Source organism: Crinia signifera, chromosome 2, assembly GCF_055691185.1.
Source record: "Crinia signifera chromosome 2, ASM5569118v1, whole genome shotgun sequence".
Taxonomy (NCBI): domain Eukaryota; kingdom Metazoa; phylum Chordata; class Amphibia; order Anura; family Myobatrachidae; genus Crinia; species Crinia signifera.
The window spans coordinates 400,244,821-400,310,794 of NC_139218.1; the positions used below are offsets into that span (position 1 = coordinate 400,244,821).

The 65,974-nt window shown below is 49.9% G+C and overlaps 1 protein-coding gene across 3 annotated transcripts; it reads right to left on the reverse strand.

Moving 5' to 3' along the window:
* Positions 1–251: 251 nt before the first annotated feature.
* Positions 252–45,690, reverse strand: LRIF1 (ligand dependent nuclear receptor interacting factor 1). 3 transcript variants are annotated; one of them, XR_014469849.1, is made up of 8 exons: positions 45,534–45,690; positions 41,284–42,444; positions 32,012–32,317; positions 27,099–27,998; positions 25,915–25,986; positions 24,120–24,241; positions 23,048–23,095; positions 13,528–13,654 (listed from the first exon to the last, which is right to left on the reverse strand). XR_014469849.1 is itself a non-coding variant. In XM_083170566.1 (4 exons), exons 1-4 carry the CDS (start codon positions 19,259–19,261, stop codon positions 1,013–1,015), a joined length of 2,109 nt encoding a protein of 702 aa, XP_083026692.1. In that variant the 5' UTR covers positions 19,262–19,555; the 3' UTR covers positions 252–1,012. The 3 variants fall into 3 exon arrangements, 1 of the variants encoding a protein (XP_083026692.1); XR_014469848.1 differs by having other exon boundaries at positions 23,048–24,241; XM_083170566.1 differs by lacking the exons at positions 23,048–23,095; positions 24,120–24,241; positions 25,915–25,986; ... (2 more) ...; positions 41,284–42,444; positions 45,534–45,690 and adding exons at positions 252–1,495; positions 5,103–5,291; positions 19,209–19,555 and having other exon boundaries at positions 12,271–13,654.
* Positions 45,691–65,974: the final 20,284 nt, after the last annotated feature.

Here is a 65,974-nt window from a genome sequence, read left to right on the forward strand (position 1 = left end):
TCTGCTGTCCAAGGCTGAGCTTATTGTTGCCGTGGCGTGTGACGATCCAGCATTCCGACAATTTATTTTTTGCTGGATGCAATAGTCTGATATTTTAATAAATATTTAAAAATTTGCAATTAGTTTTTTCTTGCCTTTTTTTTTTTTGCTAACTTTATATGAAGCCCAGCTCACTGGTCATACAAGTTTAAACTCCGGTCCTCAAGTGTTTAAAATCACACATTCACTTTCAAATACATCTGTGACATAAGTTCAGAACAAAAATGGTTTAATGTGTCTAACGTACACACTGCGAGAGGAAACACAATGCATCTCATACAGAACCCATCAGAAACAACATAACTGTCTGGTTCTAACAAGGAGAACTGCTCAATACTGTCAGGGGCTAGGGTGTGAAGGAAGGAAACCAGCAGCGACGCTGACATGTTTGTATGAGACCAGAGGATGGTGCTGTAAACACATGCATTGGGGGCAGCAGATTCACTTACCGGTGCTTCGTACACAAATTATTACGTTAAGTCCAGATTGTCTGTGCCTGCAGATCTGTATGTTACAGCAAGCAAGTCTGGAACCTCTCCTTACACGGACAAACACAGATAAGTCTCCTGCGTGTCATTAGATTTCGTAGCGTCGACTTCAAAACACTTTTTACTTATTAAGTTATTAAACAAGTTTAAATGACGTGCCCCCCCACCCCCCCCAAAAAAAGTCAAAATAAATTTAGAAGCTCTGAAGAAAAAGAAAAAAAAAAAAAATTGCACCAGGCGTCCTCGTTAGTCCTGATTACAGAGGACTCTGGCCATTCCTCCTTGAAGCGATGGAGAATGGTGGAGATACAATGGTACAAGTTCATAACACCTAAAATTAAAATTCACCGGAATGTAAATTTCTCCAAATCCTGCCCCCGGCCTGCCACCAACTCTCGGAAATCCACTGAAACAGAACATCTTGGGGGAAACGTGGTCAACATAACTTAAACTATTGTTCATTTAAAAACAGTTTGCCAAGTGCTTCAGGTCTTCTGCTGGCGTCGCAGAGCCTCCAGAGCCTCCTCTCGCTCCCTCAGAACTTCTTTAAGCCGCTGAATTTTTTCATCCTTGGTGGTTTCATCTACGAACCCTGGCGAGAGTGATTCAAAGTGAAACCTCTGACTCGGCAGAGAGACTTCGCTGAAATGTCCGGTGATATCTTGGCTAACATGGAAGTCAGCGTTGTCCGAAGGACTGGTGAAGGTTTCTGTGCTGTAGTGTGAGGGGGAGAGCTCGGGACTGGTTCTATCTGTATCTCTGAAAGAAGTTGTCGGGAACGGTGGGGTAGAACCGTTGCTGGATAATGATGGAAAGATAAATGGTTTGGCGTTGACAGACGCTAGCGAAGAGGATGGGTAATCACTAGATGTGATGAAGGAATCCATACTCTTCCTCTTTGGGGCCTTAGCACTGTCCGTACTTGCGGGCTTTCGTTTCAGGAGAGTTTGTCGAGTTCCAAAATAGTCCTATATAAAAAGACAAATGGTAAATGGTTAGACAACAAGGAGACCCTAGTGAAATGGAAGTTATGTACAGTATATGGGAAACACCAGTAAATACCACTAATGTGCACAATCTGTGCAATGGGAAATGAGTTGCCAGCAGGGACATATTAGACAGAAATAGCCAAATTTTTATTAAATTGTGAAAAAAGGGGATGTTTGTTTACTTACAGTTGAACCCTTTGCTGGGGACACTGGATCATGGGGTTGCAGTTGGGTGAGCGGGAGCTGGCACTGAACTACTATAACTTCAGACAGAAACTCCTTCTCACTGCAACCCCAGAAGGCCAGTGAGACTTTTAAAGAGCATGGCAAGAAGAATGAGTAAAGATTTTGGAACAGGCTATAATCAGGAGTAGGTAAACAATGAGAAAAACCCCATAACTGGGCGTGAGGGAGGGAACGCAGGTGTCCCCTAGCAGGATGCAGAGAAAAGGATTCAAAATTAATTGGAACACAATATCCCCTATTTTCTCTGTAGGGAATGCTCAGACTTCCAAACTGGAGGACAGTATGCCCAACGTGGGCGAAGCCTGAGGACAAAACTGGTGGAACACAGTAAAAGCGTGAACACAAAAGTAGCTACACAGCAGAAACCTGTTTGGCCATAGCCCCGTGTTATGCCGCCCGGCCGGACTAGTGACAGACTAAGAACATTCCAGAGAAATGACTTAGTGGATTGAAAGTGCAATGGTTTTCTATGTAGCCAGCCAACCACGTTTCTGGGAATCCTAAACAAAAGAAAGAATCAGTGCGGCAGACAGAGGTTGGATCTGTCTAAGTAGATCCGCAGAGATCGAACCACGTCCATGAGAGCCAAGAGAATCTCTGTCTCGGGAAGATGAACTCGATGTAGAAAACACCGGAAAGACAATATACTTCAGTTGAAAGCTAGCGAGCATAAGGAGAACTGTTTTATCGCCTAGCACCCAGCTCAGAAACATGCCGAGGAGAAAGCCATAAGGAAAAAAAGTTTTCAAATAGCAAAATGAAAGACCACCAACACAAAAGGCTTAAAAGGGAACCTCCATCAGACCTTGTGTGCTCCCCTGGAAAACCTTTATGTTGGGATGAAAGGCAATGAGGTCTACCTTTGGAAGACCTCACTTCTAAACCAACAGTCGGAGTGACCTCTCCTCAGTGGGAAACACGGTTCTGCTGAGGAAGTTTACCTTCCGATTTTCAATGCCCTCCTCCCAGGATAGAATGTGGGCTGCATACGGACTGGCCAGGACAGACTGCCCCGTGAGAGCCAGAGAGATGGCTCAGAGTTTATGCACATTGGTAGGACCACCTCCAATTATGACCAAAGACTCTGGAGGAAGATGTAACGTAACAGCCCCCAACACGAAAAAGACTTGCATCCTTGGTGACAATACCCTGTGCTGAATTTATCAAATCAGCCCTGGAGCAGGTGATTGGAAAACAGCAACCGCAGGAGGAACTGATGAGGGATAGAACTAGGAGGAGCGGAAATGAGAGGTACACTATTTCAGGTGACTTAAAGGCAGGTAGGCAATGTAAGGAAGCAATGAGGAAGGCAAGTCAGATGCTTGGTTGTACAGGGAGAGGTATCAGTAGCAGATAGAAAGAAGTAATAATGCCACTGTATAGGTCATTGGTACGACCTCATCTAGAGTATTGTGTTCAGTTCTGTATAGGTCACTGTTGCGGCCTCATCTATATTCTGTGCCCAGTTCTGTATAGGTCACTGGTGCGGCCTCATCTAGATTCTGTGTCCAGTTCTGTATAGGTCAAATGGTACGGCCTCATCTAGATACTGTGTCCGGTTCTGTATAGGTCACTGGTGCGGCCTCATCTAGAGTATTGTGTTCAGTTCTCATCTATATTCTGTGCCCAGTTCTGTATAGGTCACTGGTGCGGCCTCATCTAGATACTGTGCCCGGTTCTGTATAGGTCACTGGTGCGGCCTCATCTTGATACTGTGCCCAGTTCTGTATAGGTCACTGGTGCGGCCTCATCTAGATACTGTGTCCAGTTCTGTATAGGTCAAATGGTACGGCCTCATCTAGATACTGTGTGCGGTTCTGTATAGGTCACTGGTGCGGCCTCATCTGGATACTGTGCCCAGTTCTGTATAGGTCACTGGTGCAGCCTCATCTAGATACTGTGCCCAGTTCTGTATAGGTCACTGGTGCAGCCTCATCTAGATACTGTGCCCAGTTCTGTTTAGGTCACTGGTACGGCCTCATCTAGATACTGTGCCCAGTTCTGTATAGGTCACTGGTATGTCCTCATCTAGATACTGTGCCCAGTTCTGTATAGGTCACTGGTACGGCCTCATCTAGATACTGTGCCCAGTTCAGTATAGGTCATTGGTGTGGCTTCATCTAGATACTGTGCCCGGTTCTGTATAGGTCACTGGTGCGGCCTCATCTAGATACTGTGCCCAGTTCTGTATAGGTCACTGGTACGGCCTCATCTAGATACTGTGCCCAGTTCTGTATAGGTCACTGGTGCGGCCTCATCTAGATACTGTGCCCAGTTCTGTATAGGTCACTGGTTCGGCCTCATCTAGACCTTTGGTTTTGCACCGTTTTTTTTTTTTTGCTTTGCTTGCAACTGAGTCAGGACCAGAGCCAGCTAGTAGACTGATTCTGCGCTAAAGTCTACTGCACATACTCTGATCTCCAGGGAAATGCAGCGGCTGCGATTTCCCAACGCATGTGCAGAATGCGAAGAAAATTGTGCAATATTTTCCTGGTTATTTGCGCCACGCTGCCGATGAAGACTGTGGACTCCAGAGAGGTAAGTAATGAGGTTACAGACGCTGGGTGTGTGCTGTCAATCACGAAGACTCTCACAGCAGCGAGAGAGAGATACAGCAGCGAGAGAGAGAGAGATACAGCAGCGAGAGAATAAGGATTCCGGGAAGACGCAAGCCAGAAGCAAATCTGCCGATTCAATAAACAGATTGTGACTTCTTACTGGCCCGCACCGTCCCGTGGACTGGCCCGCACCCTCCCGTGGACTGCTACCCACCACCCCTCTCGGGATGTGCTCGCTAGGTCAACAATAAAGAGGTCAAGTGTAATAAAACAGGTCATAGGTCGACACGTGAAAAAGGTTGACAAATTAGATCAATATGGTCAAAATGTCAACACATGCAATAGGTCAACCTGGGAAATGTCGACAGGAGTTTTTCTAAATTTTTCCCCAAAAGAGGCGTTTTTTCATACTTTACTGTCCAAGTGGACATAGAGTTAGATGGTGATAGTGTGCCCAGCGCAGCGGCCCATTTCTATGTATGTTGATATTAGCACCCCCCAAAAAAATCCTCATCAACCTATAGTGGTTGACCTTTTGACTGTTGACCTTCTTAATGTCATCATTATGAGCCCCCATATGATATCCCGGCCCCCACGTTTCGAGGTGACAAAGCCACAAATCTAGAACCAATGTATTATTGAGCCAATATAGGAACATCTCCTATAGGGACAACTAAGAAAATAAACAACTTTACATGAAAACGGTCCCGATGCCCGGAGGACATACGGAGATATGAGGTAACCGCATCATTGGGGAGACGCAGCACATAACACCAACGTACCTTCATGCCTCCCGCGGGCCCTTTGGGTTTGGCGACATCCCCCGCCTGCAGCAGCGGCATCCTCTGTAATATCACCTTTTCTTTTTTGACCAGACCGTATTTCCTCCTCCAGCTTTCGTCGTCCATTACGTTGGCTGCCGCCACTTTGGCGGCCTTCGGAGGACGCACTGTCTTCGCTTTAGCCATCACCTTTAAGAACAAGAGAACGTGTAGAAAATACATTTACTATAAATGGTTTCTGGGGACATGATGCAGCGGGAGACGTGTGTGTGCTATGAAGGAACAACGGGGCAGATGTACTAAGCCCGGAGATGAGATAAAGTGGAAGGTGAAAATGCAGCAGCCAAATCAGCCCCCAACTGCCAAGCTGGATTGGATTGACAGTTAGGAGCTGATCGGCTCCTGCGTTATCACCTTATCACTTCTCCAGGCTTAATAAATTTGCCCCAATGTGAGATGACTGCAAATACATGTAATTTAGACATTCCTACTAATCTCCCCTTTCCTGGCACTTTGTACACAGTATCACACAAATAACTACAAAAAAATAAAAATAAAAAAAATGTAGCTGCCTTGCACCCAAACCCCTGTAGACAGATGTCGTAACAGGCAGGACTGTCCCTCACCCTCCGTTCTGGGTTCTAGCCCCTCCCCCTCCCGCACAGTGACCATTACTGGCAGCACCACATACTGACCACTCCCACAATGCCTTGCAGGTGCAGTCAGTGAGCTGCACACATCCTGCCCTTAAAGCACAGGACACCATGTAACCTAGTCATCGAAGCAGAACAATAAACTGTTCCGACGTATTAAAGGGACGTCGTCTGTTGTCACTGGTCTATTTCCTTATGGCTAGAGGACATAATGGCCGACTATACTTTCAGTTAGTGAACAGGTAATGGCTTCTAGCTCTGTGCGAGGCAAATCCCTCATCATCATCGTGATGCCAATGTTTGAGTCGTCTCACCACTTAGTTCTCCATGAGGGACAGGAGACGGGGCAGGTGGGTCCATGAGACAGAGCCAGCTAGATGTGCACCAGAACTGCAGAGGACGTGCTAGACTCCCCCCCACCAACCCTGGTCCATCAGGGTGAACACAAAATGATGCCTGGGGCTATTAACTCGTGAGCAAGCCAGGTAAAGTTACCAATGGGAGAAGCAGCTGGTCCTGAGCATTTGTCCCTGCATCACATGCGTCACCGCTACCAGCCGACAGGAAGGGTCCCGGAGTTGGGAGGTTGGACCTGCATGCACACGGGACCCGATGGGATGTCGGGCACATCCTATTTGGCCCAATTTCTTGGCCCGTTGCATCAAAATTGGGTGAAATCGGCCCAAATCTCACTAGTTTATGTGGACCTTAACTTCATGTTCGTCAAATATTGTGTAAACCTCAAACTATGGGCAAAAGTGGTTTCACAAAGTTTGCTGCATGCGTGTTTTTAGGCGTTTTTGTAAGATATTACAGTGGTACTGAAGTAACATTACAGCATTTCATGTGTCAAAGGCTTTTTTTGTTGACAATTACATTATGTTTATGCAAAGAGCCAATTTTTGCAGTGTTGACCCTTCTTTTTCCTTGGCAGCTGTCAATCACCGTCTGGGCCACATACTGACTGATGGCCGCTCAATTCTTGCCTTATAAATGCTTGGAGTTTGTCAGAACGTGCGGGTTTTTGTTTGTAACTCACCTCCTTGAGAATTGACCACAAGTTCTTAATGGGATTAAGGTCTGGGGAGTTCCATGTGCCACTTTATCAATTTTGGCTTATGGCAAGGTGCTCCATCATGCTGGAAAATACTATGTTCCTCACCAAAAACTGTGCCATTCTCAGAACTTCTGGCCATGGCAATAGGTCAGTAATCTATCGCATAAGTGAAAGGGACAACCACTTTCATACAGTAGTTTTTGAATGACGCCAGAACAAATTTAAAATATTTGTCTCCATAGTTCATACATAGTCCCACGGAGTATATTTCATCAAACAAATTTCTATGTACAGACAAACATGACTACTTCATCATTCGTATGATCAATGTTATTCCAAGGTAATCTGAGCAGCGTGGCAGGGTGTGAACAGGTGCAATCGTACAGGTCATAGTACAGTGAAGAGCGGTTGGGCTTTATTTATCTGGCCAAAAATAGTCTCCCTGTTGTATTGGGACCCCGTTTCCATTCCATTCCATCCCTTGAAATAGAAGCAAATGGGGCTTGTTGCAGCGGGGGAAGATCACACAAAGTCCCTGCTTAGAAGTATAGGACTACTACCGAAAGATGTAAAAAATACTGAAGTACGGGAGGGCAGGTCAGCAGCTTATATCGCCAGAGTTCTGTGGATCAATTAACATCTCACTGCAAGAGTTGGAGTTTTTGCTTGATGCTAATTAGTATAAAACTTTGAAAGATAAATAGTCACATCAGGGACACGCTGGAACCCATGTTTGTCCTCAGCTAACTGTATTCAGCAGATAGCCCCAGGTGCAGCCCCAGGTGCAGCCCCAGGTGCAGGCTTAATACCCTAGAGTTGGTAAGATGGTGACCAAATTAAATCAACTCTGATTCTGAAATAGCATTTCCCTGTACGTCAGATTAATCCTATGCATTCTCTCATTGGCTGGATGAAGGCGAGTATTTGTGCTTCACACATCTCTGAAATACCTCACTGCTGGCCAATCTATATAGTAAAACGGATTGCTGATAAAAAGTCTACCAAGTCTGCATGCAATGACAGTTGTAGTCTAGAACACTACCTTTCCCAGCTGTGTTAGTGATGTTGCTTCTAGAGTTCCCTTCTCATCAAAAACCTCATGATTAAAATAAAAATACTTATATAAATCACCCAATAAACATCACGTTATTCACAACAAAAAAATGCAACAGTATAAAAGGTGGTAAAAAAACAACAAACAAACGTGGTCTCAGAAAGAACAATCTATATAATAAAAACAAATGCTGCTAAAAAAAATATTGCCAACTTGCATAGCGATCACCTGAGTTATAAAACAAACAAAAAAGAAGCAAAAAAGAACCCCTCACATACTCTGAGCACCCCACATATACATTATGATTACAATAGCCCTCCGTAAAGATTAAAAATGCAATGCAGGAGAATATGTGACTATTGGGTCATGCAAAAAGGGTCAAGGAGGGGGGCAATAATCTTAAACAGGTAGTGATGGAAGAGACTGTTGAAGATGAGAGGAGGGTGCGTGTGTGTGTGTATGGGGGGGTGGCAGTTTTCAGATTAGTAGATTTCCTATTGGACGTAAGAAATGTAACTATTATGTCGGCAATGACCTGATCCATGGTTTTCATTGGACGAGGATGATTGCAGGCCTGGTTGAGGTGGGCAGGGCTAATGCAGATTCGGACTGAGCCACCTTTCATTGAAGCTTGGTCATTCTGTCCAGTTCTTGAATTAGCCTGCACTCCGCAGCCAGTGGTCTGTGTCACAGCTCCCATACTATGGGGTGGACAGTCAGCCAGCTGCACGAATATTACTGGTAGTCTTCCTACGGTCTCGCCAAATACGCTTTGGAACGCTTTAAACGCGAATATCCAATTCACAATGTTATTTTTAATTGTATGGATGTCCAGGGAATGTCAGTTCATGCATGCACATCCCATCCAATGCCCAATAGGCGACATTCCATGGAAAGCTCCTGATTATTCAACTGCTCATTAATTGGCAGGAGTCTCGTTACGTTAGACTTCCTGCAGCCATTTACAGGAGACCCTGTGGCAATCTGGGGCAAGAGATCACACCAAATACAGCTGTGAGCAGAACTTGACGCGTTTCTCCACCTCTGTGGCTTCCTGCTGACAACTATTCTAGTCACACAGTATTCTGTGTTCTCCTGCCTTCAACTGATGTTATTTTCATATCGCGGTATTCAGCTCCTTTACATTCATTGCTTGTAGTTTATGCCACAACCCCCTCAGCGGTTTACCTCTGCTAACATGTCGGCTGTCCACTACTTCCCCAAACCCCTTGGGGGGTCCTCCCTTCTCATCCTTCCCCAGCTATGCCGTCCCGTCCACTGCAGACCTGTTCTCCGAGACGTGACCCGCATATACCTCCAGCTTGTAAATCGGGCACATACTATTCAAACATCAATATACATTTCCCAGCTACCCCCACTAATGATACACGCCAACGTGCGTTTCGCAAATTGCTTTTTCAAGGCTAGGCTTGAAAAGCCTAGCCTTGAAAAAGCAATTTGCGAAACGCGCGTTGGCGTGTATCGTTAGTGGGGGTAGCTGGGAAATGTATATTGATTGATTGTTTGAATAGTATGTGCCCGATTACAAGCCGGAGGTATATGCGGGTCACATCTCGGTGACAGCATACACCACCGCAGAATACTGCACGTGGTACACTATACTGCAGTTGCACAGGACACCGTGATTCAGAGAGCTTGACTCTCCTTGCGATTGTCCTTGTGTGCACACTAGCCCTTACCGGCGAACTGCATATGTTCTAGGAGGTGACAGCAATAGAAGGGACGCCGTCCCTGTGGGGTCTCCTCCTACTACAACCGTTGCTGCAGACTCCACAGCACGGCTGTAAAAGATACCGCTCGTGGCTATTGAAATTTTCATTTGCCATTTAAAGAGTGGATAGCAGACTTTTATACCGCTCATATTTAGCTCAATGAGGACATTTTCTTTCTGTATGTGTGAGACAATAAAACACAGGGACATGGTTCCCCATATATTTTTGACAAACACCAATGATTACAGATTGAATACCCCATCATACTAGGGCACACACCATACATCCAGCAGATTTTGAGATTATAACAAAACCCAGATACCTACCCCCGCCACGTTAAGGAGAGTTTCTTTCCGTTTTAATGAGTCCAATGTCAATTCATGTTGTGTGTTTTGATTTTATATTTCGCATTTAACTTCTTAAACTGACTAATAAAGGTTATATTTTATATATATTTTTTCTCTTTCTCCCAGTGCACCGCCAAAAAAAGACTTTCTGTTGTTTCTTTTGCGCTACTGTATCATTGTCTGGCGGTAGCACACCTCACATTATATATAGTATTTACTCTGAAATATAATAAGGAGGTTAAAATACAATTTAGTTGAATCCCAGTGCGATCAATCACCCTCCTCCCCGGTATGTTATGTACGTTATGACGTGTACCCTACCGGTATGTTATGTACGTTATGACATGGACCCTTCCGGTATGTTATGTACGTTATGACGTAGACCCTTCCGGTAGGTTATGTCTGTTATGATGTGTACCCTACCGGTATGTCTTGTGACATGGTCACTAATAGCATCTATACATTGTTTTCTGCTTAAGCTGTCACGGGTCAAAGAAATCAACCTGCCACGCAAACGTCAGCCTTGTGCATCTTCCTTCTCATCCTGCTGTAAACCCTGCACCCAGCCGATGAAATCCCCACATTCCAACACAAGCCAGGACCGACCACCCTCACACCTCCCATCCCCACGTGCCACCTCCCCCAGTTCTGCCTCCTGCACCCTCAAACTTCTGGTGAAATATGTCAACACAAGTCTCATTTCCCGCCTTGGCAACTGTAACCGTGTGTTTTCCCTGTCCAGTATTGCTTCAATCAAACACGACAGCATCATGGATCTCCCTGCATCAACTAGATGACATGTCTGGTGTACTGGACATTGCTGAAATCTCTGTACAGTGTCAGAGATAAGCCCCAATACCACACAGAGGTGTATTTGTGCTGTATTCTTATGGACAGCTGCTAGCTGAAATGTGCAGAATTTATGGCTCCAAAAAGGGGTATGGGTCATAGGGTAGAAATATGAAGGACGACATGCAACCACCACTAAAGGTCAACAGGGCTTTGGTGGAAAGTCAAAAGGTCGACACGAGTTTCACTGTTTTTTGTTCCAAATATCAACATGGACACCATATCAGTGTAGTGCAGCGCTCGCCAAGCTTCGCAGCATGGTGCCTCGCTGGCACACTATTACATTCTCCCAACATGCCCTAGTGCAGGACAGGCCAGCCTGTGGCTCTCCAGATGTTTTAAAACTACAAATCCCAGCATGCCTTGCCACAGTTTTAACACTCCCTTATAGCAAAACTGTGGCAAGGCATGATGGGATTTGTAGTTTGACAACATCTGGAGAAACACAGGTTGGCCAGGCATGCCCTAGTGGATGGTAGGGTACAAAACACTGTCTGTTTTTGAGGGGGGGGGGGGGGGGGAGAGTGAAAAACTCACATTGTCCTTCCCATTGTCCACCAAATGTTTTTGTCAACATTCCGACCCTGTTGACCCATTTCATGTATTGACCGAAGCACTGTTGACCTAATGACCGTAATAGAATGTGGCAATGGATGCCGCCATTCTGCCAGATGTTAATCACATGTGTATATGGGCTACAGTAACAGCATCCAGTCACCCAGTATAGACCAGCACATGCCATGCACAATATCACCCAGTCACCCAGTATAGACCAGCACACGCTATGCACAATGTCACCCAGTATAGACCAGCACACGCCATGCACAATGTCACCCAGTATAGACCAGCACACGCCATGCACAATAGTATCGTCACCCAGTATAGACCAGCACATGCCATGCACAATATCACCCAGTCACCCAGTATAGACCAGCACACGCTATGCACAATGTCACCCAGTATAGACCAGCACACGCCATGCACAATAGTATCGTCACCCAGTATAGACCAGCACATGCCATGCACAATAGCACCCAGTCACCCAGTATAGACCAGCACACGCTATGCACAATATCACCCAGTATAGACCAGCACACGCCATGCACAATAGCATCGTCACCCAGTATAGACCAGCACATGCCATGCACAATAGCACCCAGTCACCCATTATAGACCAGCACATGCCATGCACAATAGCCATCATAGAAGATGGCAGAATTATGAGGACCACTTTATGATGCCAATCTTCCCAAGTATATGGTTTACCCCAACAGATGCCATCGTTGCGAAGTGACGTCCCCTTTAATGACCCGCCAAAAACACCCAATGAGCTACAATGACAGATTTGCTTTTTATGCTGAAAATACTTTGGAGTCATCACTAACATGATGATTCCGTTGTGAAGGTAGCAGACACACACACACACACACACACACAAATGCCCCCAAGCAAGAAGGAATGCTTTAAAAACATACCTGATCCTTTCCCTTGGGGATCCTGTATTCCTGCGGCACTTTATCAACAGAATTTAGTTTGGTGGAACCGGACGTGTTTTGAGGCCCGTACCCCTTGCCACGAGGTTTCGCCGCTGCGTCGCTACGATCTACGTAAAGTAGACCGGTCTCATTTCTATTCGATGGAAGAGGAACAGAGGTCCTGTTGGACTTTACAGGGGTAGACAAATTAGAGTGACCCAGCATTTCATTGGCAGGACTCGATGGGGCGTTGCCTTTTGATGGGGATTTGTTTTTGGACAGAACGACTTCAACCACTTTATTGGAAATATCGTTCATTGCTGCGGAATTGGTTACGGGTTTATTAGGCGATGCGTATGACGGGGGCAACGCGTATGATGGAGGCTCCGGTTTTTTATTATCTGTGTCGCTCAGCTCCGTCCCCTTCTTTGTCAGAAAGAATATTTTATTGTTGCACAAGACAAGAGCGTTGTCTTTAATCTGCATGATCTTCGAACTGTCGGAAGTGGTCAGCTTAATTTCCTCCGTCTTCGCCCCTGACAGCATCTGTAAGATCTTTGAAGCCGTGTCATTGGATGACGTAACAGGGACCAGGCAGGAGTCGGACTCTCTGTTTTCTTGCACTATCCATTTCATGGGTCCTTTCGGAGAGTCTTTTGTACCGGTTAGCGAAGTCTGAACCGGTGCCGGAACCAGCGGCAAAGATTTAGCAATTGGCGATACAATTGAGGTGTTTGGCTTGGGACTCAGAGGGTACACCTGGTTAACAAGAGTCTTTACAGTATTTACAGGGGATACATAAATAACAGGTGGGGCCTTGGTTATATCAGAGTATCCGGTCTGGGGGAGTATCTTCTGCTGGATGGAGAGCGGCAGGGAAGAAGCTGGGACAGACCTTACTTCTGCATGGGCGGGTATTTGGAGACGGTGCCCAGATGGTAACATCGGTGTTGGACTGCCAGGGGTAGATTGTCTATTCATCATTAAGAATGTCGGGCTTCCTGGCGGAGAGTTTGGCAGTAAAGTTAGCGGAGACTTTTCCAGTATCGTAGTTGCGCCCTGAGGTGCGGAATACGCGCTGTCAATACGGATAGTTTTGGGATTGCTCCCGGGATTGCTATGAGTTGTGATAAAGTAGTTCCCGACACTGGGCGCTTTTAGTAGCGGTGCGCTCGCAGGACTAGGCGCAGGTATAATGGAGACTGGCGTCGGCAGGGAGATCCTGGCAGCCTGCGGGCCATTCAGCACTGGTGTATTGGGAATTACAGGAGATGGAACCACGGGGGTTGGGTTATCCTTTAACTTTAATATGGGGACCAGATTCAGGAGATTTTCTCCTCGCAGGCCGGTGGATTGAACAACTTGATACTTGCACCCTGTAAGGCTGAAAGACAAACAAAAAGGTTCAAAAACCGAAATGTGAGGGCATTGGATGCATGAATCACTAACTATGGTATTGCTGCCTGCAGGGTGGATGGGAAGCGAGCACAGGATATGGCAGGCTCATATCTCCAGAGCTAACTCATGCATTCTGGAATTCAGAGAGATTTGTAGTTTATAGTACCACAAACATCTATCACTTAGTCACTGCGTATGCCGATTCTATCTATGTGCGGAGAACCGCCATGCGGCGTAACTGGGCTCGAAAGCAATCATGGATTCTCTGAAAGTGTAGTAGATGACGGGGATGCTGGCAGACGGATCACCCCTTCCCCCAGATAAATCTGATCACAGCCCCTATATTGCACAGTGCAGAAGTGTCTCATCTGCAGGTGGCAGCCAGGACACTCCCATCGCTAAACACCAGAACCGAGCACCGCAGAGGGACCAATTTGTTTAATTTGTCCACAGAACCTTCTTCCTATGGATCCGTGTGGTCTTTGTATTTCTACTATCTGCTTACTGTATGCCGGCCATTGCTGTGGGCTCTGACCCCATAACAGTCAGGGAGATCTGGACGCAGGGTAACGGACTGGTTATATGCCAGCTGTACTGTATGCCGGCCATTCCTGTGGGCTCTGACCCCGTAAGTCAGGGGAGATCTGGCTGAAGGGTGACGGACTGGTTATATGCCAGCTGTACTGTATGGGAGCCATTCCTGTGGGCTCTGACTGCAGGATCATAGGCAACGCAGACATGTACACAGTGGACAGAAAGGACACGTGTATGTGAGAAGCACGAACAGCTAACGTCATTATTATTGGTGCAATGTGACATCACAGAACAAGATGTCCTACTCAGATCGCAGAGGTCACCAACCCTGGCAATGCATGCTTGTGAGCTCTATGACAACTGGACTAGCAAGAGGCGGAGAGTCCTTCGTCACCATCAATAAATGGACGAGTGAACGCGTGATAATGAGCATCTATACGTCATGGCTGTGTCAGACACTGGATCGGAGCTTGGGATATTCTGGTACATGACAACCAATAGGAGAGCATTGCAGCATCTGTCCCCTTCCATGCTCAATGACCAGTGTATATAGAACACACAGACAACCACACACTGGCCCATCTAGTTACCTTATGGTAACCTCAACCCTAGTTGATCCTTATTTATTTGTTAGTATATCCTTAGTGTTCATTCTAGCAACCGCCATCTTTGAAAACCCATGCAGTTCCTGTTCCCTGCCTGGGGTGTCGCTGTCTGCTGTAGTGCGTCTAGCACAGTGTGGTCTGCATATTAGCTCTGATATGCCTACCAGACCTGTGCTAGAACCACCACAGCAGACAGCGGCACCCCAGGCAGAGAACAGGAACTGCATGGGTTTTCATAGATAGCGGGTGCTAGAATGAACACTATATTCTTATACCTATCCCATGCATGTATACATTGCTCATGCTGGCGCAGCTGTAAGGGCGGTCGGCGGATCATCCATACACACAGAACGATGTGCCAATATATCAAACAACTCATGCCATTCACAGATATAGTGATGGCACACACTGGCCAATGGTGCATAGATCTACTCTACCACCTCTGATGATAGGCTACTTCACTTCTCTACTACACTTTCTGTGAAGTCATTCTTCCTCAAATATCCCCTCAAATGGGATTGGAAGGGGGGGGGGCACTCTGCATTGGGATTGGAGAGGGCACTCTCCATTGGGATTGGAAGAGGGGAGGGGGGCACTCTCCATTGGGATTGGAAGAGGGGAGGGGGGGGGCACTCTCCATTGGGATTGGAAGAGGGGAGGGGGGGGGGCACTCTCCATTGGGAATTGGAAGAGGGGGAGGGCACTCTCCATTGGGATTGGAAGAGGGGAGGGGGGGGGCACTCTCCATTGGGATTGGAAGAGGGGAGGGGGGGGGCACTCTCCATTGGGATTGGAAGAGGGGAGGGGGGGGGGGGGCACTCTCCATTGGGATTGGAAGAGGGGAGGGGGGGGGGGCACTCTCCATTGGGATTGGAAGAGGGGAGGGGGGGGGGGCACTCTCCATTGGGATTGGAAGAGGGGAGGGGGGGGGCACTCTCCATTGGGATTGGAAGAGGGGAGGGGGGGGGGCACTCTCCATTGGGATTGGAAGAGGGGAGGGGGGGGGCACTCTCCATTGGGATTGGAAGAGGGGAGGGGGGGCACTCTCCATTGGGATTGGAAGAGGGGAGGGGGGGGCACTCTCCATTGGGATTGGAAGAGGGGAGGGGGGGCACTCTCCATTGGGATTGGAAGAGGGGAGGGGGGGGCACTCTCCATTGGGATTGGAAGAGGGGAGGGGGGGGCACTCTCCATTGGGATTGGAAGAGGGGAGGGGGGGGCACTCTCCATTGGGATTGGAAGAGGGGAGGGGGGGCACTCTCCATTGGGATTGGAAGAGGGGAGGGGGGGCACTCTCCAATCGGATTGGAAGGGGGGGGCACTCTCCAATCGGATTGGAAGGGGGGGGGGGGTCTCTCCATTGGGATTGGAAGGGGGGGGTCACTCTCCATTGGGATTGGAAGGGGGGGGGGGTCACTCTCCATTGGGATTGGAAGGGGGGGGGGGGGGTCACTCTCCATTGGGATTGGAAGGGGGGGGGGTCACTCTCCATTGGGATTGGAAGGGGGGGGGTCACTCTCCATTGGGATTGGAAGGGGGGGGGTCACTCTCCATTGGGATTGGAAGGGGGGGGGGCACTCTCCAATGGGATTGGAAGGGGGGGGGCACTCTCCAATGGGATTGGAAGGGGGGGGGCACTCTCCAATGGGATTGGAAGGGGGGGGGCACTCTCCAATGGGATTGGAAGGGGGGGGGCACTCTCCAATGGGATTGGAAGGGGGGGGCACTCTCCAATGGGATTGGAAGGGGGGGGGCACTCTCCAATGGGATTGGAAGGGGGGGGCACTCTCCAATGGGATTGGAAGGGGGCACTCTCCAATGGGATTGGAAGGGGGCACTCTCCAATGGGATTGGAAGGGGGCACTCTCCAATCGGATTGGAAGGGGGGGGGGGGCACTCTCCAATCGGATTGGAAGGGGGGGGGCACTCTCCAATCGGATTGGAAGGGGGGGGGGCACTCTCCAATCGGATTGGAAGGGGGGGGGGGGCACTCTCCAATCGGATTGGAAGGGGGGGGGCACTCTCCAATCGGATTGGAAGGGGGGGGGGCACTCTCCAATCGGATTGGAAGGGGGGGGGGGCACTCTCCAATCGGATTGGAAGGGGGGCACTCTCCAATCGGATTGGAAGGGGGGGGGGGGCACTCTCCAATCGGATTGGAAGGGGGGGGGCACTCTCCAATCGGATTGGAGGGGGGGGGGGGGTCACTCTCCATTGGGATTGGAAGGGGGGGGGGTCACTCTCCATTGGGATTGGAAAGGGGGGGTCACTCTCCATTGGGATTGGAAAGGGGGGGGAAAGGGGGGGTCACTCTCCATTGGGATTGGAAAGGGGGGGGGGCGCTCTCCATTGGGACTGGAAGGGGGGGGGGGCTCTCCATTGGGACTGGAAGGGGGGGGCGGCTCTCCATTGGGACTGGAAGGGGGGGGCGGCTCTCCATTGGGACTGGAAGGGGGGGGCACTCTCCATTGGGACTGGAAGGGGGGGGCACTCTCCATTGGGACTGGAAGGGGGGGGCACTCTCCATTGGGACTGGAAGGGGGGGGCACTCTCCATTGGGACTGGAAGGGGGGGGCACTCTCCATTGGGACTGGAAGGGGGGGCACTCTCCATTGGGACTGGAAGGGGGGGGCACTCTCCATTGGGACTGGAAGGGGGGGCACTCTCCATTGGGACTGGAAGGGGGGGCACTCTCCATTGGGACTGGAAGGGGGGGGCACTCTCCATTGGGACTGGAAGGGGGGGGCACTCTCCATTGGGACTGGAAGGGGGGGGCACTCTCCATTGGGACTGGAAGGGGGGGGCACTCTCCATTGGGACTGGAAGGGGGGGGCACTCTCCATTGGGACTGGAAGGGGGGGGCACTCTCCATTGGGACTGGAAGGGGGGGGCACTCTCCATTGGGACTGGAAGGGGGGGGCACTCTCCATTGGGACTGGAAGGGGGGGGCACTCTCCATTGGGACTGGAAGGGGGGGGCACTCTCCATTGGGACTGGAAGGGGGGGGCACTCTCCATTGGGACTGGAAGGGGGGGGGCACTCTCCATTGGGACTGGAAGGGGGGGGGCACTCTCCATTGGGACTGGAAGGGGGGGGGCACTCTCCATTGGGACTGGAAGGGGGGGGCACTCTCCATTGGGACTGGAAGGGGGGGCACTCTCCATTGGGACTGGAAGGGGGGGGCACTCTCCATTGGGACTGGAAGGGGGGGGCACTCTCCATTGGGACTGGAAGGGGGGGGCACTCTCCATTGGGACTGGAAGGGGGGGGCACTCTCCATTGGGACTGGAAGGGGGGGGGCACTCTCCATTGGGACTGGAAGGGGGGGGGGCACTCTCCATTGGGACTGGAAGGGGGGGGGCACTCTCCATTGGGACTGGAAGGGGGGGGGCACTCTCCATTGGGACTGGAAGGGGGGGGGCACTCTCCATTGGGACTGGAAGGGGGGGGGCACTCTCCATTGGGACTGGAAGGGGGGGGGGGCACTCTCCATTGGGACTGGAAGGGGGAGGGCACTCTCCATTGGGACTGGAAGGGGGAGGGCACTCTCCATTGGGACTGGAAGGGGGAGGGCACTCTCCATTGGGACTGGAAGGGGGGGGGCACTCTCCATTGGGACTGGAAGGGGGGGGCACTCTCCATTGGGACTGGAAGGGGGGGGCACTCTCCATTGGGACTGGAAGGGGGGGGCACTCTCCATTGGGACTGGAAGGGGGGGGCACTCTCCATTGGGACTGGAAGGGGGGGGCACTCTCCATTGGGACTGGAAGGGGGGGGCACTCTCCATTGGGACTGGAAGGGGGGGGCACTCTCCATTGGGACTGGAAGGGGGGGGGGGCACTCTCCATTGGGACTGGAAGGGGGGGGGGGCACTCTCCATTGGGACTGGAAGGGGGGGGGCACTCTCCATTGGGACTGGAAGGGGGGGGCACTCTCCATTGGGACTGGAAGGGGGGGGCACTCTCCATTGGGACTGGAAGGGGGGGCACTCTCCATTGGGACTGGAAGGGGGGGGCACTCTCCATTGGGACTGGAAGGGGGGGGCACTCTCCATTGGGACTGGAAGGGGGGGGGCACTCTCCATTGGGACTGGAAGGGGGGGGGGGGGGGGGCACTCTCCATTGGGACTGGAAGGGGGGGGGGGCACTCTCCATTGGGACTGGAAGGGGGGGGGGCACTCTCCATTGGGACTGGAAGGGGGGGGCACTCTCCATTGGGACTGCAAGGGGGGGGCACTCTCCATTGGGACTGGAAGGGGGGGGGGGCACTCTCCATTGGGATTTGAGGCGGGGTGGGGGATTACTCTCCATAGGGATTGGAAGGTGGGGGGTGGGCACTCACCATGTGATGGGGGTGTAGAGGTACACGCCATGGTATAGGAGGGCAGGGTCGGGTACTTACCATGGGAGGGCGTACGCTGCCGGGGTCACTACACGCTGCTGGCGGTCAGACATGGAAAGTCTCCCGGATATCACCCGTCAGGCGCCCGCGCCGTGCACCCATTCACCCGCCCGCAACTGCCTCAGGCTCTGACAGGAACAACCGTTTCCCGAGCAGCGGACAGTAACGCCGGAAGTTCCCGCACACTGGTGACGTCACTTCCCGCACACACGTATTTCCGTCGATTTGTCACATCCGGGGGAGTGGTTACGGTTCTGCTTCCGGTCGCCTCAGAGAAGTGGCTGTGGTGACTGGGTCACCTTCCAGGGGTCATCAAAGTGTGTGTTTGTGAGAGGGGTGTTACAGGGTGACAGCATGTGTCATAATCATAGACTCCTAGTCCCCCATTTCCTCTTCTGCACCCAATTTCCCTACCCACACACCCCCCTCTCACCTGCAACCCCAATCCCCCCACACACCTCTGTATCTCCTGCACCCCCAATCCCCCCACATCCTGATGTCACACCTGCACCCCAATCCTCCCACACACCCCTGTCTCACCTGTACCCCAATTCCCAATCTACACCCCCATTCAGTCCCCCCCACACACCCCTGTCTCACCTGCACCCCCTAATCCCCCACCCAAACCCCTCTCACCCCCACCAATTCCCCCACGCACACCCTTTCACCTACACCCCCAAACCCCTTTCTCACCTGTACCCCTAATACCCCCTCACACACCCTTTTTTCACCTGCACACCCCCCCACACACACACACCTGCATGTCCAACATATACCACCCCATTAATCCACTTACACTGCTTAAAGTCTCACCCCCTCCACCGCTCTGCCATAAGGGTGGACGGAACTTTTTTAAATGTTCTTGGTGACCTGCAGCATGTGAGGCATAAGAACTGACAGAGATTGCTAGGATGTGAACCCTGAGATAAGATTGATGCTGTCTGGTACGGGAAATATGGAAATAGTCATATTGGAGGCTTATAGAGTCAAGTAACTCTCCTTTCTTTATACCACTCAAAATTGACCACGATGTTTCCATCTAAAAGTGTTTCATCCCAGTGCTCACTGCCCTTTGCTGGCTAGGACCTCATCGCTGATGGACCCAAAGACTGAGAGTCAGGTTCGGTCACACCGTTACCTTTCCCACCCACTCTAGGGTGGGCAATGAACACCCCAGAAATGGTTTGCCAGTGAACTTCTGATGAAACTTCTGGAGGAGTTGAGGAAACAAATATCCGAGGCCTTAACCCAACAGCATTGCTCTGGACCGTATCCTCGAGACATTCTGAAGTACAAAATCTGTCTAACCTCATATTCCTCTTAACAATCCACTTGGATAGCTAAAGGAGGTTGGCAGGATGTTGAAAACTGAAAACCAGTGATTTCTGAAGCCTTGTAAGACATTCTGTTCCAGGTGGTATGCAACTGGGTTGATCACTAGGAGAATCTGGAATAGCCGGATGAACTTTTAGTCGCAGATGTTTGGTTGTCAACTCAATAATAAAACCTTTCCACAAATATCTTATACCTAGAAGAGACTCTTCTTTACCTCTCTCCAGATTTTATGGGACTGATCTGCTGAATCTCGGACAACTTGACATCATACTGACCAAAGGGCTGGCAACTCAAGTAATACAGGATGCAGACCATACTGGATAAACAATGGTGAGTGGCCCATTGTCTTATGGAATAAATAATGGCAAGCTAAATCAGCCTATGGCAACAAGCAGACCCAGTCATCTTGATTGGCTGACATACATTTGAATGGATTTCTCCTGGTTCAAATGCTTTGACTGACCGCTACTCTTGGGATAGTAGGCTGATGAGAACCTAAGGGTAACACTAAAGCTGTTACAGGTTAGACAGGTGAACTGCAATACAAGAGTTATACTTGCTGGAAAGATCAGATACTGCAAAGCGCAACGGAATCTGCTGCGCTATATAAGAAACTGTAAATAAATAAATAAATCAGATACAAGGAATCAGGAACAGGTACAAAGCATCAGGAACAGGTATCACATAAGAAGTAATTACAAGTGGCCATGAGGCCCAGGGCAGACAGGGATATATAACAGGCAAGGACCAATAGTAACAGCACATGCAGACAGGCCCCCAACCTACTCATGTGCTGCAGCTGGGAAATGAGAGCAATCAATTCTAGCTAGAGTGTCAGCTGGGACTGCTCTTCAGAAACCAGAACCTCTTTCCACACAGAGGTACTGTAGGCTGGAACTAAACAGTAGCAGCTCTGGCAGCCCAGAGGTACTGCAGGCCAGAACACCGCAGCAGCACCTCTGGCAGCCAAAAGGTACTGCAGGCCAGAACACTGCAGCAGCACCTCTGGCAGCCAAAGGGTACTGCAGGCCAGAACACTGCAGCACCACCTCTGGCAGCCAAAAGGTACTGCAGGCCAGAACACTGCTGTAGCACCTCTGGCAGCCCAGAGGTACTGAAGGCCAGAACACCGCAGCAGCACCTCTGGCAGCCCAGAGGTACTGCAAGCATGAACACTGCAGCAGCACCTATGGCAGCCCAGAGGTACTGCAGGCCAGAACACTGCAACACCACCTCTGGCAGCCTGAAGGTACTGCAGGCCATAACACTACAGCAGCACCTCTGGCCACACAGAAGTATTGCAGGCCAGAACACCACAGTAGCACTTCTGGCAGCCCAGAGGTACTGCAGGCCATAACACCGCAGCACCACCTCTGGCACCCCAAAGGTACTGCAGGCCAGAACACCACAGTAGCAACTCTGGACGCACAGAGGTACTGCAGGACAGAACAACACAGTAGCACCTCTGGCAGCCCAAAGGTTGCTGCTGCAGTGATCTGGCCTGCAGTACATTTGGGATGCCAGAGAGACCTGCTGTGGTGTTCTGGCCTGTAGTATCTTTGGGCTGCCAGAGGTGCTGCTGTGGTGTCCTGGCCTGCATTACCTTTAGGCCAGGCATTCCCAACCACGGTCCTCAAGGCACACCAACAGTGCAGGTTTTAGTGATATCCAGGCTTCAGCACAGATGGTTTAAGCAGAATCCTTCAGATACTAATTAATTCACCTGTGCTCAAGCCTGGATATCTTCAAAACCTGCACTGTTGGTGTGCCTTGAGGACCGTGGTTGGGAATGCCTGGCCTAAAGATAATGCAGGCCAGGACACCACAGCAGCACCTCTGGCAGCCCAAAGATACTACAGGCCAGAACACCACAGCAGGTCTCTCTGGCATCCCAAATGTACTGCAGGCCAGATCACTGCAGCAGCACCTCTGGCAGCCCATGGGTACTGCAGGCCATAACACCGCAGCACCACCTCTGGCAGCCCAAATGTACTGCATGCCAGAACACCACAGTAGCAACTCTGGCCGCACAGAGGTACTGCAGGACAGAACAACAAAGTAGCACCTTTGGCCGCACAGAGGTACTGCAGGCTAGAACACCACAGCAGCACCTCTAGTATCCCAAAGGTACTACAGGCCAGAACACGCAGCAGCACCTCTGGCAGCCTAAAGGTACTACAGGCCAAAACACCACAGCAGCACCTCTGGCAGCCTAAAGGTACTACAGGCCAGAACACCACAGCAGCACCTCTGGCAGCCCAGAGGTACTGCAGGCCAGATCACTGCAGCAGCACCTCTGGCAGCCCATGGGTACTGCAGGCCAGAACACGCAGCAACACCTCTGGCAGCCCAGAGGTAATGCAGGCCAGATAAGCTAAATGGCAGTCCTGACGAAAGCACTTACAGTACATAATGCTCTCCAGAATTTGGAGGTTAATTGCACCCCACGGTTCGAGACAATGTCCACGCAATCTGAAGATTTAAATTATGAAAACCACACCTACCTTGGAGAACCAGTCCACTACCACCCAGATGGTAATGCAGCCTGACACCTACAGAATAGAAGACAGGGAATGAGCATAGTCATTATGGAGATTTATATTGACCAAACAGCTGTCTCAATGTACCAAAATAGCACAGCCTGCCCACTGATGGCCTGATCTATAATTCCTGCTTCCTTGTTTTGAGGATTTGCTGATGGGGAAGAGGATATCTGATGTTCTTCCACCAGTTATCTTCAGGATCATAGACCCCAAAGACTCTATCCAGATGTTCCACAGACTCTATCCTGATGTTCCACAGACTCTATCCTGATGTTCCACAGACTCTATCCTGATGTTCCACAGACTCTATCCAGATGTTCCACAGACTCTATCCAGATGCTCCACAGACTATATCCAGATGTTCCACAGACTCTATCCAGATGTTCCACAGACTCTATCCAGATGTTCCACAGACTCTATCCAGATGCTCCACAGACTCTATCCTGATATTCCACAGACTCTATCCTGATGTTCCCATAAATGCAGCCAAAGGATCCTCTAGGCCAGTGGTTCCCAACCTTTTTTCTCTCCCGTACCCCTTGATTAGGCTTTTCATTGATAAGTATCCCCTCCTCTCATTTTGAAATATGGACAGTACTTAGCGGTATGCGGATCCTTATGCATGTCCTTATATTAAGGAGGAGCGGAGGAGTAGCATACAGCAAGGAATCATGCCCTTCAGTGTCTGTGTATTATCTCCAGGATTCCCGCTAACACCGGTAGGATTAATGCCGCTGCTTCCTCCACCTTTGTCAGTGCTGGGTAGATGACTGCTGATGTCTGAGGGCAGCATGGGAAGCTCCCAGTGGATTGCTGTTCAGGCATATGACGTCACAACATGGTTTGTCTCCATGGCAACGGGTCTTCAACCATCAAAAGACCTTTTCATTGTCCGCCATTACCAATATTATTTTCAAGTACCCCCAACTGGTCTGCAGAGTACCCCCAGGGGTACTAGTACCCCAGGTTGGGAACCACTGCTCTAGGCCACCACAGCATGTCACGATCCAGGTAATAAGATGTATATTCTTACCTCTATAGTCTCTCTAGAGGTCACCTGATGCTGCAGCAATACCTGCCTGTCATGTCTGCCTGTCAGCTCCAGTCTCCTATGGCTTCCATGCCACTGCCATTATCATAGGCCCCAACCATGTTCTGTACAAACAATGGGTGACATTTAATAGGGTACAATTTTTTGGGGGGGCGATTTTTTTTCGCAAAAACGGCTGAATTCGCACTTTTTTCAATCGACAACTTAAAATTGCACTTTTTGTTGCAAAATCGCATTCAGAAGTGGCGATTTTTCAATTCGCATCCAGATGTTTTCCCATTGAAAAATATAGAAATCGCCAATTTAATGGGGTAAAATTAAAATAAAAAAACGGCGTGGGGTCCCCCCTCTTGCGCATAACCAGCCCCGGGCTCAAAGAGCCGGTCCTAGTTTCATAAAAGCATTGGGCTGAACAAATAGGGGTCCCCTGGATTTTATAAAACCAGCACCAGGCTCAAGGGCCAGTCCTGGTTCCCAGAATACGGGGGGACAAAATGAGTAGGGGTCCCCCGTATTTCAAGAACCAGCACCGGGCCCAACCAGCCAGCAGGGTAATGCCACAGCTGGGGGGGGGGGGGAGACTTTTTATACAAGTCCCCCCCGGCCAAAGCATTCTCCCCCTGACCGGTCAGCATGGGCAGGGGTCCTGTGGAAGTGGGGACCCCCTCAAAGAAGCCCCCCCCCCTCCAGAACTTACCTGCCCATGCTGAAGCCCAGGGCTGTCCTCGATGCTACTGGGCGGTGGGCATTGAGCTGATAATTGTATAAAAAATAGGAAAACTATTGTGTATTGCTGTGGCACTACAAGTCCCAGCAAGCCAGCACCGCATACAGGGACGGGGAGAACCACAAGTCCCAGCATGCAGGGCAATAAAGGGCCCACTGGGACTAGTAGAACCCCAGCAGAACAAATAGTTAAAAAACACACACACACACACTTACAGTAAAACTTTAATTCACACGGAGAAGATCGGTCCCCTTCTCCTGCAGAATCCATAGTGGGGAACCTGTGGAATCAAAATATACTCACAATGCTGATCTTCGGGGCTTCTCCGGACCCTCCACAATGCAGTATGGTGTCTGGGGGCGGGTTTGTTCCCATCTGGAGCACCGCCCTCAGACCGGGACTTTCCCGGACCATGATTGGCTGGCGGGGCTAAGTCCCGGTCTGGGGGCGCTACTAGTCCCAACGGGCCCTTTATTGCCCCGCATGCTGGGACTTGTGGTTCTGCATGCGGTGCTGGCTTGCTGGGACTTGTAGTGCCACAGCAATACACAATCGTTTTTCTATTTTTTACACAATTATCAGCTCGATGTCCACCGCCCAGGGGCATCAACGACAGCCCGTGCTTCAGCATGGGCAGGTTAGTCCCGGAGGGGGGCTTCTTTGAGGACTTCCACAGGACCCCTGCCCATGCTGACCGGTATGGATGAGAAATACTGGCGCAATATTCAAATAGAAGACCTGGTTTTTCCTATGATACATATGTCCCATAGACTTGGGACAATCAACTCAAAAACACTGTCCTGATCAACATAAACTCATCACAGACTTCCAGATGTTCAGGTACTAAACTACCTGCTGGTTGCTTTTAAATGACCCCCAAGGCATCCACCAAATCCAAGTGATTGTTTGTCTCTAGACTAGAGGACTCTGGACTCTTCTCATGAATTTCTTTATAAATTATTTCTGTCCGAGTGTTAATGAAGCTAGGAAGAGGAATCGCCTGTCTTCAAACAGTGTACAGGAAGAATAAATTAATATCTCAAATCATACCTGTTCCTCAACCGAAGCCCAAAGTTATCAAGGTACCTCCTAGATTGCAATCAATTGACGAGGATGCAATGACTGAAGAGAAGATGGAACAGGAGTCAGAAGAAGAAACAACTATGAATCTACTGGAGTTCACTGAAGTAGGGATGGCCATCAGTGGGTTACCCATCGATGGTACTAATAATAAGTAACATCAATTGTGTGAAACCATCTGCAAGGGTTTCCCCCACTGATGAACACCCCTGCATTACATTTCACTAGGCTTAGAGCCAATGAGTATCCAGGGGCGGAGCTTCACAGGAGTGTCAGAGGCAGAACTAAGCTCCATGTTCCATTAAAAACAAAAAACAAATAAAACAAAAATATTTGTCATTGATGGTGGGAAACCATTCGGTGTTCCTCCATCAATGGCTAAAGAATTCAACATTGGTCATAGACCATCAATGATTTTTAAACAATGTTGGTCAATGGCCATCCCTACATAGAAATCTAAATAATCCAGGATCAGATGTACTGTGTCAACAGGAATGGGTCTCCCATCTATGTAGAAGCCCCATACAGAGCAGGGATGGGGAACCTTTGGTCCTCCAGCTGTTGTTGAACTACACATCCCAGGATGCCTTGCTACAGTTTTGCTATCTGGCCATGCTTAAACTGTTGCAGGGCGTCCTGGGATGTGTAGTTTAACAACAGCTGGAGGGCCAAAGATTCCCCATTCCTGGACTAGAGGATATTGTGAACAATATAGATCAGAAAGGTGCTTCTGAACACTATCGTTCACAATATCGTCTAGTGTGTACGTGCATACAGTAATTAATGATGATTGATGTCATCTGAACATGCAGGTCATTATGGCTATAGAGCCAAATGACCTTCCTGTTCAGACTGTCCCAGTGACATCACCGAACAAAATCTTTCAGTGTGTACACCCAATATCGGGACCTGCGGCCGGACCGGAACTGACCATGCATGGTATATGTGGCTATAATACTAAACAAGGGAACATGAATTGGGGTCAGTAAGTGGCACATGTGATAAATGGGGGAACAGCCATCCCCCATATGGTTTTTGTTTTGGTTAAATAATTTGTTTAGGGCCTTCAACAATTTTATATCAGTGTGATCTTTAATAGTATAGGTTTCGTCCTAAATATAAAATGCTATAGAAAGTTTGATATTTTTTCTTACTAGAATAGATTATCCAGACCATGGGATCCGTGTTTAAATAATACAACAGAGAACAGACTGATACTGCTGTTGGTATGCTTTTTGTTCAGCTGGTCTCGATCTACCGGTGGATGTCCCGTGAGCTGCTTATAGATTCTGTTTTGGCCAGATCTGGTTTGTAGGTTGAGCAACCAAACACCAGGTTAAGACTTTGATCATTATTGTCCGATCCATTTTCACTGGTTTTCATTTAAAATATTCTGTTGAATCCACAATAAATACAATACGATGACTTTTTCCACTTTTACGGTGCACATTTGGACAGTATATATTTTGTACAATGTAACATTGGCTTTAGTTCTTTAGACTTTTCATGCGCATTTCTTCAACTATCTTGTTAAACTCTCTGACGCGCTCTTCAAGCCGTTGCGCTCGCTCAGCCCTGGTTGTCTCATCAATGTCAAGAAGTGCAGTCAATTCTGGTGGTGATATTGTGTCACTTAGGGACGATTCGCTGGCTGGTATAATGTGACATTGGCTGGCACTGTCTACAGTTCTAGAGGCACTTGTGGACATGGCCAGTGAGGAGAATGGTGAACTAGATGTAACCTCAGCAGTGTATGATGGTCCTGGAGTTGGAGTGACCAGGGATACCCCACATAGAGGGGCGGGTACAGAGAGCCGGTCAGATTCAGTGGGTTGCTGGCAGTGCAGGAATGATGTAGAAGGAGGACTTGGTGACCACATAGGAAGACATGCAGATAATGTCGGTGGGGGTGTGATGGAGAAGCTGGATAACGTATTGGCAGTTTTACTTCCTTGCATTGTTACAGACTCATCAAGGTCATTTCTCTTTCTTACATTTTCCACATTATCCAGAGATGATATTTTCCTTTTAGTTTGTTTCCTCCTGACAGGAATCTGACAACAAGAGAGAAATAAAAGTTATAGTTTCTGTAATTTGCAGTTTCATTACCGGGGATAGAAATATAGAATTTGATGGCAAATAAAAACGGCTTGGCCCATCCAGTCTGCCCTTATTTTTTTATCCTTTTGATAAATTCCAGCAAGGAAAGGCAATACCAGGGCATTTTTTTCAATCCTGGGATTGAAAAATGTCCAGTCCCGGGATTTCCCAATGAAAAACAAAACAAAAAATGGCCCGCATATTTACTTATATGTGCGGGTGCTGCGGGGAGCCGGGTGCCTGGTGGGTGGGCTGTGCGCCTGGGAGCCAGACAGGATGTAGAAGAATGGGGCAGGTGGGAGAGCAGGCTGTGCGGGCGCCAAAGATCAAGGCGGGCGGTGCAACCGTGTGGCCTGCGCAGGGTGACCTCTGACCTCATCACGCTGCACAGAGCCACACAGCCGGGATGGGAGAAGCTGGGCAGCATCTGAGTTAGTGCTCATAAGCTGCCCGGCATTAGACTGTTCATGACACAGGCTAATCCCGAGATTGGAAACGCCAATCCCGGAATTGAAATCTTGGAATTTTGGGGGCCAAATCCCACGATCCCTCAGATTCCGATCCCGGGATTGTCCACCCTAATTCCACCCTATTAGTTCCAAAGGTCTTTGTAAGGATTTCCTTATGCCTATCCTGTTTACATTGTTCTACTGTCTTATCCTCTACCACCTCTGATGGGAGGCTATTCCACTTGTCCACTACACTTTCTGTGTAACAGAAAAAGAAACCAAGTGATTGGGTGCGCACGATACACAATGCAGCTTATAAACAGTTTAAGGTGACATTCAATGACCACCTGGTATAGATAATGTGCAAAATAAGAGATAAAACTGATCAATCAGCACTTGTGTAGTTCTCATATAAAATAGTCACTGTGTTCTAAAAAAGACACACAAGAGAGTCATAGATTGTCACCAATGGTATTCCACAATGGGTGGGATTTCACAAAGATTTAGGATCCTCCAATGGTAACGTCCTCCCAATTAGGATATGAAATGACACAGAAGAAAATAATAGTGCATAACTTTTTAAAACATAAAGTTTAATAGGGATGTGCACTTACAATTTGTAGGGATAATTAAAATTTCAATAAAAACGCTCAAAGCGGGACTGGAGTAAGTAAGGTGTCTGTCTCCAGTAAGGTCATGGGTCTAATACAGGGTGTGACACTTGCAAAAATGATGTAAGAAGGGGGAGTAAGCCACATTAGCAATATCAACTGCTTTCAATTAACTGATTCAAACTCAAAGGGAAGGAGAGGTGCCCCCTTGGGAGCAGGAGCCCGGCGGCAGATGACTCCATTGCCTCCCAGAGTTCTGCCCCTGATTTATATCCTTCTAGAGATATGGCCTCCAGAACTGGACACAGTATTCTGTATAGGTCACTGGTGTATACTGTAAATGATTATCCATATCAACCAACCGTCTTTATTACTTTTAGCAGGATACAGAATGGTAAATAAATGTCCATAAAATACTATATGATTTATATAAAAGAACTGTAGATGATATATAGAAACAGAAGTCATTTATCAGGGACTTATCGGAAGGGGAAGTGTTTTACAGAAATCTGACAGTCAGAGAAAATACTAGCCGTACAGCGAATAACAGTACACGTTCCATTACGGGACAGATCTAAATACAAAGTTGTCATTTTCACATTCCTTCAGGGTATACATATCTCCCAACTGCTGTCCCATTTCAGATGGGACCTGCCAGCCAAAAGCAAGGCTGGCCCAGAAAGGTGGACGCGGCTATGGGCGGTATTCAATGAGAATACCTGCGAGGTGCAGCAAATCCTTTTTAGGATTCGCTGCACATTCGCCACGTTCCGGAGCCGGCGGGCTCCGGTATTCAACGTGTCAGGGGCTCGCTGCCCCTGACTGGCGAATATGAGCTCCTGCGGCGATTGCCGCAGGGAGCCTGAGGATGGTGCCAGGCAGAGAGATGGTAGTCTCTCTGCCTGCCCCAGAACTTTGTGGGGGGTAGGTGGGCTCCCCGGGTGCCAGGCAGCACAGGCTGCCCCCCGGGGGTGCCAGCAGGGGAGCGTATATTCACTATACCCGATCGTAACGATCGGGTGCAGTGAATATATGAATATGTAATGAGCGGCTCGGCTCCGGCGCCCCCTGCTGGCTGCTGTGTAAAAAAAAAAAAAATATATATATATATATTTTTTTAAATTAAATATATATTCATGTGCTTACAGCACATGAATAAAAATAGCATGCCCCTCCTCAGAATAAAATTCCTGATTTTTTTACACCAAATGTAAAAAACAAAACACTTTATTTTAAAAGTTCACATTCCACTTCTCCATCAAAAGATAGCGATTGCTACTCGGTGAATAATGGTGAAAAAAACCTTGAAATGTATTCGCCATGTGGTCATTGAATAGGGTGATTCACCGTTTTAGTCAGAAATTCACCTTACAGCACAAAATCGCCATAAAAACATGGCGAATCAGGCTCATTGAATACCGCCCTGTGTGTGCAAGGCATCCGACAGAGGGGGCATGGCCTAGCACAGTGACCCCGTTTTCACCACTTTGGGGGTGTGCACTGCAATGAAGAGATATCACATTGCATGCACATGGCATATATTCAGATATCATCTGCTAATATGCCGATCAGAACAACAGTGATCATCGGCTCTCCCAACCTGCCCTCCCCCACCTGGGGACACTGTGACCCGCAAGAGGGACAGCAGGACAGTAGTCAGTTAGCGGGACTGTAATCAGGACAGTTAGCAGGACTGTAATCAGGACAGTTAGCGGGACTGTAATCAGGACAGTTAGCGGGACTGTAATCAGGACAGTTAGCGGGACTGTAATCAGGACAGTTAGCGGGACTGTAATCAGGACAGTTAGCGGGACTGTAATCAGGACAGTTAGCGGGACTGTAATCAGGACAGTTGGCGGGACTGTAATCAGGACAGTTAGCGGGACTGTAATCAGGAGAGTTAGCGGGACTGTAATCGGGACAGTTAGCGGGACTGTAATCGGGACACTTAGCGGGACTGTAATCAGGACAGTGGGGAAGTACGGGTATATATGGCATTTTATCCATGTTTTTACGGATTTTATCAATAGATTTTTTATTCTAGAACTTATATTTTATGTATTTACTTCCTGTTCTCCAAACATTGAGCTGATGATTTTATAGGTAAATAAGGATGTTGTTTTCTGTATACGAAGTGTGGCTGATAGATGAGACTGATGCTATATTAAGTATATTTTCACTCTGTTCCTGTTCTGTGTATTCCCCCTCTGCACCCACACACCGCTACATTCTTATTTTCCATTGGTCAAAGCTGCGCTGTGGCTCATTATCTGCCACCGCTTAACAACTCTGTCATTTTCTTCTGTACCTCAATAACTGATGCATACCTGAGTGTAGGGAAACGTAAGACATCACACTGTGCTAGGACAATAGGAGGATGATCTAGCACTGCAATTTGTTTCTCGGCCAAAAATTTCATCACATAGGGGGAGATGTACTAAGCCTTGAAAAGTGATAAAATGGAGAGTGATAAACCACCAGCCAATCAGCTCCTACTTCTCATTTTTCAAACCCAGCCTGTAACGTAGCAATTACGGGCTGATTGGCTGGTGGTTTATCACTCTCCATTTTATCACTATTTAAACTTAGTACATCTGGTCCATAGAGAGCTGTGTGTGCCAGTGCGTTTTCCTGATGGAGGATAATACATTAGAAAATACCTACCTATTAGTTACGGGGGTATATATCATATTTGTGACAATACAGTGTGGTTTGTAATGGCTCATTTTAGATGTAATCATGACGGAGAAAGTCTTATTGATGCGTGAACGATTTAGAGTGCACACCTCTGACAAGTACTACAATGTACAGGGTTCGAGGGTATGCTGGAACTTGTGGTGCCTGGAATATTAAATGTTGCTACCGTAACAGTTTAGTGTCAGCGAATCATGAATGTGGAAATCTCACCTGTGTCTCAGAATGAGTAAAATGTATTGGTCTTAGAGAGGGATTTTCCATCTTGGAATACATTGCTTCTGCAAGGTGACATCTGTTCTCGTCCTTCTGTATTACAGCCACAGAGGATTTGTCCCTTTCCGGCCAGCGATTTCCGCCATGGTCATCCTGCTGAGCTGATGTATCACTGCTAGAACTCAGATCGTCAGTCTCCAGCCAAGTGAGGTCTAAGGACAATGCATCCTCTGTGTTACTGGCAGTATCCACCTCTGTTCCGGGGCTGTCACTGGTGTCCTTGGGGTATCCGGTAATTAATTCCTGTGTAAGAAGGTAGGTTAAAGCTGCACTGGGTCTACATCACAATAGGGTCACACCATGCCAAATCACAATCTCAAAAAAAGGAACTTGTCAACCCAACCATCTCAGATTTCCATGAAATCAGGTAGGATGATAGATGACACAAAGTTACTTTAGTAAATTATGTAAAATAATAGCCCTCTGCAATACACAATGGGCCTTATTCTGGTTGAAATTTGCAACCTTGCGAGTCCCGCCCGCAAGGTCCATCGCAGGCATTTGAATGGATGATTTGCATAATTCTAAAGGTGCCCACAGACGCTACAATTATCGAATGCGTTTTGTACTTTTTAAGCACAAATTGCATCTTATGTACAATTATTGGATGGTGTTTATGTTCCCTGCAGCCCGATATTGTATGTCTAAAAAAGTACGTGCTGCACGTACTTTTTAGACTACATCTGAAATTTAACATTACAAACATGGGTTCATCACATGAATCCAAGTGCACATCTCATAGCAAGCTGGAAGAAAAATTGTATAGAACCATTGTACAGTCAAAAACGCATAGCACAGTACAATTGTAGCGTCTGTGGGCACCTTTAGACCTGGAATATCTAAAAGAGTGTACTTTCACTTCTTTTGGTACATAAAGTATGTTCTGAATACGAATACGAATTGAGGTATTTTCGGCATAGTAAATGCCGAAAATATGAATACGCATAAAATAGGCATTTTTTTTAAATATGAAAACGCCTCTTTATGCGTTTTTTTTTGTTAGTAAATTTCCCCTCTGTGTGTGTTCTTAAAATATACTTAACCATCTTTGTAACTAAAGCTCTGAAGTATTCTTGGAATTAAATAATTGACATTCTAGTCCTGATCCTGTTACTTATGAGCCAACGCCTATTGGCTGACGTCATCTATTTTTCGTATATTGTATTGTATATTCAGGTGCGAGCACAAGCGTACCGTGCCAGCGGTACAACTGTGGGCATTATGTGTATAAGCAGCACTACTACTGTGGGCATTATGTGTATAAGAGACACTACTAATGTGGGCATTATGTGTATAAGCAGCACTACTACTGTGGGCATTATGTGTATAAGAGACACTACTACTGTGGGCATTATGTGTATAAGCAGCACTACTACTGTGGGCATTATGTGTATAAGCAGCACTACTACTGTGGGCATTATGTGTATAAGAGACACTACTACTGTGGGCATTATGTGTATAAGCAGCACTACTACTGTGGGCATTATGTGTATAAGCAGCACTACTACTTTGGGCATTATGTGTATAAGCTGCACTACTACTGTGGGCATTATGTGTATAAGCTGCACTACTACTGTGGGCATTATGTGTATAAGCAATACTACTACTGTGGGCATTATGTGTATAAGAGACACTACTACTGTGGGTGTTATGTGCATATGCAGCGCTACTACTGTGGGCATTATGTGTATAAGCAGCACTACTACTGTGGGCATTATGTGTATAAGAGACACTACTACTGTGGGCATTATGTGTATAAGAGACACTACTACTGTGGGCATTATGTGTATAAGCAGCACTACTACTGTGGGCATTATGTGTATAAGAGACACTACTACTGTGGGCATTATGTGTATAAGCAGCACTACTACTGTGGGCATTATGTGTATAAGAGACACTACTACTGTGGGCATTATGTGTATAAGCAGCACTACTACTGTGGGCATTATGTGTATAAGCAATACTACTACTGTGGGCATTATGTGTATAAGAGACACTACGGTACTTGTTTCCTATCTGGGCGCCCACGATCAAAATCGCGGTCATCGGGGGTAAAAATCGCGGTGATCGCGGTCATCGCGGGCATCGCGGGTAAAATTGGATGGTCGCGATGCCCGCGATGACCGCGATCACCGCGATTTTCCCATAGGGAGCAATGTTAAAAAGGCTGATTGACCGCGATTTCACTGTTAAATGGCTCAATTGACCCGATTTGGCCATATTTACCCTGAATTAGGCCCAATTAACCCTTAAATGTCCTCCGACCTTTTCATGCCCTACTATCCACTAGGGCGTGGTGTGAGAATATAATAGTGTGGCGAGCGCAGCGAGCCACCGAGCCCGAAGCGTGGCGAGCGCAGCGAGCCCCGCGAGGGGACGCGGATACCTTCACTGTGAAGGCCGCGAGGGGACGCGCATAATTGTGAAGGTATCCGCGTCCCCTCGCGGGGCTCGCTGCGCTCGCCACGCTTCGGGCTCGGTGGCTCGCTGCGCTCGCCACACTATTATATTCTCACACCACGCCCTAGTGGATAGTAGGGCATGAAAAGGTCGGAGGACGCGTACCGCCGCCCCTCGCGGGCTCGCTGCGCTCGCCACGCTTCGGGTTGGCGTCGATCGTGGGGTGGCGTCAAAAATTTGGGGGGACATTTAAGGGTTAATGGGCTCTGTGGCCCATTTAACATTGATTCCTATGGCCAAATCGGGAGGATTGAGGCATTTAACAGTAAAATCGGGTCCATCGCGGCTTTTAACATTGATTCCTATGGGAAATCGTGAGCATCGCGTCGCGGGCATCGCGGGTACATTTATGGCCGGCCGCGACGCGACCGACACGATTTCCAAGTTTAACATTGGTTTCAATGGGAAATCGCGGGCATCGCGTCGGTCGCGTCGCGGCCATACATAAATGTACCCGCGATGCCCGCGACGGGCGCCCAGATAGGAAACAAGTACCCACCACTACTACTGTGGGTGTTATGTGCATATGCAGCGCTACTACTGTGGGCATTATGTGTATAAGCAGCACTACTACTGTGGGCATTATGTGTATAAGAGACACTACTACTGTGGGCATTATGTGTATAAGCAGCACTACTACTGTGGGCATTATGTGTATAAGCAGCACTACTACTGTGGGCATTATGTGTATAAGAGACACTACTACTGTGGGCATTATGTTTATAAGCAGCACTACTACTGTGGGCATTATGTGTATAAGCTGCACTACTACTGTGGGCATTATATGTATAAGCTGCACTACTACTGTGGGCATTATGTGTATAAGCAATACTACTACTGTGGGCATTATGTGTATAAGAGACACTACTACTGTGGGTGTTATGTGCATATGCAGCGCTACTACTGTGGGCATTATGTGTATAAGCAGCACTACTACTGTGGGCATTATGTGTATAAGAGACACTACTACTGTGGGCATTATGTGTATAAGCAGCACTACTACTGTGGGCATTATGTGTATAAGCAGCACTACTTAAATCTACCTCTCCTCTCCTGATCTGTCCCCCACTGTTTTCTCTCAAGTTTCCAACTGCCTCGCTGGCATCTCTACCTGGATGTCTGAGCGATTTCTGAAGCTGAATATGGACAAAACCGAACTTATTATCTTTCCCCCTCTATCACTGTTAACAACACCATCATCTCCCCTGTTCCCCAACTCCGCTGCCTGGGTGTCACTCTTGACTCCTCCCTCTCCTTTGCACCCCACATCCAAGCCTTGGCCCATTCTTGCCGGTTCCAGTTACGCAACATTGCTCGCATCAGGCCCTTTCTCTCACAGAGTGCAACTAAGCTGATCATCCACTCATTAGTCATCTCACGGCTTGACTACTGTAATGCTCTTCTCACTGGCCTCGCTCAATCCCAACTAGCTCCTCTCCAATCTGTCCTCAATGCTGCAGCCAGGCTTATCTTCCTCTCCCGCCGCTCTAACTCTGCTACTCCCCTTCAACAAAATCTGCACTGGCTTCCATTCCCCTACAGAATCCTCTTCAAACACCTCACACTCACATACAGGGCCATCTCTAATTCCATTGCTCCATATATCTCTAACCTCATCTCCATTCATACACCCTCCCGCCCTCTACGGTCAGCTGACGACTGTCGTCTCTCCTCCACCCTGATCACTGCTTCCCATGCTAGAGTACAGGACTTTGCCCGTGCTGCACCCCTTCAGTGGAACGCACTGCCTCGCTCCATTAGACTCTCCCCGACCTTGCAAAGCTTCAAACGGGCACTGAAAACTCACCTATTCATCAAAGCGTACCCTTCCACTGCATAAACCAGCTGGTTCTCCAACCCCTTGCCTGTTTACATCCTGCTATCTAACCACCACCCACTTGCTTGCACCTCTTGTAATCTGTCTGTCTCCCCTTCCTACTAGATTGTAAGCTCCTCCGAGTAGGGCCCTCTTCCCTCCTGTTGTCAAAGCCCTCTTCTCTTCACATGTCACTCACAGCTCTTCTTTACTCCAACACTCAGTGACAATCTTCATACTCATCTCCATCATTGGCCTCAAGCCTCTAGTTGTATGTCGATTGGGTCCTCACTACTTACATTTAAGCTGTAATGTGTATTGAACTGTGGTGCTCTTTATTTGTACTGTATTTTTGTTATTTATTCAATGTTATGCCAAGTTTTGTCTCCCTGTATTGTTCCTTTGTACGGCGCTGCGAAACACTTGTGGCGCCTTATAAATAAAATTATAATAATAATAATACTACTGTGGGCATTATGTGTATAAGAGACACTACTACTGTGGGAATTATGTGTATAAGCAGCACTACTACTGTGGGCATTATGTGTATAAGAGACACTACTGCTGTGGGCATTATGTGTATAAGCAGCACTACTACTGTGGGCATTATGTGTATAAGCAGCATTACTACTGTGGGCATTATGTGTATAAGAGACACTACTACTGTGGGCATTATGTGTATAAGAGACACTACTACTGTGGGCATTATGTGTATAAGCAGCACTACTACTGTGGGCATTATGTGTGTAAGCAGCACTACTACTGTGGGCATTATGTGCATAAGAGACACTACTACTGTGGGCATTATGTGTATAAGAGACACTACTACTGTGGGCATTATGTGTATAAGCAGCACTACTACTGTGGGCATTATGTGTATAAGTAGCACTACTACTGTGGGCATTATGTGTATAAGAGACACTACTACTGTGGGCATTATGTGTATAAGAGACACTACTACTGTGGGCATTATGTGTATAAGCAGCACTACTACTGTGGGCATTATGTGTATAAGCAGCACTACTACTGTGGGCATTATGTGTATAAGAGACACTACTACTGTGGGCATTATGTGTATAAGAGACAGTACTACTGTGGGCATTATGTGTATAAGCAGCACTACTACTGTGGGCATTATGTGTATAAGCAGCACTACTACTGTGGGCTTTATGTGTATAAGAGACACTACTACTGTGGGTGTTATGTGCATATGCAGCGCTACTACTGTGGGCATTATGTGTATAAGCAGCACTACTACTGTGGGCATTATGTGTATAAGCAGCACTACTACTGTGGGCATTATGTGTATAAGCAGCACTACTACTATGGGCATTATGTGTATAAGCAGCACTACTACTGTGGGCATTATGTGTATAAGAGACACTACTACTGTGGGCATTATGTGTATAAGCAGCACTACTACTGTGGGCATTATGTGTATAAGCTGCACTACTACTGTGGGCATTATGTGTATAAGAGACACTACTACTGTGAATGTTATGTGCATATGCAGCGCTACTACTGTGGGCATTATGTGTATAAGCAGCACTACTACTGTGGGCATTATGTGTATAAGAGACACTACTACTGTGGGCATTATGTGTATAAGAGACACTTCTACTGTGGGCATTATGTGTATAAGCAGCACTACTACTGTGGGCATTATGTGTATAAGCAGCACTACTACTGTGGGCATTATGTGCATAAGAGACACTACTACTGTGGGTGTTATGTGCATATGCAGCGCTACTACTGTGGGCATTATGTGTATAAGCAGCACTACTACTGTGGGCATTATGTGTATAAGCAGCACTACTACTGTGGGCATTATGTGTATAAGAGACACTACTACTATGGGCATTATGTGTATAAGCTGCACTACTACTGTGGGCGTTATGTTTATAAGAGACACTACTACTGTGGGTGTTATGTGCATATGCAGCGCTACTACTGTGGGCATTATGTGTATAAGCAGCACTACTACTGTGGGCATTATGTGTATAAGAGACACTACTACTGTGGGCATTATGTGTATAAGCAGCACTACTACTGTGGGCATTATGTGTATAAGCAGCACTACTACTGTGGGCATTATGTGTATAAGCAGCACTACTACTATGGGCATTATGTGTATAAGCAGCACTACTACTGTGGGCATTATGTGTATAAGAGACACTACTACTGTGGGCATTATGTGTATAAGCAGCACTACTACTGTGGGCATTATGTGTATAAGCTGCACTACTACTGTGGGCATTATGTGTATAAGCAGCACTACTACTGTGGGCATTATGTGTATAAGCAGCACTACTACTGTGGGCTTTATGTGTATAAGAGACACTACTACTGTGGGTGTTATGTGCATATGCAGCGCTACTACTGTGGGCATTATGTGTATAAGCAGCACTACTACTGTGGGCATTATGTGTATAAGAGACACTACTACTGTGGGCATTATGTGTATAAGAGACACTTCTACTGTGGGCATTATGTGTATAAGCAGCACTACTACTGTGGGCATTATGTGTATAAGCAGCACTACTACTGTGGGCATTATGTGTATAAGCAGCACTACTACTGTGGGCATTATGTGTATAAGAGACACTACTACTATGGGCATTATGTGTATAAGCTGCACTACTACTGTGGGCGTTATGTGTATAAGAGACACTACTACTGTGGGTGTTATGTGCATATGCAGCGCTACTACTGTGGGCATTATGTGTATAAGAGACACTACTACTGTGGGCATTATGTGTATAAGCAGCACTACTACTGTGGGCATTATGTGTATAAGAGACACTACTACTGTGGGCATTATGTGTATAAGCAGCACTACTACTGTGGGCATTATGTGTATAAGAGAGACTACTACTGTGGGTGTTATGTGCATATGCAGCGCTACTACTGTGGGCATTATGTGTATAAGCAGCACTACTACTGTGGGCATTATGTGTATAAGAGACACTACTACTGTGGGCATTATGTGTATAAGAGACACTACTACTGTGGGCATTATGTGTATAAGCAGCACTACTACTGTGGGCATTATGTGTATAAGCAGCACTACTACTGTGGGCATTATGTGTATAAGCAGCACTACTACTGTGGGCATTATGTGTATAAGCAGCACTACTACTGTGGGCATTATGTGTATAAGCTACACTACTACAGTGGGTGTTATGTGCATATGCAGCGCTACTACTGTGGGCATTATGTGTATAAGCAGCACTACTACTGTGGGCATTATGTGTATAAGCTACACTACTACTGTGGGTGTTATGTGCATATGCAGCGCTACTACTGTGGGCATTATGTGCATAAGAGACACTACTACTGTGGGTGTTATGTGCATATGCAGCGCTACTACTGTGGGCATTATGTGTATAAGCAGCACTACTACTGTGGGCATTATGTGTATAAGAGACACTACTACTGTGGGCATTATGTGTATAAGAGACACTTCTACTGTGGGCATTATGTGTATAAGAGACACTACTACTGTGGGCATTATGTGTATAAGCAGCACTACTACTGTGGGCATTATGTGTATAAGAGACACTACTACTGTGGGCATTATGTGTATAAGCAGCATTACTACTGTGGGCATTATGTGTATAAGAGACACTACTACTGTGGGCATTATGTGTATAAGAGACACTACTACTGTGGGCATTATGTGTATAAGCAGCACTACTACTGTGGGCATTATGTGTATAAGCAGCACTACTACTGTGGGCATTATGTGTATAAGAGACACTACTACTGTGGGCATTATGTGTATAAGAGACAGTACTACTGTGGGCATTATGTGTATAAGCAGCACTACTACTGTGGGCATTATGTGTATAAGCTGCACTACTACTGTAGGCGTAATGTTTATAAGAGACACTACTACTGTGGGTGTTATGTGCATATGCAGCGCTACTACTGTGGGCATTATGTGTATAAGCAGCACTACTACTGTGGGCATTATGTGTATAAGCAGCACTACTACTGTGGGCATTATGTGTATAAGCTACACTACTACAGTGGGTGTTATGTGCATATGCAGCGCTACTACTGTGGGCATTATGTGTATAAGCAGCACTACTACTGTGGGCATTATGTGTATAAGCTACACTACTACTGTGGGTGTTATGTGCATATGCAGCGCTACTACTGTGGGCATTATGTGCATAAGAGACACTACTACTGTGGGTGTTATGTGCATATGCAGCGCTACTACTGTGGGCATTATGTGTATAAGCAGCACTACTACTGTGGGCATTATGTGTATAAGAGACACTACTACTGTGGGCATTATGTGTATAAGAGACACTTCTACTGTGGGCATTATGTGTATAAGAGACACTACTACTGTGGGCATTATGTGTATAAGCAGCACTACTACTGTGGGCATTATGTGTATAAGAGACACTACTACTGTGGGCATTATGTGTATAAGCAGCATTACTACTGTGGGCATTATGTGTATAAGAGACACTACTACTGTGGGCATTATGTGTATAAGAGACACTACTACTGTGGGCATTATGTGTATAAGCAGCACTACTACTGTGGGCATTATGTGTATAAGCAGCACTACTACTGTGGGCATTATGTGTATAAGAGACACTACTACTGTGGGCATTATGTGTATAAGAGACAGTACTACTGTGGGCATTATGTGTATAAGCAGCACTACTACTGTGGGCATTATGTGTATAAGCTGCACTACTACTGTAGGCGTAATGTTTATAAGAGACACTACTACTGTGGGTGTTATGTGCATATGCAGCGCTACTACTGTGGGCATTATGTGTATAAGCTGCACTACTACTGTGGGCATTATGTGTATAAGCAGCACTACTACTGTGGGCATTATGTGTATAAGAGTGTGTGTTGCAGCACTTTAGATAGTGTTAGTGATTTAAGCGTTTAGAACTCTTACCTGCTGGTATTTCTCAGAAGGAGCAAAATGCGTTGGGTTAAGAGCAGCATCCTCATTGGTGGAAGGGGTTTCTTCTGCTAGGTGACACCTGTGCTCATCCTTCTGTGTTACAGTGACTGGTGGTGTGTGCCCTACAGACCAGCCATCAGATGTCATTGTGCCGAGGTCACCTTGCCGGACTGACGTATCACTGCTAGGACTCAGTTCTTCAATCTCTGACCATGAGTCTTGGGATATAAATTCATCGTCTGTGTTACTGGAGATATCTATTATAGAGTCGGTAGTGGGTGTGGTGTCCTCGGGGTACCCGGTGGCTAATTCTTGCACATCATCTTCTATATGGGTCACCATTGCAGGTGGTTCTGGCAGCAGATACATCCTGTTTTTGTGCATACATAGAACATTGGCCTTAATACTAAGAATGCTTGTATTAAAACAAAATCGATCTCCGTCCTGCGGGATCACATCGTCGGTGTGTTGCAGACCACCACCCTGTAATAACTGTAGTATTGTAGATGCTGTCTTCTTGGAGGACTTCACAGGGACAAAACAAGAGTCTTTGTTTTCTTCCATGGGCCATAGATTTGGTCTGATTGGTGGTGAACGACTTTGTCCATGGAGCGGATGTTCTGCGGGTAAGAGCGTAGCCGCCACCGCTTCCTTGGATGGGTTTGGTTGGTAGCTCACTGGGAAGACGTGTTTGGTAACTTGCGATACGCATATGACAGAGGGCGCTGTGGCGCTGTCATTGCTGCATCCTAAGCGCCGTATCCTCTGCTGAACAGCAGGCGGCAAACAGGAAACTGGGACAGATTTCACGTCTGCATTTGCAGGTATCTGAAAATAACATTCGCAGTGTGTCGGCCCCACCGACCTTGTGTTTCCTGGTGGGAGACAATGTGACAACATGGTGACGTGCGAGTTTGCTGTCGTTGTTGTGACGGGTTCTTTGGCAATTCTTCAAAGGCCGGGATGTAATGCTGCTTGGCCACTTCCTGGGCGAGGCGCGGAGAACAGAGAGACCTGCAACATTGTGACAGCTGGCAGAACCTTCATCTGCTGTTGTTACACGGCTGTTATCGCCAGAGAGGACCATGGGAAATCTCGTCGGACTTAAATATTACAGTTGTTTCTATTACTTGCAGCAATCCCATTGTAAAACTGAAAGAAAAATAAAAGTATTTATGGAAAGAACTGTACTGGTACAATGTCAGCATTAGTCTGACACGGGGAATATTGATCTAGAAACAGTACATGCATCACTCGCGGCAGCAAAGAACTCCATTACTTTTTTTGATTGCTGGCCGTTAGTGATTGACAGGAAGTCAGCATCTGGGGATGGTAATCGGTCGTTTAGTGAGAGTGCAAAGAAAACCGCTAAGCGTGCCTGAGCGTACTAGGGGAGGGTGTGTGACATCAGCTCCAGGCCGGATACGCCTTTATCCATCGCACTGCCACTGGGCTGGGGAAGGGGGATGGCTGGTTAGATGGCGGGCACTGGGATGGGGATGGAGGATGGTTGGTTAGATGGGGGGCATTGGCTGGGGACAAGGGAAGGATGGTTAGATGGGGCAATTGACTGGGGATGGGGATGGTTGTTTAGATGGGGGGCACTGGCTGGGGACAAGAGAAGGATGGTTAGATGGGGGGCACTGGGCTGAGGATGGTTGATTAGATGGGGGGCACTGGCTGGGGACAAGGGAAGATTCGTTAGATGGGGGGCACTAGGCTGGGGACAAGGGATGGTTGATTAGATGGGGCACTGGCGCGGGACAAGGGAAGGATGGTTAGATGGGGGGGCACTGGGCTGGGGATGGTTTGTTAGATGGGGGGCACTGGCAGAGGACAAGGGAAGGATGGATAGATGGGGGCACTGGCTGGTGATGGAGGATGGTTGGTTAGATGGGGGCACTGGGCTGGAGACGGGGGATGGATGATTAGTTGGGGGCACTGGGCTGAGGATAGGGGATGGTTGGTTAGATGGGGCATTAGGATGGTGATGGGGATGGTTGGTTAGATGGGGGCATTAGGATGGCAATTGGGATGGTTGGTTAGATGGGGGGCACTGGGCTAGGGGATGGTTGGTTAGATGGGGGGCACTAGGATGGGGATGGTTGGTTAGATGGGGGCACTGGCTGGGGATGGAGATGGTTGGTTAGATGTGGGGCACTAGGATGGGGACGGGGGATGATTGATTAGTTGGGGGCACTGGGCTGAGGATAGGGGATGGTTGGTTAGATGGGTGGCACTAGGATGGGGATAGTTGGTTAGATGGGGGCACTGGCTGGGGATGGAGATGGTTGGTTAGATGTGGGGCACTAGGATGGGGACGGGGGATGGTTGGTTAGATGGGGACACTGGGCTAGGGAATGGTTGGTTAGATGGGGGGCACTAGGATGGGAATAGTTGGTTAGATGGGGGGCATTGGCTGGGGATGGGGATGGTTGATTAGATGGAGGCCACATAAGCCATATGTTGGTGTAGGAATAATGGGCCTGATTCAGATCTGATTGCGGGGCTGCAAATTAGTCAGGTAAACGCTGCCCCGCAACTGATGCCAGCGGCCCTCCCTCCCACAAACAACTGTCCCCTGCCAATCACCTTGTGAGCGGCCAGTAATACCAAGCTGCCAAGCCCTGGGGGACCCTGCGCATGCGAGGTCTTGTATTAATCGCTCAGCCCAGTGATCGAGTCTGAGTCAGGCCCAATATGTCATCCTAATACAGCAGGGGTGCAGCCAGACAATACATAGTGATAGAAGTTTTGGGACAGGGCAAAATTTAAACTTCCTTGGATTTTAGATTGGACTTTAGCAGCAATGGAGGGGGCTGGCCAGGAGCCCCTCCCAGCTGGTAGCCAATCAGGAGAGGCCTCGGAATAGTACGGAACTTTAGCTACACATGACAGAGCAGTTTGTGTATTGTTCTTGTTCCTGGCCCAAAACGCTCATTTCACACAAATACAGATCCGGCCAATACAACGATGCACAGAAGATATTCCAGCAGCCGCCAATCACAGAGGCACCTCCTGATCCCTCAGCTTCCCAGGACCCTCCCCCAGTGTCTGCCCTGCTGTCAATCACTGCCAGCACAAAAGGGGACCCTGCACCCAGCGGCCGCAGACAGCCCCTTAGTGTGAAAATCAATGTTGCGATAGTTGCAATGTTACCGATGCTCCTACCGATGGTGATGATCCGATGTTACAATGTTTGGGAAAAATATTTTTTACAAATAATAATACAAAATAATTTTTTGGGTAGTTTTCTTTCTAAATTAAATGAATTTGAATACGTCTAAATACACGTCCTTCATCCAATTCATTCAAACACACAAATCCCTGAACAGTGTATAGAGAACAATTCTCCAGTGAGCGGGTAAGCTGGGCTCACACCATGTCGTTCTGCTGGTTACACCTCATTCCTTACCCGTCTAGATGAACACCCGCCTGGTGGGATACTGGATATGAAAACGTATCTGTAACAATCCCGGCAGATATCTGTAATAAAGCCAATATGTCTTCTTGTATTGGTACCACTACCCCCAGAAATGCCCTTTGTAGGGGCTACAGCGGATCCCAGTAGCAGTTTCCTGGCAAGCCGCATCATGTGCAATAACGCATACTGGGGCAGATGTATTAAGCCTTAACAAGGCAACATCTTTAATGACTTTTTTCAAACACAGCCTGTAACATGGCAGTTAGCAGGAGATTGGCTGGACATTTATCTCTCTTTATCATCCTTGGATTTATCTCTTGTTAAAGCTTGATACATCTGCCTCACTGTCCTTTATATAAGGATTAACCCCGGACATGTCCAGTAATCTCTCAGGCTGAGCTGCGCTGCTGGCGATGGTTAGCCTGCAAGATCCATGGGGCAACTCCCCTGCGACTCCCCCCCCATACCCCCCCCCCCCTGCATTTTCCCCCTGCACCAAATTACACTTTTTTGAAAAAAAAAAAACTGCCACTGAAGGGGTTAAGGAACCGGAGCTCTGCAGGTCCTGGCTGAGATAAGTCCTCATGGACCACTAGCTGTACAGTCTACGGCGTAACTGCCATAGGTGCAGGGGGTCACCTCCTAACTGCCATGTTACAGGCTGTGTTTGAAAAATGACAGGAGCTGGTTGTTGCTACTTTATCTCTCACAGTTTTATCTCTTGCCAAGCTTTGATAAATCCCCCCCATAGTGCTTAATGGGTAAAGGGAAGACCTGCTGGGTACAGGACTGAGCAGTGACGGTAATGGTTACTTACATTATCAGGTGCGTTCCCTCCGTGTCTGTGAGCACAGTGACTGCAATCTGACAGCTTTCAGTTTCTATTCCCTCTGCAGGCACCCGCCCTTCCGCCCGTCACACCAGCAGCCTGTGCATGTCAGTAATTCCTGTCTGGAGCGGTGTGACCACCACTTGCACCAGACACAAGCCAGCGCCAGTTCTTCCCCGGGCACCTTGTTCCCTGGGTGCCACTCGCAGCCCTGGTAACACTCACAAACAATAGTCTCAGCGCTGCTGTTACTATGGAGCCGCACACTCTCTGCATCCTATATACAGGGATGGATACACTCTCTGCATCCTATATACAGGGATAGATACACTTGTAGTATATATAAAGATAGTTTATGTGCATTAGCTAGATAAGTTAGTATCTCTTCAAGAATCTTGCAGTGGGATAGAACATGTGACCAGGAAGTAAGGGGATATAGAAGGAGAAGGAGAGCAAGCATGTGGGGATGTCTAACTGTACTCCTGCAAGTATGATTTATACACAAGAAATAAAACATCTAATCTTCAGTGTGCAAGACTAATTGAAAGCAACAAAGGTATGTCAGGATACAACAACTGGCGACGAGGATAAACTTTTGATTACTTACATTCAGCAACTACAGTATATATTCCTCAGTAATCATGGCTGACATGCTAGCATTAATTCCTCAGTTTCTGCATACTGATGCCCCTAATGCAGCAGAATTATGGAGAAAATGGCTTGGCCAGTTTGAACACTTTATTGAAGCCATGGGGATAACTTCTGACAGCAAAAAGAAAAGCATGCTTCTTATCAGTGCTGGCCCCAAGATATACAGATGGAGCAGGGCTTGTTATTGCTGGCGGAGCGCCAGGACCGTGTCCCTGGCGATCCGCCAGCAATCTGGCGCTCTGGCTGAATGAGACGCTCGTGCGTCTCCCACGCACGAGCGTCTCAATAGCCGGGCGGCGAGGCGGCGCGGCGGGTGCAGTCCTGCCCGTCTCCAGCTTCAGGGAGACGGGCAGGGCTGCGGGGGGCTGCGGGGGGGCGGTGTGGACCGGCGGGGACCCGGGGAAGCCGGCGGGGACCCGGGCAAAAGCTCCGTCGGAACGGGACGCGCGTGCACCTCGTGCACGCGCGTCCCCTTCCGACATACAGATGGCGCGGGGCGGGGGATGGCGGGTGGCGAGTCCTCCGCCATCCCCAGCAAAGACAAGCCCTGCGCTATCTGTATGAACTGTATGATACTTTGCCAGAGGAAGACACCAGGGATTATAACAAATGCAGGGGCTCTCTGAATGCCTACTTTGCTCCAAAATGCAGCCTGTCACATTCAAAATACTTGTTCAGGACAGCTATGCAACTACATACTGAATCTGTTGATGCATATATTACTAGATTAAGGATTCTTGCCAAACCTTGTCAGTTCTATGATGTAGAAGATGAAATTAAGCAGCAGTTAATTGCATTTGGTAAATGTGGAAAGTTACGCAGACGTGCTCTTAAATCTGAAATGACGCTGACTGAACTGCAGCAATATGCTAGAAGTCTAGAACTTTCAGAGACACATGCTAAAGACATGGAGAGGGGCATGAACCAGCTGCAAGTGTGCAATAAATTACATACTGACACAAGCTCCATTCTGGAGACAGGGAAAGCTAAAGCTAATGTTACAGGTGTGGGCGCCCCTATCCACATTCAGGAGACTGTCCTGCAACTGGAAAAACTTGCACTGCATGTGGCAAAATGAATCACTTTTCCTCAGTCTGCAAATCTAAAGAAATCAAGTCTACACACAGGGCCGGCGCCACCACTAGGCAAACCTAGGCATTTGCCTAGGGCGCCGGCCACTGGAGGGCGGAAAATGCCGCCCGGGTACCTGTACCTGTCTATTTAAATCTGGCGGCGGAGGCAGCGGGGGTCCCTGCAGTCTATTAAAAATCACGAGCGCTATCCGCCGGGCTATGCAGAAGCGCTTCTAGTGTGAAAACTCTGGCAGCACGGCGCACGCTGATCTCAGCCAATCAGCGTGCTGCCAGTGTTTTCACACTAGAAGCGCTTCCGCATAGCCCGGCGGATAGCGCTCGTGATTTTTAATAGACTGCAGGGACCCCCGCTGCCTCCGCCGCCAGATTTGATTAGAGAGAGTGCCGAACGACAGGTACCCCCCCCCCGGCACCGGGGCGCCCCCAGCCCGACTCGCCTGGGGCGCTCCGGTGCCTTGCACCGGCCCTGTCTACACACAGACAATCTTCACAGCAATTTAAAGCCTAGCGAAAAACAGTGCGTTGTGTGGATCAGCATTCTACAATGGATCCAACTGCAGAATCATCTGACAGTGATGACAAGTCAGAAGGATTTATCTACATGATTCATCAGGTTGGAAACAACAAGGTCAGTCCAAAAACTACAATCACTTTGGAACACACTTCTGTTGACTTTCTAATAGATTCCGGTGCTTCTGTAAATATAATGGATGCTACCAGTTTCAAGAAGCTGCATGGCAATATCATTTTGAATCCAACATCTGTGAAAATATTCACGTATGGTAATAAACGACCTCTTCCACTAAAGGGTTCTTTTGACATCATTCCATGCAAAAATGACAAAAAGACAAAAGCTGTATTTTATGTCACCAAGTATGCAAGAGGTAATCTTTTGGGATTGGATACTGCTTCAGAGTTGGGTCTTATACAAATTGTGGCACATACTCATGATTCTCCTTCTATCTTAAATGACACTCCCAATATCACTCCTGTCATACATGACCCAAAACCACTACAGAGTGATGTGGATGCTTTACTACAGGAGTATGATCATCTTTTTCATGGCATTGGGAAAACTTAAAGATTATCAAGTTCATCTTCACATTGACCACTCAGTCATCCCAATTGCACAAGAACATCGGCTGCATCCTATATACAGGGATGGATACACTCTCTGCATCCTATATACAGGGATGGATACACTCTGCATCCTATATACAGGGATGGATACACTCTCTGCACCCTATATACAGGGATGGATACACTCTCTGCATTCTATATACAGGGATGGAAACACTCTCTGCATCCTATATACAGGGATGGATACACTCTGCATCCTATATACAGGGATGGATACACTCTGCATCCTATATACAGGGATGGATACACTCTCTGCACCCTATATACAGGGATGGATACACACTCTGCATCCTATATACAGGGATGGATACACTCTCTGCACCCTATATACAGGGATGGATACACTCTCTGCACCCTATATACAGGGATGGATACACTCTCTGCACCCTATATACAGGGATGGATACACACTCTGCACCCTATATACAGGGATGGATACACTCTCTGCACCCTATATACAGGGATGGATACACTCTCTGCACCCTATACACAGGGATGGATACACTCTCTGCACCCTATACACAGGGATGGATACACTCTCTGCACCCTATACACAGGGATGGATACACTCTCTGCACCCTATATACAGGGATGGATACACTCTCTGCACCCTATACACAGGGATGGATACACTCTCTGCACCCTATACACAGGGATGGATACACTCTCTGCACCCTATACACAGGGATGGATACACTCTCTGCACCCTATATACAGGGATGGATACACTCTCTGCACCCTATATACAGGGATGGATACACTCTCTGCACCCTATATACAGGGATGGATACACTCTCTGCACCCTATATACAGGGACGGATACACTCTCTGCACCCTATATACAGGGACGGATACACTCTCTGCACCCTATATACAGGGACGGATACACTCTCTGCACCCTATATACAGGGACGGATACACTCTCTGCACCCTATATACAGGGATGGATACACTCTCTGCACCCTATACACAGGGATGGATACACTCTCTGCACCCTATACACAGGGATGGATACACTCTCTGCATCCTATACACAGGGATGGATACACTCTCTGCACCCTATACACAGGGATGGATACACTCTCTGCACCCTAAACACAGGGATGGATACACTCTCTGCACCCTATACACAGGGATGGATACACTCTCTGCACCCTATACACAGGGATGGATACACTCTCTGCACCCTATACACAGGGATGGATACACTCTCTGCACCCTATATATAGGGATGGATACACTCTCTGCACCCTATACACAGGGATGGATACACTCTCTGCACCCTATATACAGGGATGGATACACTCTCTGCATCCTATATACAGGGATGGATACACTCTCTGCACCCTATATACAGGGATGGATACACTCTCTGCACCCTATATACAGGGATGGATACACTCTCTGCACCCTATATACAGGGATGGATACACTCTCTGCATCCTATATACAGGGATGGATACACTCTCTGCACCCTATATACAGGGATGGATACACTCTCTGCACCCTATATACAGGGATGGATACACTCTCTGCACCCTATATACAGGGATGGATACACTCTCTGCATCCTATATACAGGGATGGATACACTCTCTGCACCCTATATACAGGGATGGATACACTCTCTGCATCCTATATACAGGGATGGATACACTCTCTGCATCCTATATACAGGGATGGATACACTCTCTGCATCCTATATACAGGGATGGATACACTCTCTGCATCCTATATACAGGGATGGATACACTCTCTGCATCCTATATACAGGGATGGATACACTCTCTGCATCCTATATACAGGGATGGATACACTCTCTGCACCCTATATACAGTGATGGATACACTCTCTGCACCCTATATACAGGGATGGATACACTCTCTGCATCCTATATACAGGGATGGATACACTCTCTGCACCCTATATACAGGGATGGATACACTCTCTGCACCCTATATACAGGGATGGATACACTCTCTGCACCCTATATACAGGGATGGATACACTCTCTGCACCCTATATACAGGGATGGATACACTCTCTGCACCCTATATACAGGGATGCATACACTCTCTGCACCCTATATACAGGGATGCATACACTCTCTGCACCCTATATACAGGGATGCATACACTCTCTGCACCCTATATACAGGGATGGATACACTCTCTGCACCCTATATACAGGGATGCATACACTCTCTGCACCCTATATACAGGGATGGATACACTCTCTGCACCCTATATACAGGGATGCATACACTCTCTGCACCCTATATACAGGGATGGATACACTCTCTGCATCCTATATACAGGGATGGATACACACTCTGCATCCTATATACAGGGATGGATACACTCTCTGCACCCTATATACAGGGATGGATACACTCTCTGCACCCTATATACAGGGATGCATACACTCTCTGCACCCTATATACAGGGATGGATACACTCTCTGCACCCTATATACAGGGATGGATACACTCTCTGCACCCTATATACAGGGATGGATACACTCTCTGCACCCTATATACAGGGATGGATACACTCTCTGCACCCTATATACAGGGATGGATACACTCTCTGCACCCTATATACAGGGATGGATACACTCTCTGCACCCTATATACAGGGATGGATACACTCTCTGCACCCTATATACAGGGATGGATACACTCTCTGCACCCTATATACAGGGATGGATACACTCTCTGCACCCTATATACAGGGATGGATACACTCTCTGCACCCTATATACAGGGATGGATACACTCTCTGCACCCTATATACAGGGATGGATACACTCTCTGCACCCTATATAAAGGGATGGATACACTCTCTGCACCCTATATACAGGGATGGATACACTCTCTGCACCCTATATACAGGGATGGATACACTCTCTGCACCCTATATACAGGGATGGATACACTCTCTGCACCCTATATACAGGGATGGATACTCTCTGCACCCTATATACAGGGATGGATACACTCTCTGCACCCTATATACAGGGATGGATACACTCTCTGCACCCTATATACAGGGATGGATACACTCTCTGCATCCTATATACAGGGATGGATACACTCTCTGCATCCTACAGTATATACAGGGATGGATACACTCTCTGCATCCTATATACAGGGATGGATACACTCTCTGCATCCTATATACAGGGATGGATACACTCTCTGCACCCTATATACAGGGATGGATACACTCTCTGCATCCTATATACAGGGATGGATACACTCTCTGCATCCTATATACAGGGATGGATACACTCTCTGCACCCTATATACAGGGATGGATACACTCTCTGCACCCTATATACAGGGATGGATACACTCTCTGCACCCTATATACAGGGATGGATACACTCTCTGCACCCTATATACAGGGATGGATACACTCTCTGCATCCTATATACAGGGATGGATACACACTCTGCACCCTATATACAGGGATGGATACACTCTCTGCATCCTATATACAGGGATGGATACACTCTCTGCATCCTATATACAGGGATGGATACACTCTCTGCACCCTATATACAGGGATGGATACACTCTCTGCACCCTATATACAGGGATGGATACACTCTCTGCACCCTATATACAGGGATGGATACACTCTCTGCATCCTATATACAGGGATGGATACACTCTCTGCACCCTATATACAGGGATGGATACACTCTCTGCATCCTATATACAGGGATGGATACACTCTCTGCACCCTATATACAGGGATGGATACACTCTCTGCATCCTATATACAGGGATGGATACACTCTCTGCATCCTATATACAGGGATGGATACACTCTCTGCATCCTATATACAGGGATGGATACACTCTCTGCATCCTATATACAGGGATGGATACACTCTCTGCATCCTATATACAGGGATGGATACACTCTCTGCACCCTATATACAGGGATGGATACACTCTCTGCATCCTATATACAGGGATGGATACACTCTCTGCATCCTATATACAGGGATGGATACACTCTCTGCATCCTATATACAGGGATGGATACACTCTCTGCATCCTATATACAGGGATGGATACACTCTCTGCATCCTATATACAGGGATGGATACACTCTCTGCATCCTATATACAGGGATGGATTAGGGATTTTACCTCACAGCCTGCAGTACACCTGGTACATTGGGCCTGATTCAGCAAAGAGGGACATTTGCGTGGGCCCCAGGCTGACAACCACGAGACTCCAGCCAGTCCACATCCCCCTTTTTGCAGCTGTGGGAGGCATGGCCAGTGATGTGTGAGCTGCTGGCCATGCACCCAGACCCACTCTCTCCCTAATTAGACGCTGTGCGAATACTGCTCTGCTCAGCAGCAAGGCGGCTCCCAGTGGTTATGGTGTAACGGGCTGACAGTGTCTCGATCGACCATGTTTTGAGGACCACCCTTAGTCGAACCCATCTAGTTAGACACCTAAAGATAGTCGACAGTCTAGATCGACAGTAACGAAAGTTAGATGCATGCGTGGGTGGCTATGTCGACATAGGTCAACATGGAAAACACGCTCGCCATGCTTCGGGCATGGTGCCTCAATACGCTGGCACACTATTATAGCCTAACTCTATGCCCACTTTTATTATTATTATCCTTTATTTATATGGCGCCACAAGGGTTCCACAGCGCCCAGTTACAGCGGCCACATAATTAAACAGGAAAACAGTAGCTTACAGTTGAAGACAATACAGGACAAATACAGGGTAAATGATAATAGGAACATCAGCCGATTGCTCCAACATAAGTATCAAGGTGGCAGCACACAGCGAGCTATGGGGCAGTGGAAGACTACTGAAGTAAGAAAGGATAAGCACATGAGGTAAGAGGTCCCTGCTCGTGAGAGCTTACACTCTAAAGATGGTAAAGTATGAACTACGTCGGTCTGCCTGCACACCACCTCCTGCCTGCACACCACCTCTTGCCTGCACACCACTCCCTGCCTGCACACCGCCTCCTGCCTGCACACCACCTCCTGCCTGCACACCACCCCCTGCCTGCACACCACCTCCTGCCTGCACATCACCTCCTGCCTGCACACCACCCCCTGCCTGCACACCACCTCCTGCCTGCACACCACCCCCTCCTGCCTGCACAACCACCCCCTGCCTGCATACCACCCCCTGCCTGCACACCACCTCCTGCCTGCACATCACCTCCTGCCTGCATACCACCCCCTGCCTGCACACCACCTCCTGCCTGCACACCACTCCCGACCTGCATATCACCTCCTGCCTGCACACCACCCCCTGCCTGCACACCACCCCCTGTCTGCACACCACATCCTGCCTGCACACCACTCCCTGCCTGCACATAACCCCCTGCCTGCACACCACCCCCTGCCTGCACACCACCTCCTGCCTGCACACCACCTCCTGCCTGCACACCACCCCCTGCGTGCACACCACCCCCTGCCTGCACACCATCCACTGCCTGCACATCACCTCCTGCCTGCACATCACCTCCTGCCTGCACACCACTCCCTACCTGCACACCTCCCCCTGCCTGCACACCGCCAACTGCCTGCACACCGCCAACTGCCTGCACACCGCCCCCTGCCTGCATACCGCCTCCTGCCTGCACACCTCCCCCTGCCTGCACACCGCCCCCTGCCTGCACACCGTCCCATGCCTGCACACCTCCCCCTGCCTGCACACCACCCCCTGCCAGCACACCACCTCCTGCCAGCACACCACCCCTTGCCACACCACCTCCTGCCAGCACACCACCCCTTGCCTGCACACCGCCCCCTTGCCTGCACACCGCCCCCTGCCTGCACACCACCCCCTGCACCTGCACACCACCCCCTGCGCCTGCACACCACCCCCTGCCTGCACACCCCCCCTGCCTGCACACCACCTCCTGTCTGCACTCCGCCCCCTGCCTGCACACCGCCCCCTGCCTACACACCGCCTCCTGCCTGCACATCGCCCTCTGCCTGCACACCGCCCCCTGCCTGCACACCACCCCCTGCCTCCACACCCCCTCTTGCCTGCACACGTCCCCCTGCCTGCACACCACCCCCTGCCAGCACACCACCGCCTGACTGCACACCACCCCCTGCCTACACACCACCCCCTGCCTGCACACCACCTCCTGTCTGCACTCCGCCCCCCTGCCTGCACACCGCCCCCTGCCTGCACACCGCCCTCTGCCTGCACACCACCCCCTGCCTGCACACCACCCCCCTGCCTCCACACCCCCTCTTGCCTGCACACGTCCCCCTGCCTGCACACCACCCCCTGCCAGCACACCACCTCCTGCCTGCACACCTCTCCCTGCCTGAACACCACCCCCTGCACACCACCCCCTGCACCTGCACACCACCCCCTGCCTGCACACCACCTCCTGCCCCCTGCCTGCACACCGCCCTCTGCCTGCACACCACCCCCTGCCTGCACACCACCCCCTGCACCTGCACACCACCCCCTGCGCCTGCACACCACCCCCTGCCTGCACACCCCCCCTGCCTGCACACCACCTCCTGTCTGCACTCCGCCCCCTGCCTGCACACCGCCCCCCTGCCTACACACCGCCTCCTGCCTGCACATCGCCCTCTGCCTGCACACCGCCCCCTGCCTGCACACCACCCCCTGCCTCCACACCCCCTCTTGCCTGCACACGTCCCCCTGCCTGCACACCACCCCCTGCCAGCACACCACCGCCTGACTGCACACCACCCCCTGCCTACACACCACCCCCTGCCTGCACACCACCTCCTGTCTGCACTCCGCCCCCCTGCCTGCACACCGCCCCCTGCCTGCACACCGCCCTCTGCCTGCACACCACCCCCTGCCTGCACACCACCCCCTGCCTCCACACCCCCTCTTGCCTGCACACGTCCCCCTGCCTGCACACCACCCCCTGCCAGCACACCACCTCCTGCCTGCACACCTCTCCCTGCCTGAACACCACCCCCTGCACACCACCCCCTGCACCTGCACACCACCCCCTGCCTGCACACCACCTCCTGCCCCCTGCCTGCACACCGCCCTCTGCCTGCACACCACCCCCTGCCTGCACACCACCCCCCTGCCTCCACACCCCCTCTTGCCTGCACACGTCCCCCTGCCTGCACACCACCCCCTGCCAGCACACCACCTCCTGCCTGCACACCTCTCCCTGCCTGAACACCACCCCCTGCGCCTGCACACCTCCCCCTGCCTGCACACCGCCAACTGCCTGCACACCGCCAACTGCCTGCACACCGCCCCCTGCCTGCATACCGCCTCCTGCCTGCACACCTCCCCCTGCCTGCACACCGCCCCCTGCCTGCACACCGTCCCATGCCTGCACACCTCCCCCTGCCTGCACACCACCCCCTGCCAGCACACCACCTCCTGCCAGCACACCACCCCTTGCCACACCACCTCCTGCCAGCACACCACCCCTTGCCTGCACACCGCCCCCTTGCCTGCACACCGCCTCCTGCCTGCACACCACCCCCTGCACCTGCACACCACCCCCTGCGCCTGCACACCACCCCCTGCCTGCACACCCCCCCTGCCTGCACACCACCTCCTGTCTGCACTCCGCCCCCTGCCTGCACACCGCCCCCTGCCTACACACCGCCTCCTGCCTGCACATCGCCCTCTGCCTGCACACCGCCCCCTGCCTGCACACCACCCCCTGCCTCCACACCCCCTCTTGCCTGCACACGTCCCCCTGCCTGCACACCACCCCCTGCCAGCACACCACCGCCTGACTGCACACCACCCCCTGCCTACACACCACCCCCTGCCTGCACACCACCTCCTGTCTGCACTCCGCCCCCCTGCCTGCACACCGCCCCCTGCCTGCACACCGCCCTCTGCCTGCACACCACCCCCTGCCTGCACACCACCCCCCTGCCTCCACACCCCCTCTTGCCTGCACACGTCCCCCTGCCTGCACACCACCCCCTGCCAGCACACCACCTCCTGCCTGCACACCTCTCCCTGCCTGAACACCACCCCCTGCACACCACCCCCTGCACCTGCACACCACCCCTTGCCTGCACACCACCTCCTGCCCCCTGCCTGCACACCGCCCTCTGCCTGCACACCACCCCCTGCCTGCACACCACCCCCCTGCCTCCACACCCCCTCTTGCCTGCACACGTCCCCCTGCCTGCACACCACCCCCTGCCAGCACACCACCTCCTGCCTGCACACCTCTCCCTGCCTGAACACCACCCCCTGCGCCTGCACACCACCCCCTGCCTGCACACCACCCCCTGCCTGCACACCACCTCCTGTCTGCACTCCGCCCCCTGCCTGCACACCGCCCCCTGCCTACACACCGCCTCCTGCCTGCACACCGCCCTCTGCCTGCACACCACCCCCTGCCTGCACACCACCCCCTGCCTCCACACCCCCTCTTGCCTGCACACGTCCCCCTGCCTGCACACCACCCCCTGCCAGCACACCACCTCCTGCCTGCACACCACCCCCTGCCTGCACACCACCCCCTGCCTGCACACCACCTCCTGTCTGCACTCCGCCCCCCTGCCTGCACACCGCCCCCTGCCTGCACACCGCCCTCTGCCTGCACACCACCCCCTGCCTGCACACCACCCCCTGCCTCCACACCCCCTCTTGCCTGCACCCATCCCCCTGCCCGCACACCACCCCCTGCCAGCACACCACCTCCTGCCTGCACACCTCCCCCTGCCTGCACACCACCCCCTGCCTGCACACCGCCAACTGCCTCCACACCGCCCCCTGCCTGCACACTGCCCCCTGCCTGCATACCGCCTCCTGCCTGCACACCACCCCCTGCCTGCCTCCACACCCCCTCTTGCCTGCACACCACCCCCTGCCTGCACAACACCCCCTGCCTGCACACCACCTCCTGCCTGCACACCTTCTTCTGCCTGCACACCACCCCCTGCCAGCACACCACCCCCTGCCTGCACACCACCACCTGCCTGCACACCACCCCCTGCCTGCACACCACCTCCTGCCTGCACACTTCCCCCTGCCTGCACACCACCCCCTGCCAGCACACCACCCCCTGCCTGCACACCACCACCTGCCTGCACACCACCCTCTGCCTGCACACCACCCTCTGCCTGCACACCAAGAGTGAAGGAAGGATTGATGTGATCAGTGGTGAGAGAGAAGGAGAGGTGCAGGCTGGGGCATAAGAGAGGGAGAGGCCTGTGTGCAGCCTCCTCAGCCCGGCCCTTTCTCTCTGCCGTGAGCGGTACCGGAGCAGTAGGGCCTGAGTGCTCTAGTGCTCTGACCCTGCTGAGAATGTGTGAGCCTCCGCTGTTCTGCGGAGAGTGAAAACTGGGCATGTGCAGGGCCATTTTCCTATTATATATACACCACTGGGTGCAGGGGTGAGAGTGAGAAGGAGAGGTGCAGGGATGAGAGGGAAGGAGTGGTGCAGGAGTTAGAGAGAGAAGGAGAGGTGCAGGGATGAGAGAGAGAAGGTGAGGTGCAGGGGTGAGAGAGAAGGAGAGGTGCAGGGGTGAGAGAGAAGGAGAGGTGCAGGGTGAGAGAGAAGGAGAGGTGCAGGGGTGAGAGAGAGAAGGTAAGGTGCAGAGGTGAGAGAGAGAAGGTAAGGTGCAGAGGTGAGAGAGAAGGAGAGGTGCAGGGGTGAGAGAGAGAAGGTGAGGTGCAGGGGTGAGAGAGAAGGAGAGGTGCAGGGGTGAGAGAGAAGGAGAGGTGCAGGGGTGAGAGAGAAGGAGAGGTGCAGGGGTGAGAGAGAGAAGGAGAGGTGCAGGGGTGAAAGACAAGGAGAGGTGCAGGGGTGAAAGAGAGGAGGAGAGGTGCAGGGGTGAGAGAGAATGAGAGGTGCAAGAGTGAGAGAGAGAAGGAAAGGTGCAGAGGTGAGAGAAGGAGAGGTGCAGGGTTTAGAGAGAGAGAGAGAGAGAGAGAGAAAAGGAGAGGTGCAGGGGTGAGAGAGAAGGAGAGGTGCAGGGTTTAGAGAGAGAGAAGGAGAGGTGCAGGGTTTAGAGAGAGAGAAGGAGAGGTGCAGGGGTGAGAGAGGAGTGGTGCAGGGGTGTGAGAGAAGTAGAGGTGCAGGGGTGAGAGAGAAGTAGAGGTGCAGGGGTAAGAGAGAAGTAGAGTTGCAGGGGTGAGAGAGAGAAGGTGAGGTGCAGGGGTGAGAGAGAGAAGGTGAGGTGCAGGGGTGAGAGAGAATGAGAGGTGCAGGGGTGAGAGAGTAGGAGAGGTGCAGGGGTGAGAGAGAGAAGGTAAGGTGCAGAGGTGAGAGAGAGAAGGTAAGGTGCAGAGGTGAGAGAGAAGGAGAGGTGCAGTGGTGAGAGAGAGAAAGTGAGGTGCAGGGGTGAGAGAGGAGAGGTGCAGGGGTGAGAGAGAAGGAGAGGTGCAGGGGTGAGAGAGAAGGAGAGGTGCAGGGGTGAGAGAGAGAAGGAGAGGTGCAGGGTTTAGAGAGAGAGAAGGAGAGGTGCAGGGTTTAGAGAGAGAGAAGGAGAGGTGCAGGGTTTAGAGAGAGAGAAGGAGAGGTGCAGGGGTGAGAGAGGAGTGGTGCAGGGGTGTGAGAGAAGTAGAGGTGCAGGGGTGAGAGAGAAGTAGAGGTGCAGGGGTAAGAGAGAAGTAGAGTTGCAGGGGTGAGAGAGAGAAGGTGAGGTGCAGGGGTGAGAGAGAGAAGGTGAGGTGCAGGGGTGAGAGAGAATGAGAGGTGCAGGGGTGAGAGAGTAGGAGAGGTGCAGGGGTGAGAGAGAAGGAGAGGTTCAGGGGTGAGAGAGAAGGTAAGGTGCAGAGGTGAGAGAGAAGGAGAGGTGCAGTGGTGAGAGAGAGAAAGTGAGGTGCAGGGGTGAGAGAGAAGGAGAGGTGCAGGGGTGAGAGAGAAGGAGAGGTGCAGGGGTGAGAGAGAAGGAGAGGTGCAGGGGTGAGAGAGAGAAGGAGAGGTGCAGGGGTGAGAGGGAAGGAGAAGTGCAGGGGTGAGAGAGAGAAGGTGGGGTGCACGGGTGAGATAGAAGGAGAGGTGCAGGGTGAGAGAGAAGGAGAGGTGCAGGGGTGAGAGAGAGAAGGAGAGGTGCAGCAGTGAGAGAGAGAAGGAGAGGTGCAGGGGTGAGAGAGAGAAGAGAGGCGCAGGGGTAAGAGAGAAGGAGAGGTGCAGGGGTGAGAGAGAAGGAGAGGCACAGGGGTGAGAGAGAAGGAGAGGTGCAGGGGTGAGAGACAAGGAGATGTGCAGGGGTGAAACAGAGAAGGAGAGGTGCAGGGGTGAGAGAGAATGAGAGGTGCAGCGGTGAGAGAGAGAAGGAGAGGTGCAGGGGTGAGAGAGAAGGAGAGGTTCAGGGGTGAGAGAGAGAAGGAGAGATGCAGGGGTGAGAGAGAAGGAGAGGTGCAGGGGTGAGAGAGAAGGAGAGGTTCAGGGGTGAGAGAGAAGGAGAGATGCAGGGGTGAGAGAGAAGGAGTGGTGCAGGGGTGAGAGAGAGAAGAGAGGTGCAGGGGTGAGTGAGTAGGAGAGGTGCAGGGTTTAGAGAGAGAGAAGGAGAGATGCAGGGGTGAGAGAGAAGGAGAGGTGCATGGGTGGTTGGGGGATAGAAGGGATGAGAAGTGCATGGATGAGTTAGAAGGAGGATGGAGAGGTGTAGTGGTGATAGAGATGGAGAGGTGTAGTGGTGATAGAGATGGAGAGGTGTAGTGGTGATAGAGCTGGAGAGGTGTAGTGGTGATAGAGGTAATGAAGGAGTGAAACGTGCAGCCAGTAAAGAGGGGCAGAAGCTGTGAGAGGTGCAGGGGATAAGAAAAGGAGGCGTAAGCAGACATTAAGGAAAGGGGAAATGAAACTGATATAGGGAAGAAGTAGATGGACAAGAGACAGGGGAGACAAGTTGAATGTGGATTGATAGATCTACAGTGTCTAGATAGACAGTCTATCAGATAGATAGGTCGACATGCAATTAGTTGACAAACTCAAAATGTCGACAATCAAATGTTTGACATTCAAAAGGTTAGCAGGGTCAATTAAAAGCTCATTATGAGTTTTTCACTTTTTTTTTTGGTGTCAATGTCCACACCTGTCGACATGGACCATCAATTATTGTGACGTGTACCCTGGCGCGGCTCGCTTTGCTCGCCATACTACGGGCACGGTGCCTCACTACGCTCAGCGCACTATTATATTCTCCCTCTATGCTGACATGGATGGGGACGTATAAACAAGTCCAAAAATATCAATAATTGTGGAAAAGCATGTCTACCTTGTGAATGTCGACACGCTAACCCTGTAGACTTTTTGACCCTGATGTTTTAAAGTGCAATCATCAGCCTCAGAACAGTCATTGTTTTGCAATACTAAATCCAACCACAAGGTGGCAGCTTTGTAATAGAAGCAATATAAAAGTGGGCCGATTACATTACAGGCAGTTCTCTCTCTCTCTCTCTCTCTCTCTCTCTCTCTCATACAATGGAGAGAGATACAGTACCAGTCAACCAGTTTTCAAACACAGCTTGTAGCATGGCAGTCCGGTGCTGATTGACTGCAACTTTATCTCTCTCCAAAGCTTAACTTTTTTAAAGCCTAGTACACTTTGCCCTCAGTCAGGTACAGCTCTACACACCTGTCAGGTACAGCCCCCTACACACCTGCCAGGTACAGTCCTACACTACTGTCAGGTACAGCAATACACACCTGTCAGGTACAGCCCTACACTACTGTCAGGTACAGCCCCCAACACACCTGCCAGGTACAGCCCCCCTACACACCTGCCAGGTACAGCCCCCCTACACACCTGCCAGGTACAGCCCTACACTACTGTCAGGTACAGCCCCCCTACACACCTGCCAGGTACAGCCCTACACTACTGTCAGGTACAGCCCTACACACCTGTCAGGTACAGCCCCCTTACACACCTGTCAGGTACAGTCCTACACACCTGTCAGGTACAGCAATACACAAATGTCAGGTACAGCCCTACACTACTGTCAGGTACAGCCCCCCAACACACCTGTCAGGTACAGCCCCCCTACACTCCTGTCAGGTACAGCCCTACACTACTGTCAGGTACATCTCTACACACATGTCAGTTACCGTCCTACACACCTGCCAGGTACAGCCCTACACACCTGTCATGTACAGCCCTACACTACTGTCCGGTACAGCCCTACACACCTGCCAGGTACAGCCCCCCTACACACCTGTCAGGTACAGCTCTACACAACTGCCAGCTACATACCTATATACCTGTCAGGTACAGCCCTACACTATTGTCAGGTACAGCCCTACACTACTGTCAGTTACATCCCTACACACCTGCCAGGTACAGCCCCATACACACCTGTCAGGTACAGCTCTACACAACTGCCAGCTACATACCTATATACCTGTCAGGTACAGCCCTACACACCTGTCAGCTACAGCTCAACACAACTGCAAGCTACATACCTATACACCTGTCAGGTACAGCCCCCATACACACCTGTCAGGTACACCCCCCTACACACCTGTCAGGTACAGCCCTACACTACTGTCAGGTACAGCCCTATACACCTGTCACGTACAGCCCTACACACCTGTCAGGTACAGCCCTACACACCTGTCAGGTACAGCCCTACACACCTGTCAGGTACAGCCCTACACACCTGTCAGGTACAGCCCTACACACCTGTCAGGTACAGCCCCCCTACACTCCTGTCAGGTACAGCCCTACACTACTGTCAGGTACAGCTCTACACACATGTCAGGTACCGTCCTACACACCTGTCAGTTACATCCCTACACACCTGTCATATATAGCCCTACACTACTGTCCGGTACAGCCCTACACACCTGCCAGGTACAGCCCCCCTACACACCTGCCAGGTACAGCCCTACACACCTGTCACGTACAGCTCAACACACATGTCTGTTACAGTCCTACACACCTGTCAGGTACAGCCCTACACACCTGTCAGGTACAGCCCTACACACCTGTAAGGTACAGCTCTACACACCTGGCAGCTACATACCTATACACCTGTCAGGTACAGCCCTACACACCTGTAAGGTACAGCTCTACACACCTGGCAGCTACATACCTATACACCTGTCAGATACAGCCCTACACACCTGTCAGGTACAGCCCTACACACCTGTCAGGTACAGCCCTACACTACTGTCAGGTACAGCTCTACACACCTGTCAGGTACAGCCCTACACACCTGTCAGGTACAGCTCTACACACATGTCAGGTACCGTCCTACACACCTGTCAGTTACATCCCTACACACCTGTCTTGTATAGCCCTACACTACTGTCAGGTACAGCCCTACACACCTGTCATGTACAGCCCCCCTACACACCTGTCAGGTACAGCTCTACACAACTGCCAGCTACATACCTATATACCTGTCAGGTACATCCCTACACACCTGTCATGTACAGCTCAACACACATGTTAGTTACAGTCCTACACACCTGTCAGGTACAGCTCAACACACATGTCTGTTACAGTCCTACACACCTGTCAGGTACAGCCCTACACACATGTCAGGTACAGCTCTACACACCTGCCAGCTACATACCTATACACCTGTCAGGTACAGCCCTACACACCTGTCAGGTACAGCTCTACACACCTGCCAGCTACATACCTATACACCTGCCAGGTACAGCCCTACACACATGTCAGGTACAGCCCTTTATACCTGTCAGGTACAGCCCCCCTACACACCTGTCATGTACAGCCCTACACACCTGTCAGGTACAGCTCTACACACCCGCCAGCTACATACCTATACACCTGTCAGTTACATCCCTACACAGCAGTCAGGTAAAGCCCCCCTACACACCTCTCAGGTACAGCCCTACACACCTGTCAGGTACAGCCCTACACACACCTATAAGGTACAGCCCTACACACCTGTCAGGTACAGCTCTACACACCTGTCAGATACAGTCATACATACCTGTCAGGTACAGCCCTTTACACCTGTCAGGTACAGCCCTTTACACCTGTCAGGTACAGCCCTACACGCCTGTCATGTACAGCCCCCCTACACACCTGTCAGGTACATCCCTACGCACCTGTCAGGTACAGCCCTACACACCTGTCAGGTACAGCCCCCCTACACACCTGTCAGGTACAGCCCTACACACCTGTCAGGTACAGCCCTACACACCTGTCAGGTACCGCCATAAACACCTGTCAGGTACAGCCCTCCTACACACCTGTCAGGTACAGCCCTACAGACCTGTCAGGTACATCCCTACACACCTGTCAGGTACAGCCCCCCTACACTCCTGTCAGGTACAGCCCTACACTACTGTCAGGTACATCTCTACACACATGTCAGTTACCGTCCTACACACCTGCCAGATACAGCCCTACACACCTGTCATGTACAGCCCTACACTACTGTCCGGTACAGCCCTACACACCTGCCAGGTACAGCCCCCCTACACACCTGTCAGGTACAGCTCTACACAACTGCCAGCTACATACCTATATACCTGTCAGGTACAGCCCTACACTATTGTCAGGTACAGCCCTACACTACTGTCAGTTACATCCCTACACACCTGCCAGGTACAGCCCCATACACACCTGTCAGGTACAGCTCTACACAACTGCCAGCTACATACCTATATACCTGTCAGGTACAGCCCTACACACCTGTCAGCTACAGCTCAACACAACTGCAAGCTACATACCTATACACCTGTCAGGTACAGCCCCCATACACACCTGTCAGGTACACCCCCCTACACACCTGTCAGGTACAGCCCTACACTACTGTCAGGTACAGCCCTATACACCTGTCACGTACAGCCCTACACACCTGTCAGGTACAGCCCTACACACCTGTCAGGTACAGCCCTACACACCTGTCAGGTACAGCCCTACACACCTGTCAGGTACAGCCCCCCTACACTCCTGTCAGGTACAGCCCTACACTACTGTCAGGTACAGCCCTACACTACTGTCAGGTACAGCCCTACACACCTGTCAGGTACAGCCCCCCTACACTCCTGTCAGGTACAGCCCTACACTACTGTCAGGTACAGCTCTACACACATGTCAGGTACCGTCCTACACACCTGTCAGTTACATCCCTACACACCTGTCATATATAGCCCTACACTACTGTCCGGTACAGCCCTACACACCTGCCAGGTACAGCCCCCCTACACACCTGCCAGGTACAGCCCTACACACCTGTCACGTACAGCTCAACACACATGTCTGTTACAGTCCTACACACCTGTCAGGTACAGCCCTACACACCTGTCAGGTACAGCTCTACACACCTCCCAGCTACATACCTATACACCTGTCAGGTACAGCCCTACACTCCTGTCAGGTACAGCTCTACACACCTGCCAGCTACATACCTATAAACCTGTCAGGTACAGCCCTACACACATGTCAGGTACAGCTCAACACACATGTCAGTTACAGTCCTACACACCTGTCAGGTACAGCCCTACACACCTGTAAGGTACAGCTCTACACACCTGGCAGCTACATACCTATACACCTGTCAGGTACAGCCCTACACACCTGTAAGGTACAGCTCTACACACCTCCCAGATACATACCTATACATCTGTCAGATACAGCCCTACACACCTGTCAGGTACAGCCCTACACACCTGTCAGGTACAGCCCTACACACCTGTCAGGTACAGCCCTACACGCCTGTCAGGTACAGCCCCCTACACTCCTGTCAGGTATAGCCCTACACTACTGTCAGGTACAGCCCTACACACCTGCCAGGTACAGCCCTACACACCTGTCAGGTACAGCTCTACACACATGTCAGGTACCGTCCTACACACCTGTCAGTTACATCCCTACACACCTGTCTTGTATAGCCCTACACTACTGTCAGGTACAGCCCTACACACCTGCCATGTACAGCCCCCCTACACACCTGTCAGGTACAGCTCTACACAACTGCCAGCTACATACCTATATACCTGTCAGGTACATCCCTACACACCTGTCATGTACAGCTCAACACACATGTTAGTTACAGTCCTACACACCTGTCAGGTACAGCCCTACACACCTGTCACGTACAGCTCAACACACATGTCTGTTACAGTCCTACACACCTGTCAGGTACAGCTCTACACACCTGCCAGCTACATACCTATACACCTGTCAGGTACAGCCCTACACACCTGTCAGGTACAGCTCTACACACCTGCCAGCTACATACCTATACACCTGTCAGGTACAGCCCTACACACATGTCAGGTACAGCCCTACACACCCGCCAGCTACATACCTATACACCTGTCAGTTACATCCCTACACAGCAGTCAGGTAAAGCCCCCCTACACACCTATAAGGTACAGCCCTACACACCTGTCAGGTACAGCTCTACACACCTGTCAGATACAGTCATACATACCTGTCAGGTACAGCCCTTTACACCTGTCAGGTACAGCCCTTTACACCTGTCAGGTACAGCCCTACACGCCTGTCATGTACAGCCCCCCTACACACCTGTCAGGTACATCCCTACGCACCTGTCAGGTACAGCCCTACACACCTGTCAGGTACAGCCCCCCTACACACCTGTCAGGTACATCCCTACACAC

Excerpts from the sequence above, each read along its gene's own strand:
- LRIF1 (XM_083170566.1), bottom strand. The coding sequence starts at position 19,261 with ATGTCTGACCGCCAGCAGCGTGTAGTGACCCCGGCAGCGTACGCCCTC. Across the intron at positions 13,655-19,208 it reads GCAGCGTACGCCCTCCCATG|CCTTACAGGGTGCAAGTATC; the intron begins GTAAGTACCCGA and ends TTTGTCTTTCAG. Across the intron at positions 1,496-5,102 it reads GGCCCGCGGGAGGCATGAAG|GACTATTTTGGAACTCGACA; the intron begins GTACGTTGGTGT and ends CTTTTTATATAG.